The 57,626-nt window shown below is 36.0% G+C and overlaps 1 protein-coding gene across 2 annotated transcripts; it reads left to right on the forward strand.

Annotated features, from left to right (window-relative positions):
* Positions 1-12,672: 12,672 nt before the first annotated feature.
* LOC148837955 (beta-1,3-galactosyltransferase 5-like) lies at positions 12,673-20,423 on the forward strand. 2 transcript variants are annotated; one of them, XM_088911049.1, is made up of 3 exons: positions 12,673-12,826; positions 17,241-17,373; positions 18,172-20,423. In XM_088911049.1, exon 3 carries the CDS (start codon positions 18,406-18,408, stop codon positions 19,432-19,434), a length of 1,029 nt encoding a protein of 342 aa, XP_088767175.1. In that variant the 5' UTR covers positions 12,673-12,826; positions 17,241-17,373; positions 18,172-18,405; the 3' UTR covers positions 19,435-20,423. The 2 variants fall into 2 exon arrangements, with proteins under 2 accessions (XP_088767175.1, XP_088767174.1); XM_088911048.1 differs by lacking the exon at positions 17,241-17,373 and having other exon boundaries at positions 12,706-12,826.
* Positions 20,424-57,626: the final 37,203 nt, after the last annotated feature.

The raw sequence follows: 57,626 nt of genomic DNA on the forward strand, positions 1-57,626 counted from the left end.
AAACATTGATAGTTATTATCCATTGACCTCTTGATCTGCAGTTGTTAATAAGCTCTGACCTCACCCCAGCTTATAAACTTGCACTTTTTTTTCAGCTACTCAACATGCTGTATATGGTATCTGTCTTGTCTGCCTATTATAAATGCTGTTAAAATACCATTTCTATCACATTTTAATAAGCAATTTGCTTCTCATACAGATATATTATTATACACCATCTAGGCGGTTTTAAAAAAAATCGAGCTACTGTGCCATGGTTGAATAAAGTTGAGTAAACCAGAGGGTAAGCAAAACTCAAGGTCCATTTCCAAATCCATTTATCCATTCTCTATTCACTTCTTCCAGGTCAGGGTTGCAGGTGAGCTGTAGCCTGTCTCAGTAAGCGATGGGTGCAAGATGTGCAGGGCAGACAGACACACACTCACATCTAGGGCTAGGGCCAGTTTTTGCCAGAAGTCAATTAACCCAACAGTATGTTTTGGACTGTGGGAGGAAACCAGAGCACAAGGCGAAAATCCACATGAACACAGGAAGAAGATACAAACTCCACACAGATAGCACCACAGGAACAGAACCCAAGGTCTCATTACTGCAAGGCAGAAATGCTGACCACCATGCTGCCTCCAAAGGTTAACCAAATACACTTCACAGTTGGGAAAGACTTTTATTTTTCAACATAATACTCTTTATTTACATCCACACATTTATGTCATCACATTACAAGGTCATAGATGCCCTTGTAACAGAATTAGGATTCTCAAAGAATTATCTTCAAAGGTTCAGGAAGATTAAGATCCAGTGCTGCAGTGATCCAGACTGTAATGTTTGTGGAAGTACAGTTTAAAGCCTTGCTCCACCATGAGCTACACTGTAACACTCAACATGTGCCATGCTGCAGAACAATGTACTGTAATTTGCTTCTATGAGAGCAGGAACTAGGTCACGAAGAGACCAACGTTGCCCCATTCGTGATGCAAGAATGGCTCAGGGACCAAGCAACATCCTCTTCTTACTGAGATATCCATGACCTCTTGATGCTGCGACAGAAGCAAATGGAGGTGCAAGAGTACAGTACAAAGTCAAAAATGAAATATCCCCGCCTGTGAAGTGTAATGGGGTGAGTGTTACAGTGTATTTCACAAATTTACTGTGCTTGTACTGTATCCTGTGGAAAAAAAACATTAGTCACTTTAATTTTCCATAACATAACAAAGCAAGGATAAAAGAACACATCACATCCCCCAACTCACATACTGTAACTCCCCATCTATTTCCCACCCACATTGGAAAAGGAGCTGTTGAGCTTTGACACTGGTACTGGTACAGCAGGCAGTAACTAACTCTAAGAATGTTTTAAGAAGTAAGAGCACAAAACATACAACCACATTCTACTTTGTACACACTATAGTATATTTCTGTTATTAAAAGTACTTCAGTATGCTAATAACAGTTACGCAAAACCCAGCAGGATGAGGTAACAGCATGACAGGCGCCCAGTAAGGAAATCACACAACAAGAAAGGTATACTGTATGTACTGTACAGTGCAATTAAGCAAGACATCTGTAGCTGCACTCCACACGACCACCAACCTCACCACTCACCACCACAACACCCAGGTGATAGAAAGCTCTGTATTAGTACTGTGTTGAAAGACCAAAATACAGTGTCACCAGGGAAGGTTGCGAAAGTGAAGGTTCCTACTGTAACTAAGTGTCAACATCTTTTCAGCAAATGTCACTTTACTTATTGATTTACATACATACCATGTACAGTATGTTCCTTTGCTTTCACATGCTACTGTATATAGAGCTGTGTCCCTATTGACTTAAATGGCAATGCACATTTCTAAATCTCATGGTCATTACTGTAAATAAATTAGACACAAATGTAGTGATAGCCTTGCATGAAAAGGGGATATTGTTTTTTGTGGTTAAATAAAATGGATACTGGTGAATGGAGAGTTTTCTATCCTGTACTGTATATACTGTAGTCCAGCAGGGTCAAACAAGGTATATATTCAATATGATCAAAGAAAACAAAATATCAAGGCTAAACAGACATACCTGGACATCTCTGGTAACACAAAATTCAATTGGTGTGGATGTGAGTGATTTGTTCAGTAATAAATGTGTCTTTTTCATTTTTTCCACTTCTTTTGTAGTTGTTATTTTCAAACATTGTTTACAAACACAGATATTTTTGTTAAAAGGGCCTGTTACTTTTTAAAGTTTTGATGTACTGTATTTTGGGATCGAAGCTACATGAAATTTCCATTGAGCATAATGCTCTTTCATCACTTTAGGCAGGCTGCACAAAAATCAGAGATGTGAATGATTATATGTTGTCAGCCAAAGATGACATCCTTGGTGCTATGTGCTTTGATTATATAATAAAACACAGAAATTCCTTGCAGGGATTAATTCAAAGATAAAGAAGAAAACAGTGGGAAAAATAAAATCGCCCTCCTCGTTCTCTACAGAATTATACTGAGTTTCTATTACAGTATATCTTGGATATACTGTAATAGAAACTTTGCGACATCAAAACAATATAACATACAAAAATGATTGATAAATGAAAAGCGAGTGGATTGATGCAGTTGTCTTTCACCAATACAGTAGTGGCTTCTTAGAAACTGAACTGTACAGTAGTTCCCAAGAAACAAAATCATACATTTTTAACCCTAGAACATTGTTACTAAATTTCACATTATTCCATAGTGGACAATTTTACTTGCTTTTCATGCATTTACAATTTTAATTGGGTGAAATTGTTTACCTCCATATCTGGATAATATTCTGTAATTTCAAATACTGTATATTTCGTAATACTAATTATATATATAGACTTGTTTTCAAGGTTAAATTAGGTACTTTTATTAAATGAACTTTATGAAAAGGGAATTCCTGCCAGAGATGATTAACAGATGTTAAAGTTTTCTGTGGATCATCCTAATGGAATTCACAATTATTCTGGAGTCATAATATAAATGGTACTTTATAAGTAATTAAAATGTATAGTTTCTGCAGTACAGAGAATGTAACATATACAGAATGTAGACTGTGAAAGAGAATTATGTCCTGAAACATCTTTTGCTCCCTAATTTCCCCTGATGCAAAACTGATTGTCATCCAAAAACCAAGACTGGTAGAATCTGGCTGTCTGATTATTTTTGCTTGCTTTATAAATTTGATCCTAAAGTTGCTTGATCTGCTGAAAACAAAGGAATCTCTGAAGAATCACGTGTAGCATTAGAAGCAACTTCAACAATATTTCTTCAGAACAAACATTTTTGTAGTAAAAGGTCTTTTCAACTAAATAGCTCATTTAGATCTTGCTGAAGACTTCATTAGGACAACAGTCACGTCTCTGAGTCTGTTGAAAACTGTTTAACTGAAATGTGGGATCCATAACAGTATATCAGCGTAAGCTGGAATGTATTAATTTAAAAACCTTTAATCCATGCGATGAAATTATAACAATTACTATATGTAATACAAGACATGAGAACTGTCTTTGGAAACCTGGGGCTGCATTTATCATATTATTGATCAGCATATTTGAATAAAAATAGATTTTGTGAGATAAAATTAATTAGAGTATGTTGTTCATGGACAGATGAGAAATATTATGATTTCTGAGTCATTGGGAATTTGAGATTCAAAAGAGTGACAAATCGCACAGCCTGATATGTATCTGTAATACAAAATACAAAATGTATATATTGCAGTATATTGAACTTTACAACAAATAGCAGATGTTTCACTTTCAAATTAGAAGAATAGGCCTGTGTTCATATCAATTGCATCGACTGATACATAAATGCATTTCAATAGTTCAATTAGATCCTAATGAATGCGATAGAGGGATGAATATATCAGGGGTTATTTGGTGTAACTCGCCCTGCTGAGAGAACCTCAGCCTGCCCAGAAGAAAGAGCCTGACAGAACACTCCTCATGAGGAATAAGCCAGGGAGCTGCTGCCAGGGTGCAGATGAAGTGGCGGGAGGTGTGCGAGGGGAACATGCAGAAGGAGGGAAGGATATACAGTACATGAGAGAGAGCAAATGAAGACATGTACTGTATCATCTAATCCTTCTCCCGAACTTCTGTTCTGTAAACATATACTGAATATAATAAACACTGTACAATACAGAAATTTGTGTTATATGGTATAAATATATATATAATATGTTATAATAATATAGATTAAATAATATATTATATATATTAACTTTATAATTGCTTTACAATACAGGGTCATGGAGGAACTAGAGTCTATCCTGTCAAGGAACATGTGCAAGGCGTAACACCATTGAAAGGACACCAGGATATTGCAGGGCACACACAGACACAAACACACTAACACCTGTGTGTGTGTTTGTGTCTGTGTGTGGCCAATTTTCCCAGATGCCAACTGATCTTCCATCATGTCTTTGGACTCTGGGAGGAAATTGGTGCACCCAGGGGGAAACTCATGTGAACATGGAGAGAATATACAAACTCCATGCAGATCGCACCCCAGGAATTGAACCCAGCACCCCAACACTGCAAGGCAGCAGTGCTAATCTCTGTGTCGCCATGCCACCCATAAATTACAGTATATACTGTACATCTGTTTTCTAACTGCTTTTTCCAATTCAGTGTCAGGCAGGGAACCCACAGCCTACCCTGGCAAGCAATGGCACAAAGCAACCTGGACAGGATGCCAGTCCATTGCATTAATATACAGTTTATCATATATATTTATGTTCTACAGTATTTGCCACTGGGGTATTAAGAATACATATATGGATTATTGTATAGCTACTGAACATTTTGATCACAGCTTAGTTCAATACAGGTCAATTTTTAGTCAGGCTTAATAAAGAAGAATTGGTTGCAATGGTGCAGCTGGCTGCATACACTAAACTATCTTTAACTGGAAGATGTGAATAAGATTTGAGTGAAAGGTACATGTACCTACTGTCATTGGTATTGAAATTAGAAAGTATAAGGTGACAGTTACTGTACAGTATGTAAAAGAGACAAGGTCAATATATAATTTTTTTCAGTTCATATTAATGCATTATTTAATATGTGGAGAAAGGGCATTTTGTTTTACATGAACGGCTTTACCTCTGTTACAGAATTTGTATCTCATTAGAAAAATGTTGGAATCTTTCATTGAGAGACCCAGGTGGATAAGACTTGGCTTTGTAACAGACTGAACCCAGATTCTCACACTTACTGTATTTTAAATATTTGTACATAATAGTCCATTTAAGTAGATACTGTAGCTGCATCAGTATGCACAGGCTGCAAAGGAAAAGGTAAAGATTTATTCCATTCTGAAAATAAAAGAGACACAACATCTCTTTAATTTGTCCTTTTAGTTTTGTAAAGAAATAGATTGTGTTTTCTAAGTATTGCTTGTTCTTTTACTCTGAAAGCATACTAATTTAGGAACAAGTAATCCTGGTAACCACATTCAGCATTCCCGGACTAGTGGCGTATTTTAGAATTAAAAATTTTCTAAATGTGCCTATTAGGCTGTCTCAATTACAGTACAAGCAACCTGTGACTTTAACATGAAGTTGCATATTTACAAGTATGGTAAGAAACTGTACTAAATTATTACTGTACTTAGATTAATTGCAATTGAGAACATGTTTAGTATGGAGCTGAGGACTAACTTCAGCAGCCAAGATCATAGCAATTGTTATTTACCAAATTTACTTATTTAGTACAGTGCTCCATAGTAGCCACGTGATCATCTCCAGCTAGTACACTACATTTTCAATTCATTGCAATTGACCACCTGTGTCCAAACCTGATTTCTAACTCACTTGTGGTAGATGATCCATCTCTGCTTCAGCTGAGGGACTCCGATAGTTATTACGTATAGCAAAAGTCATTGCCATACTAAAGCCTGGTGTAAAACATTTTCTGAAAGAGACAGTTTAAGATAAGTAAAATTGAATAAGATAGGTGTGGGATCAACAGAAACTGAAGGCAGCAATTTCAGAATATTCTGCTTGAAGCTGAGAATACATTCCTAATAGTGAGTAAATTAAAATCTAAAAGACGGAACCCAAAATGGTTTGACAAATCAATTGGGAACAATAGATGGTTAAAGATAATGATTTATAAAATGGTTAAAAAAAACAACAGGATCCAGCCTTAGAGATGAAGTACAATGAATTGCAAGCACAGACATAAAAGGATATTCAAACGTTCAAAATTGAACTGGAAAGGAAAAATTGAGAATTTGAATAAAACTAAAAAGTATAATAAAAAAGTTATTTCTGCATTAAACCTAATAGTTCCAATTAACATTTAGATCATAAAAACAGCAGTACAAAATAATTCTTCATTTTGCCATGCCAGCACCATTTTATTAAATAATTATTGTTCCATCTGGGTAGGTTCCATCAATTGTTTTTTTTGTAATAGTCAAACTGCTGGTTGTAGCAATAATAAAGTACCTTAAACTCATTTCAGAAAGACCTTAAAAATACAAAAAGGAATGCTGCACTTAAAATACAAACATACACTATAAAACAAAGGTAACTCAGAAACAATAAGAACACAATCTTTCAAAATAGTTGCAATGAAGAATACAGATTCTAAGAAATAAAGATAGAAACACACACCATAAATAGTTCTCTAGGCACTCTGGGGAATTCATAAGCATTGACTGTTTACCATTTGCTCTGGAATCTTCAGTAAATCTACAGTGTGTGTGGGAGGGAGTCACCTTTGAAGTATCATAGCAGCGGTATAACAACTGGGTAATCCTTGTACCAAATTGCTAATGTAAGGAGAATGGTTTTATAAAGAGTGAGTTAAAATCTAAAGGAGACTACAGTAACTTTTAATACATTTTCCGATAATAGCAGAATGACACAGTGAAATCATAGAGCCAGAGTGTGAAATTAAAAACAGGGTAGTAAGGGATATGGCAGACAATGGGAAAACAGAGTAAAAGCTTAACAAACTTTTGTTGGGATTGATCTGAGTGCTATTTTTTGTTCCAAATGGGACAATATCTCACATAATTAAGACACCGTGCTACATCAGCAATCACAGTTGACACATAATGCTAAGTAGAAACACCTTCAGAGGAAGTGTAAAGTGTCTGTCAGTAAAACAGTGACTATGAGTAACACTAAGTTTAGGCTCAGTAATTTTTAGTTATGTTGTTATAACACATTGATGAGTGCCTGATAAGAAGCTGGAGTTCGTGTGGCAATCATTATCAAGCACAGATTGGATCTGGACCTCTGATGAGCAATAACATGATGCAAGTGTTGTAGAACAAAGTTCATTGCTTTTATGCCCCATGTCAATAACACGTGAAAAACAGAACAAAGTACACAACTTTGATCCACACAGTATCAATGAATAGGTCAAAATCAAAAAATACAAATTCCAGGAGTGATTCAAATAAATGTAGACATAAAACCAGATAAGTACATTTAGTATCGACATTCTCTTGCTATTATTCATAATCTTTTGTTTTTTTGTTTTATTATTATAATGAGTTCATATTATACTTCAGAGCTTTCATCATGTTTTACAGTTCTGATTTCCTAGTATTGTAGATTTTTTAAAAAACTGTATTTCATAAATAAAACAATTTTGGAATTCATTTCACCTTAGATGCCAGAATTACCTTTAACCACCAACTTGCAGAAAAAGGTTTCATAAAATATTAAATGCAATTGATCTACAAAGAATACCACAGAGTGTTAATAATATATCCGACAGGGTTATTAAAAATGAGAAGCATTGCTAAATTTATTGTATATATTTTAACTGGTACTGAACAGTATATACAGTATGTATTTTATTGTAGTAAAATGAAACATGATGAACATTGGCATACAGTAAGTACAGTATGTATTTACTGTATAAGCACATGCTGCATACTGTATGTATCATTTTATATTAGTACTGTATATTGTGTATTTACAAAAAGCAAGGAGCAGAAGGTAGATTTAACATCCTGTAAGAAAACCTGTAAGAGTGGCCCCATACCTCCACAAAAACCTTTGTCAGTGGAGGTGGATAGACCTTCTTTTACGAATATTCTCTATGTTTTTTACATGGAAGATTAGATTCAAATCAATATGCAGAGAGAACAGTAAGTGAGATCATTAATATTTCTAAAGTAAGACAAGATAGAGCCTTCTTTTGCCCACTACAATTAAGATAAGATGTCATGTCTTGTCAAGCTTGAGTAATGATCAGTTTTATTCCAATCCCCTTCAAGTGATACAGTAGATACATTTCCAATAAATACAGTATATAACAACCTATAGAACAACAACACCCAAAAAACTTTGGACAGCTTACTGTTGCATTTGTAAATTGGTGAAAGTAATTTTTTCCAGTGAGCACAGTGCCAGGGCAGTCTTTTTGCAGTGTAGTTTATCCCACACGATCTGATATGCTCTCAATAAGCAAAACATTGATAACTGTACATTAGTTACCTCCAGGAGAAAATACGTAGTGTGTACTATACCTCGCAACCAAAGAATTTCACTTCCCATAGCAGAACTGTCAAGAAAGCTCTGGTGAGCATTCCATTCTTTGTAGTGACTCTTATTTTTCACACTTCATTAACATGGAGCTACAGTATATAATGAACAGCTCAGAGATGCAGAGAGATGGTTACTGTACAGATCCTGTCATCAGGCATTTATAAAAGGAGATTTTATCTGTTTTCTGCAGCTCTTTCAAATGGATTTACTTGGCCATACCCTTTTTCCAATATTTTAAGTGCTTGATTGAGCTTCAGGCTTCTTTCCTTATGACTAGAAAGTAAGCACATTTAAAACCATAACTCTAATCTGAACAAAATGATATACCATCTGATAGAAGAAGCCATGCTTACTGTACAACAGCTATTAGAAACCAATCTATTAGTTTAATGCCTTCCAAACAATTGTATTATTTATCTTGTCCTTGAAATGTATCTCCCTATTTTTAATAAATTGTAATGCATATTTTATTTTGATTTGTATAGACCCTTTCAGTTTGTACACAGTGATAACAGCACTTAAGAGCTGACAGATAGCTCTTTAGGTTTTGTTGCATATTTTATCTTTTTATGCAGTCCTTATAGTACTGCCATAATTACTTATTGGACTTAATTGTGATTTTTTTTTGCACAAAATTGATCTTGTGTTCTTTGTATATGACGAGAATGTTCTTTGGACATGAATAAAATTTTTTTAATTATTTTTTTTTGCTTTTGAGCTGGGATCATTCATAATTTGTCTTCAAATGGAATGAGGGTACATGAAATGAGGAGACATATTACTTTCTGTACGTATTAGCAAAGGCACCCTCTAGTTAGCAGCAGATACTGAAAATAACCACAACGACTGAGCACCATGAGCAAGTTCTTGTGTGTACAGTACCATGAGGGAAATCATGATTTAAAAATCAGTGAATGCCTTTGAAAATCAGAAGCTATGGCTGCAAACAAAATTAGGCAATTAAGCATAGTGGAAGACTCATTAATCTGATTACAGTCATTAAATGGCTGTAGAGCTGCCAGCATCTCATACAGGTGGCTCTTAGAAACATCCAAGTGTGGTGTTTTCTGATAAATCCAAGCTCTGTGTTTTAACTGTCAATGGTAAAGCATACATTTTCAAACGTGTACGGGGCATTACTGATAAATTAAAAAACTGGGTTGTTGTTGATTTGAATTTTGCCATAAAGTGTTATCTTGATAATATTCTGAGTAATGTGCCATCCATTGTTAATAGCGTGCTTGTCCCCACACAACAAGGATTGCTGATTACATTCTGATTCAATCCGAGATCAACATCCTGCACTGCATTGACTGCACGGCCATTACATCCTCTGTCTTCACTGAATTGTAACCACAGCCCAATAACATTGCTGATCTAGCAGTTAATTTACATGGTATTCAGTATACAGTGTATTGAACTTCTGCAAGCATTAAATTAATAACTCAGGATTGCAAAAACAGATGCTGAATAAAGCCAGTACACAATTTTGGAAAATAGGTTTGGCACAGTTTTTCAGAGAGAATGCAGTTTGTGGGAAAGAACATACAGCAAATCGCAATTGTACAGGCTGCTTAGATTAAAGGCAAAAACATCACATCATGTTGCATCATAAAATATTAATGTAAATGCACAAATGCATTCCATGGTGATAAGAAAATGCTCGTATTAAGAGGCTTAGAATCTACATCCACAGTACAATCTGTTAAATTGGTTGCTTAATAATTTAGGGTAGGGTGTATTTATTATTTAAACTAACACATTACTTGATTTATTTAAGAAAAGGTAATAAGGGACTAGAAAGAGGTGTCTTTAATTTTTGCAGTGTTCTCAACATTTGTTTTGTAAGTTTTATTTAAATCCTAAAATAGCAAGTTCATTTGACAAAGTTTGAATCTTAATAAATTAAATATGCTAAAGAGTCTTGCACTTATTATGATAACACCAATACACAGTAGAGAGGTGTACTGTATAAACCTAAAAATATTTAACAAAAGCACAAAACTGCACCTTCGTAGAACCATAAAAATATTAAATTAAGTATATATATAAAAACTAGGTAGCAGAATTTTTAAAAAATTGAAAAGATGTTTGGCTTGCTATTTGAATCTAGAATATTGCTATGATTATGATAATTGGAACAGGGAAAACAGTTTTGCACAAACCTAATTATGCTGTAAGAATGCAGAAACATATGACCTTGAAGAAGATGTTCCTACAACTTTTAAATTGGATTTCTTTTGTGCTTTGATTACAGAATTGTCCTTTTTAGCTTACAAGGCTGTAAGTGTGTGCTCCTTACAACTATTTTATGCTGTGTACCATACAATTACCGATGCTGGCTGTTAGACTCATCCTCTCCAGAGCCAGAGCTGAAGAACTAATTGGGTTTCTGATTCACATAGCAAGACTTGTCAGAATAACAACTAAATCCCTTCTTGCAACTATCCCGAACCTGTGAATTCAGTTCCAATTTAAAATACGGAATTATTTGGCCAGCATGACAGTGCAAAAAAATATACAAGAGTTGAATGCTTCAATGGGATTAACAAGTTTAAAAACAGAATTTTAAAATAGAATAGGACCAGGCAGAACCTTCATGGAAAACTAAGCACAGTAATTTCCATTTTGGAATCTGTAGGGCATTTTTATTCCTTCTTTAGTGCAAAACATTTTTTAATTTAATCACTCTCCTGTTGCATAGGCATTACCAAACTCTTTAAAATGTTCAGGTTTTCTGAATGATCTATCCACTATCATTCATTTTCTAATTTAACCATGTGGTTACTGCACAGCCTTTTCTTTGGCGATCTACTACAGTATATGTTTTGGGAAACATTTATTCCTCCAAAGTCAATTAATCCTATTAGAAGGCATGAAAAAATTGAGACATTTGCAAATATATTTAATCAGATAAACACAAACATCCAGTCTTTAACAAGTTTTGACTGATGTATTCACAGCAAAAATGCTATTTAAAAATATTATGACACCATACAACATACTAAAGTATAGGAACAAGTAATAGGTTTATTCCATGCTGAAAAAAAGAAGAAAGAGAAACGTTGTGTTCTCTTTCTTCTTTTTTTCAGAATGGAATAAACCTATTACTTGTTCCTTTGCAGCCTACGCATGCTGACGCAGCTACCCACCTGAAATACTAAAGTATATACTGTATAACAGAATGGCATTAAACTGAAAATAACTTTCTGTACAGCAGGACTACTAACATTTTCAATAACATTTCTAATGTTTTTCTAAGAGAAAAACCAAAACTTTAAGGTATTTTAAAAGGCAACTGAGGACATTCAGAGGAGAATTTAATATGTATATACAGTACAAAACTTGCTAATGAATAAAATCTATTTTAATTTAAATTCTAAGGCATAGGCTACACTTGCATTTTGTTTTACTATATTTTGTCATAAAACTACATTTTTGTACATGAAGACTAGTCACTTATGCATGGCAACAACACTTCAAATAAGTAAACATTTTTGCAGAAAAAATACTTTTCACTTACACTTTTGGAACCGTTCACGACTTCAGTTAAATGCTATACAAATAGATTTTTTCCAGCACACTACTGCTTCATTGTTTATTTTAGGTTTTGTTGCTGAAGTTGACATAAGTTCACGTGTTATAACTGTACCAGTTTCACTTCTGTCTCAAGAAACAGATTACCAGTTCCTGACGGGGGATAACATTTAAGTACTGTAATTTCTTTGGAAGAAACTTTCCACTTCTTAAAGAATGCTGTAGACAGTAAAAAAAAAAATATGACAATAATTAATTTTCGCGTTTTTTATGTATGCTTCCAATTAAATCTAAGTGCAAAGGAAATAGTGTAATACGTGAAGCAACATGAAAAGACAGAACGCAAAACTGTTTAAATCGAATTGATTATATGATACAATTGTAGCATTAGTTTAGTTTGTTTCGCAATTTGTATTGTTTTGGTAAGGTCACCATTGTTCATGTTGTGTGAGGTTACAAAATAACATAAAACCATAAATATTGTAAGAAAACAAACTTAAGACCTTGGAGTTCGTCCCTATTTTATGCGGTTCAGCGCCATTGGTTAAATATTTCCCGGAGTTTTAACAGATGAGTTGGGAACCATTGGTCGAGATAAGTGTCAATAGTTTGAAGGGAGGGTCAATGAGTGAAAGCAAACGTAAAGTCTCCATTCTTTTTAGTTTTAGAGATAGTCTTTAATTGGAAACTTTCTGCGTTCTATAGAGCATTATTTGTGCACTTGTGTTGTTTTTCCAAGAAGACAGAGTAACTTGAGCTTGTAAGTCTAAGTATTCTGTGTAATTTGTGTTCTGTAGGCATTTTATGTGCACTTTACAAAATATTTACCCTCCGAAACCTCGTGTCATTACTTTTCGGTTATGTTATTTATTCGTACATTTTTTAATTCTATTTTCTTGATTCTACGTCGTTAAAACAATTAGTTGAGACTAACTGTGGTATTTGTTTTGGTATATTTAATATGGACTAAAAATAGTTAAGATATTAGGCTAACCATATTGTCCATTTTCAGTGTGAGATGGGAGAGCGGTGTCTTGAGAAAAGTTTCAGTTCAGCTTAAGAATGCATGGGCATGTATGAACATGATACTGAATGCTTTTTTTGTGGACAAATAAAAAATAAATGAATTTAAAGAGAGAAATGCTGTACTTATTAAGTTCCAAACCGCTGTGAATAGCATGTAAACTAGATGACGGAAAGGTACAGTACATTTTGCTTTTTGAATTAAAACATAAAAGCGCATTCTTAAAATGTGTGCATTGTAGCCCAAAATATTAAGCGGCGGCCAGTGTAGATAGATATTGTATATATTTTAAAACGTGCTAAACTATTTTCAGTGAGATAGATTATATTATGACTAAGGTACCATACAGTTTATGTCTGAAAAAATTACGATTGAGTCTGGTACGGTGTTACTGTATACTGATATACTTTGGTATACTGTACATCATGTGCTTCGTTGGGTATAGAAACAAGAGCTCTCTGTTACGTTCGAGTAACTCCACTGCATTGAAATTAACAGCGGTGCTCTTTAACCGAGCAAGTGGCACTGGCCTCTGGTCTCTTCGCAGTATAAATAGTACCTTTTAAACGCCTTGTGCTTTGATTCCGTTTAAATTCATCCAGCCTACAATATTGCCTATCAGTCTACCACAGTTCATTGGCAGTTCCTGATAAAGGAACTATTTACTCTCTAATCTTGCTTGTTGTATGTATTATGCGTATTCAGAATGTGAACCTTTCACACCTTAGTCTGCTTAATGTAGAATGTAGAATCATTTTATTACCAGTATGAAATTAATAGTTCTTTCGAGGTGTACTTTGCATCCAAGCTAAAAGTAAGACGTTAAATGGCTGTACACATACAGTACGTTACGTGTATTGAAGTAAATACATTGAATTAAATAGTATTATTTCAGCATGACAATGTCTAATCACTGGCTGTGCAATCAGTATTTGGGGGTGTTAATAGGTACCTGTTTCAGTAGTAAGAATTGGTGTTCAGATTTTTTTCATTGTGCTTTTTCCTTCAGAGCTGTTTCAGACTATTTAGAGTTGGAGGGCAAACCACTGTGTCATTAATCATATAGGTAGACACAGATAAAGTTTGTTGTCCTCGGTGCTGCAGAGTGATTCCGCTCCTACAGTGAACTGTGTATGAGGTTGCCCCTGTGGGTAGATGTTATCATTCATATTGTACAATGACCTGGATAGAGTCAGGAGGGGCTAGGTACATGCTGTGATAATGTAGTTCAAAGCAGACACAGAAGGGGAAATGTGCAGTTATCCAGGTGAATGTAGTGTGTTAAGGGAATTCCAATTGTATTAACCAGTAAAGGTAATAAATTATATAGGTGGTTAAGGCTGCTGGAGAGACTTTTACTAAACATAAAAAAACCATTTTATTTCCAATCTTACCATTATATATATACTGTATATAACAATGGTTTAGGTAGAATTACATTTTGAAACATAATTTATATTAATAAAAGCCATACTTCATTGTAAGGCTATCTATATCTATGTAAATCCTGCACAGTATATTATTTTTTGCTTGTTATGTAACAATAAATTATATATAAAAATATATATCATAAGCCATGGTTTTAAAACACAGAGATACAGGTACAGTGCCTTACAAGAGTATTCACCCCCCCCCCCCAACAATGATGTCCCATTGTGTTGAATAACAAATGATGTAGTGTATACAGATATTTTAAAGTGAAACTTAGCTTCTCTTGAAAGCGTTCATGTTAATTTCTAACTCTGGAGGTCAGATGGAGAAAGATTACTGTAAGGAAAAGGGGTGCTGCTATTATACTGTATATTTATAGTTTTCTGGAAAGTGAAATGATGGAGCAGTACCAGAGGAAAAGGAGAACATGGCTGCTGTCATCCCTCCCGAACCTTCATTAAAAGTTCTATATCTCCTCCTGAGCCAAAGAGGTTGTTTTTACTTTCTTCAAGACATGTCTGCTCGGGAGGTGTTTTGTAGCACAGTAAGGTAAAGTTGTCTCAAAAGTTTGTTCGAGTTTGCAAGAGCATTGCAAAATCTCACAGTGCCCATAGTATGGTGGTGTTTCTGTCTTGTCATCTAACATGCCCAAAATTCATTTATGTTTCACAATCCTTTTTGTTAGTTAAAGAAACAGATACAGTTTGTGTAGTCTATTATAATGAGTACTCCCAGTTCAGCAGCGGCTGCATGGGGAATGACAGGTGGAGATGATTTTACAGGTTGACTGACAGTATATTTACCCTTTTCCTTACAACAGGACATGCTAGTCACAGAGCAGGTAAGGCTAGGAAACAAAAAGAAAGAGCAGACATGTCCTGGGGGGGAAAGAGAAAGAGCGGGGATCTCTTCGTGGATTTATAGAGGGGAAAAGGTGGGGAGGTGTCGTAGGGACAGGCCAACACCTTGGGGGAGTGGATTACTAGACAGCCCCCTTCCCAGGTCTCTCATCCTTGAGGGAGACTTTGAAATCCCATTGTTGGACTGAGTGTTCAAGTTTATGTTCCGAGTATGCAGTAGCAGCAGGGATCTGGAATGGGGAGGATCAGAGCCTGCAGTGGGCTGCTGATGCTGGGACTATCAGGCTCTGTTGGGGGTCTTCTTCCATAGAAGCAACTGTCTGTCAGAATGCACCTGGACATGGAGGCACTAGCCTCTCACCCATCTTAACCCAGGAGCTTTAGATCCACTGTCTCACAGCCCTCACCTGCCTGGCCTGCCTTACCATCAAGGGAAAGAGGTGCTGTCATGTGCATGCAGGATCCTAGGTGCACAACCTAGGGTTGAGAAGGCTTAAGCCCTTTTTCGGTCCCCCAGCTGTCCTCGGTGGAGGGCGCAAGCTCTGGCCCCACAGCTCAAGGTTGGTGGGGGACCTCACCCCAGCACAGATCAATCGGGGTGGTGCTGTACGGCATCTTCTGTCGGTCCAGGAGCTGGGGCTATCGAGCTCTGGGGGAACCTCTTTCAAAGAAGAAGACATAGACACAGGATTACTGTCCTCTCCTGGTCTCCTTTCCCCACTCACAGGCCCACCCACCCAGGCAGCGTCCTTGGACATCTTCTGGAAACAATGGGGATCCCTCTGTGGAAGTATAGAGAGAAAAGGCAGAAAGGGTTGAACCTGAGGTGAAAGAGGAGAGGTCGTGGGGACAGTCCAATGCCAGGGGGCAGAGAATTGCTACAATATATTCAGATGAAACTTGGCTTTGTCATCTGGGGTTAGGAGAGACCAAGAAGAGAGCTGTGGAACTAATCAGCTTTTGTATTTAGTTGTCATTACTTCCATTTCTACTCCATCAAAAGACTTTCCCTGTTTTTTCATGGTGCTTATTCCAGAAAACCCATATCATATTCTCTATATCCTGAGTTGCTGTTTGGATGTTTCTTAAAGGTTTTTTTTTACCCATAAGGGTAACCTTCCTTGGGCTTCCACTTTAATGGATACTTTGAGTTGCATTAATATATTTTGGTGGTTTTAAATTATTGAAGGCATAGCATCTGCTGATGCTAAAGTGTTTTTTGAATACATTGCTGTGTTCATTTCTTTTGCAATGATCTACATTTTGTTTTCCTTACCCGGGTCTGAAATCTTTTTTTTTCCCCAATGGCGTTCCTTCATTTCTGGTCCTCACATTTATTTCTTAATCAAATAAGGTATTCAGAAACACACATGCAGGAACGTAATGTGTGACTTTCTATCTTATTTAATCAAAATGAAACTAAAGCATCTTCACAGCAAATGTCATTCCTAACCTGGATTCCTATGAACCTAAAGGTATACCCATAAATGTCACCTTCTCCTTGCCCCAATGGAGTAATAATGTCCTGCTTTCCTTTTGACACTTCTGATATTTATAACATTAGTCTATGAGATATTGGTTTAACCTTTGTTGTCAACTTGTACATGCAAAGGCAGCGCAGGCTTTACACCTCATTTCCATGCCATTAAAATAGGTTAAATAAGGTTTAGTAATTTGTCTTTTGATACATACCTATGAGAATTCAAAGGAAACTGCCTATTTTTGCATGAGGAAAAAGATTAATATTTCATACTTCTTGAAATGCTTGACCCTATGTCAAAGGAATACTATATATTCAATCTCTGTTGGTAAGAAGATGAGAGTGTTTTCTCATTATTTCTTCTCTCTTTGTATTATAGGCTTTGGACCTGTAAAGATATTAGCTTTAACCATTAGTCTCTTGTACCATGGAGAAGGAAAATCAGCTGGGGCATGAGAGCAGCTAGTGAAGAGCATTGGATTGAAGATTGTGAAGAATATTATACTTTTTATGTAAGTTAATGTAGTTGTTCAGTCACGCTCTTTGTGTGAAATTTGTTTAAAGAACACTTGGAAAATAATGAGGTTTGAGGTTTTTTTTTCTCCTACTTTCAAAAATTCCCATTTTCCTAGGCTCAGTTCAGCAAAGATAAATGCCAGATCCCCTTTTCAGTCCACAAATTGAAGCAGGAGCTTTGGTGTTCCAGATGAATAACAAATCCAAATAAGAAAATGGGCTCAGAAACGTTTTTAAAATTTCAGACATACGAAGCTTTGGACTAACATGCTTGTTGGAGGGTCAAACATTCTGGCCGATAGATGAGGAAGTTAGGACCCTGATGCAGAGTGAGGAGCTTACCAAAGAGTAGCTGCAATGGTGGAGATGGTGTGGGAGAGGGATGTAGAAAGATAAATACAAAGAAGAGGAGTGTAGACAGTGTGTATATCAATTTGGGAAATGATGTCATGGCAGATTGTGAATTAGAGTTACAGGTGAAGGAGAACTTGTTTACTGTCATCCCTCCTGAACATTTGATGAAAACTAAATCTTAGAAACTTGATTTAAGCACTTGTTTTTTCCATTACTTTCTTCAAATAATGCCTGCTCTGTAAGGGTTTGTTTGGCACAGTAAGGTAGAGCAATCCATGAGGTTTTTGCATTTGCTAGAACATGATAAAAACTGAAAATGGTGGTTGGTTCTTGTGGGATCTCGACTAAGACCACTGACTTGAAGTGTCTGAGATAATTGAATACGCTTTTCCTGTAATTTCTAACCTATAATTAAGCAATGTGCTGTTTTTGTATTGCAGATTTGATTCTCAGCACCAAGGAAAAGACGTTTCTTTCTCAACAGCAGTGCAGCACGCAACTTGACTTTGAAAGTGACGTTATCTCACAGGTCTACCATGGAGTTACACAGTACCACACCGGAGTGAAAGTATAGCCGTTGGAAAATAAACAGAGATATACAGTAACACCCAAGGTAGACTACGGTCTTAGTGAGTTATTTTAAAGTCAGAAAATGTCTTGGATTTCCTTTTGCAATGAAACCAGCACCTCTTTCACGTTACGTAGCTGGCCTTATCTGTGCAAGTTCCTTGATTTCCACACTGCTGATTTTAAAATTATTTACCTCTATGAGCCACACTCAGGTTTATGCCGGCAGCACACTCAGGCAAAAAAGTGAAGGTTTTCTTAAGGACTCGAAGCTCAAAGTTTTAATGCATAGAACGGGAATAGATTTTAAATCATTGCTGAGGACTAGCCTGGAACCTCCATTTTGCCTGAGGGGTCAGACTTTGATGATACTTGTAACATCTGCCCCATGGCATTTAGAGCAAAGGAACGCAATCCGCAGTACCTGGGGAAAGAAGGATGGAGGCAACGCATACTCTTGGCAAGTTTTATTTCTGATTGGTCACCGCCCAGAATTGGGTATTCCTCAGGAGTTTGTACAAGAGCAGCGTGCCTATGGTGATATTCTGATGGGGAATTATGCTGACTGTTACAGAAATTTGACTCTTAAAGTGATGCATGGTTTTAAGTGGGCTGTAGACAACTGTGAGCCCCAGTTCATTTTAAAAACCGATGATGACTGCTTTGTGAACACTGACAGGCTGCCTCGCTTTTTAGCTGAGCACAATAATTTCAAAAACAATCTCTACGCAGGGTCTTTGTTTGCACAAGGAAAACGAGATGTGATCAGAGATCCTCTCAGCAAATGGTATGTCTCCAAAGAGGACTACAGGGAAGATGAGTATCCTCCGTATGCCAGTGGAATTGGTTATGTACTTTCAGAAGATGTTGTCCAGCGAATCTTAAAAATAGCGGAATTTATCCCTCCTGTTCCTATGGAAGATGCATATGTTGGTATTTTGGCAAAGGAAGCTGGGATTTCTGTGAAATCAAGCGGACGTTTCACAAAGCACAATGTCAGCTGGCGAGTGTGTAATTACAGGTACCTTATGGTCATCCATCACCTGGATACTATAGAACTTCAGTTGGCTCAGCAAAATATGATAAAAGCCAGAACTGCCTGTTCTGAAACACAAGAAATCACACGGTGGAAGTAAGGCATAGGCTTCATATTATTAATTTGAGCTTTCATTGTGCAATAGATGTATCAAAAGGTTACTAAGATAGTTTTTACGAGATACATGTGTTGTGTTCTCTATAAAGTAATGTTTACAAGTGTGCAGATATGATAAATGTGAATCAATTTAATTTCTACCAGAACCTTCTAAAATCTCACCATATTTGATCTTAAAGAGCAAGGTTGTCTAATATTGGTTTTGATGGGGTGGTGTGTCTGCAGGTCTGAACTACACTAGAAGCATCTTATTAGTTTAGGTACAGTAGTTAATTCCATTTGAGCTACACACAATGGATGAACAGGCCAGAGCTTATTAGCTTATTCTAGGCATGAAGTGGATCACAGAGCACATGACTACTCCCCAGGATGGGTTACTGGTTCATCACAGGGTTTACCCCTAGCAAGACCAGTTCCCATTCATTCGGCTGTGTGGTCTGGAGCAGATAGGGTAAAGTACCTCACTTAACGGCAGTGTCTTTAGTGGGGACTTTAGCCCATAGCTCACCAGCTATAAGACCACAGATTTACCCAATATACTGCATTGCCCCCTTATTAACTTACTGTAACTGGGAAAATAAAGTAGCTTCTCCTAACATTTCTGGTGGTGCCGCTTTAAAAATCCATAGAAATGTGCAGACACACTAACCCCCCAAAACCAATTCTTTTTTTTTCACTTACTGGCTCAAGGCAAACCCTGTGAAGGAGAATGAGGAGTTATAGGCAGATGCCTGTAGCCTACCCACCTTTGAGCCACTTATCAAAGATACCACAGCCCCATACCGTAGGTTCAGCACTAATTGGAAGAGACACATTACTGATGAAACCATATGCCTGCAAGAACCTGTGATTGTAGAGCACAACCTGCGTGCGAGTGAACGCCTTTACTAGTTCAGCCACTTAGGAGTTCTAATACTTTTTTGGTCTTAAACCTTTTATAAAGTGTTAAATAAAATATTACGGATCTTAAAATTAGTAGTGGTTATATTTTATGAACCTATTAATCATAATGGTGGCAGACTTCTCTTGAAGTGCTGTACGTGACTTCATTTTATTCCATTTTTTTTTCAGTGAGGTAAAATGAAAAGCAATAATGTGGTCTAATGAATAACCTGTTCTGCCGGAATGAACATTTTCATGAAATAATGGTATTTACAGAATGTAAGCTGTACTGAGCACATATTTACACAACTCTTATGAATAAAATAAAACCCATCATGCCAGTGCACCTAGTTTAGATCTTTGCATTTCTTTAAAACAACATTCTTCTTGTTAAAAAAAGCCAAATATTCTACAGTATCCTAAAATCTTTCTGTGAATACAAAAAACTGAAAAGACAACAACTCAATCAACTCAACTCAATAGTCTCGTAAAAAGATGACAAATCACTCTTTCACTGCCTAGTGAAACTACCTTTTCCAAGGAATGTATGAATGTGCTTGTATTCTATTTTGTTAGCCAAGGCAAACAAGCATGAAGCATAAAACATTCATGAGATTAAAATGCAAATGCTTTCATTGTTTGTCAATAATTTGACTATACGGTAGCTACTACGCGTCCACCTATTTTCAATAACAGCTCTAGAAGGTTGCAGTGAATTAGAGGTTAGCCTGGCAGGCACAGAATGCAAAGTGGGGACCCAACCCTGGATGAAATGCCTGTCCGTCACTGGGTGCATACACAATGGAGGCAAATTAAAGACACTGATTAACCTTGACACCCTGTCCTTGGACTGTGGGAAGAAACTGGAGCATCTGGAGGAAAATGGACGTGGAGAAGAGAATATGCAAGCTCCTTACAGATTGCTCCCTAATCCAGAACCGAAATCAAGACCCAAGAGTTCTGAGGGTGTAGCACTAATTGATACACCAAATGCGCTGGCCACTGTCGCACTAATGAACTCACATTTGCACAGACAAATGGGTTTATGCCCTGTTGGATTCCAGTACTTTCAGGCACCATATTCACTTGTTAATGCAAGTTAACATTAGAAATGGCTTTTTATTATTTGTAAATCCTCCTTGTTGTGTATCAGAGTTGTTTCATTTTATCTAGGACTGCAAAACCTATAAATTAAATGCTTTGCAATCATAACATTTTGTGTTGGAATGTGCTAGATCCATCTCATGTTTCAAAATCCTGTAATGATCACAGGCTTGAACTCTGACATAACCTACGCTATTGTGGGAATTTAACTAAAACCAGCCTCAGGAAGGTATTAACATAAGTGTGGCTTCAAACACAAGTGTTTTACCAGGTACATGAAGTACTTTGAAAAACACATATGTATACTGTATACATCCTCCACATTGAAAGTAATTTCAGTGTGTTTAGCATTCACTCAACATCTGACCTAACTTCAGAGTTCACCCGACAGAATTAACTTCAGTGTTTTCGGACTCGGAAACCTGTAGCAAGTTGCACATAATGACTTTCAATTATAGAATAAAACATTTATGCCAGGGATTCACAGGGTTCTTTAATGCTGTTTTTGCAGAACCATATCTCTGCGTTTCTATTTTTTAAGAGCTGTGCATGAATAATAGATGTGTTTTCTTACGTTTCATGAAATCATCTTTAAAGATTCGGATACGCTCCTTGCGGTTTATCTTTGTCTGTTGATGGTACAGCCTACATACCTTTGCTGCCGAAAATAAAATTTGAGTTACAATTTCATGCTGTAAAAAATGATAAACTGCCTCTGGTTACACATGGGATGCTTTGTATTTCTAACATCTGAACTGATCATGAGTAAGAGAAAGATGCAGTAGTATATTCCATGTTTAAAAGTATACAGTTATATCCTCTTGTGCATTATTCACACATTTAATACAGTATTATATACAATACAATACATTTTTTAAATAGTGTCTGCAGAGGAATACATTTTACTGCTTAAATTGATCACTCACCTCTTTGATTGCTATTTTAAAAACCTTATGAGTTTTTTTTAAATCAGTGACAGTTTTAACATTTGAAGATTTTCTTTTCTGTTTGGGGATTTGCAAGGGAAACAGGTTTTTAACATAGTATGTGTATTGTATGATCTGGAATACTGTTACATGAGGAAAGAATCTAGTGAGCCCTACTTGGGCCTCTCCATCATCAACTGGTCTTTTTGTAAAAGGTCTATGTATAGTTTCTGCTCCATGCTTGTGGATATCCACCTGGATGTTAAAAAAAACTCAAAAACATTTAAGCAGTACACAAAATCTGTATTTTTTTCAAAAACATTTGCATATAGTAAATATAACAATTGTTTCTTTTGATGCCCATGACATTTACAGATATCAAAAGATAAAGCACTGTCTCCGAGATCTTTAGTTTTTTATTAAATACAGTTTTTAAATAAATTACAGATGATCCCTTACTGGAGTTAATAAGAAAAGCTATCAGATTGGCTTGGCTTAGTAACTTTTAGAAAGGGGTTGAGCTGTATTTCATGTGGATGAAGGAAGAACAATTTGGGGGGGGGTTAAACCAAGCAAATGTGAAAAAAATGAAAAATAATGCATTACGTGGGTTATTTCTGAAACCAGACAGAATACAGGAAATGATTTCCTGTGACATTATTAGCAGCCTGATAAAATTCTTCTGGCTGACACATTCTGGCATTTTTCACTCAGTTCCATGAAGTGTTTTAAAAAAAGAAATTTTTGATAGGCTACTACAGTAGTTATTGCACAAAATCTACTTTTCTCCAGCATGTTACTAATGTTTAGTGTAACACAGGTAATGTGCTTTTGCTTTAAAAATAATTTTCACTAAGATGTTTAACTTATTTCTTCAATTATTCTTGTGTGAAAAATAAAAGCTGGTGTTTGCAGTGCTCACTAGGAAATAGAAAATATTGACAAATGAATGCCTTTTTTTATCAACAGAGAATGCAGAGCCAACTATTTTCTAATAAAGGTGTGCATTTTTTATCCCTTATATTTTGTCTCTGAAGTTCCCCATATTATATTTTCTGTCACTTTCTGCTAATTAATGCATCATTTTCACAGACTCTTCCCCTGAAATGAATAATGTGCTGTCCTCGGGGTCTAATTTGTATCAGGAACCCTAACAAATTCAGAAAAGATAAATTAAAATTATGAAGTTACTCTTAGTTTTTGTTTTATTTGGAGAGTATTTTAAGGTTAGCTAAACATAATTTCTGCCTGGGGTATTTAAAATCCAAAAAGACAATCGCAGAATACAGTATGTACTATAACAATTGTTGTGTGCCTACAAATAGGGAGATTTGAATTTGAATTCATTTAATTTTTAATTAGTGTTTAATTGTATCTAGATCTAGAAATGCTAAATAGGGGAGTGTCTGAAACAGTGTAATTCCCGCTTGTGTTTATAGATTAATAATTGCCAGATGATTAAGAGCTGTTTAGAGACCTGTAGGGGAGCAAACCTTTATTAAACAGAAAACAGGCAGGAGAGTGTTGTTTGCTTTCTGTCTTGGCCAAAATATGCTTTCAGATGAGTATTTCTGATATGATGGACTGAGTCCAGAAATCCGCTAAAAAAGATATACAGTAATTAAGAAAGTAGTTCAGTTAATTAAGCGCTCAGTTGCAGCGGAAGTAAAAGAGGACTGTGTTTGGGAAACATTGATTTGGATCCTTCTGAAGTGCTCCTGTGTATTTTCTGAACACTTTTGTTTTCTGTGAAATGCAGAGAATTCCGTTGAACCATTTGTAAGCTATGCAGTTGCAACTACAGTAGTAAGTTGTACTGGGGATAAATGAACTTGTATCTGAAGCGGTCCGTTTGAGGAATCACTGTTTGGCTCGCTGTCACACAACTGAATTTGACCTAGCTGTACAGCCCAGTGTTTAAAGGTTTATACAATAGTATACCAAACAGAAGATCCATCCTTCCATTTTCAATAACAGCTTAGTCCAAGCTAATAATAATAATAATAATAATAATTAACATAATATATACTCACACATTGTTTTTTGGACACTCCACTCAAAGTGCTTTACAGGCAAGAGGGACTCCCCTCCACTACCTCCAATGTGCTGAACTCCAAAGTACCCTTAGCACACATCTTGTCAGTGGGGAGGAGAACAGAGTAATGAAGCCAGTCGATAGGTGGGGATTATTAAGTCGCTATGATTGGTAAAGGCCAATGGGAAATTTGGTCAGGGCATCGGGGTTAACACTACTCTTTGAGAAATGCCCTGGGATTTTTAATGACCACTGAGAGTCAGGACCTTGGTTTTATGTCTCATCTGAAGGACAGCATCTTTTTTGAAGTATAGTCTCCCAGTCTCCCAATCACTAAACTGGGGCATTAGGACCCACACAGACCGCAGGGTGAGCACTCCCTACTAACACCTCTTCCAGCACCAACCTTTGCTTTCCTTGGAGGTCTCTTATCTAGGTATTTGCTGGGTTATGGTGAACTGGAGCTTGTGGTGAACTCTTTACAGGATTCTTACATTATATGTGAGGTCAAATAAGTACAGAAAACAATCAAACCAAACTGTTGGCATAGCTGTGCTCTGGTTAGCACCATTACCTCATAGCTCAGTTACCTCAGACCCTTACCTCATTGGTCCTGAGTTGTTCTACTCTGGGATAATCTCTGCATGGATCTTACATATTATCACAGTTTTTGTAAGGTGCTCTGGTTTGTCCCTAACTTCCAAATGCATGCTGGCTAGGCTAATTGCTGCTCTTGTGTGCCCCAGGATGTCCTCTCCTGAGCATATTCCCGCCTGCCATCCTGATATGCTCAGGGTTGCAATTACCAAGAATAAGCAGCTTTCTGTTAATGATTGGATAAACAAGTTTAGTGCATTAATTGTTCCCACTTCAGTATCATTGGGGAAGATTACAGGTAATGATTAAAAATGTGTAACATGCAAGCTCATTGTTTCTATAGTGTTGTTATTTAATAGTTTCCACTTTTTACTTTGTATTTCTCTCTGTTAAGTGCACCGTGATCATCAAAAACACATGGAAAATCCAATTCAGTTTGAAAGGTTAATAATAGGCCCATTGTTCACTGAGATTCCTCTGAGTCTGTCATCTGAGATGTAACTGTTATGACAGGTATTTAGCAGTGATATTTATCCATCCATCACTTTTCTAACCACTTCATCCGATTTATGGTCACATGGGAGCAGGACCCTATCTCGGCAAGCAGCAGGCACAAGGCAAGGTACGGCCTGGTTGGAACGCCAGTCCATCGCAGGGCACATAGACACATGCTCACACCAGGGCCAATTGTCCCAAAAGCCAAGTAACCTGCTATTATGTCTTTGGTCCGTGGGAGGAAACTGGAGCAGCTGGAGGAAACCCACGTGAAGCCAGGGAAAACATACAAGCTGCACGCAAACAGCATGCAGGTCCAGAAAGTGAACCCAGGGCCCCAGCACTGCGAGGTGCTGTAGCAATGTCACTCTTTCTGCCACTGTGCTGCCCTGTGATATACAGTATGGTGCTTAAATTCAAGAATCTAAAGTTAAAGTTGATCTGGCAGTGTGGCATTTTATTTTCATTGAACAAGTTCTTGGACAGCCTTGTTTTGGATGGACTGTCTTAAGCAATCATTCTTAGAATACACCAAAAATGAAACAGAACATCAAATTCTTTACCTCTGACAAATAAATTAATCTATATGTTGAAGTGTTTATGTTGGACTAGGACACCTTTAAACGAATAATTAGAGAACAAAGGGCAAATGTGTCTGTGACTGAGATCATTTTAATGAGGAACATCTATCACAGATTTGCTAGGGTGCTACAGTGTGATCAATACGAATTCAGTTTGTGGATTTAAACATTTTTATATAGGTCATTTAAATGTTTCTCTCTTTTTAGAAAATGCTAAGGTACATGTTCAGCATCCATCATGATGTCAGCCCATTTGAGTACCCATTTGAGTACGTGTCTAAATTAAGGTTTAAAGACTCGAACTAGAATGCATATCTGTGTTCTAATGGTATAATATAAGAAGCATGCTGCTGTGAGAATTTTAAATGAATTTTACTTGAGTCATGGTGACATTATAAGTTTAAACTGCAAAAAGAGTGATTTTTAAGTAACATGTAAGGTAAGGTACTGTACAGTAAGATAAGGAAGCAGAGGTTGTTTGTTTTTTTTTACTTCATCTTGTCTTCCCTAAAACCACTTTTCAAACTTGTATGGCAATTGAACCAGGATAATGGTGGGGCTAAAAGGGACTAAAAGGGACTATTTAGGAAACATGGAAACCAGTGTCAATGGCATATTTAAGGGTCAGCCTTAAAATCCACATGGTGGTTTGCTTCTGTTTGAGATGAATCAGAATCTCAAATTCTGTTGCTTAAATGGAATGAACATATGCATGTAGCCCTCTTTCTTATCATGACAAACATACAGTATGCTTAGCGCTGTGCAGCACTGATTCCAATTAAACAGTCACTGTCAGGCAGCCACTGGCCCATGAAAGCACAGCCAGGTTTTATAAAAAGCGAGAGATTAAAGTATCTTTCAAAAGTTTGTTCATCTGAGAAGAACCATTTATTTTTAAAACATGCTACTGATTGTTGACTCAGTATGAATGTTGAGTACTCTGTACAGTGCTATATACTGTAGTACTGTATGTTAGTCGTTGCCTGATAAAGATTCCCTGAAAGGTATAACAAGAGCTGAAAAAGTTAAAGAAACCACACAACCATTCTCATAGAAATGCATTACTTGTGAATTCTTTTTTATGATCAGTTAAATCCTAAATTCAAGCAAAAATGCAAATCAATAGCATTTTTCTTTGTTTTTTTAAATAAATAATTTTGTTGCATTTGATATCAGTATTCCTAATTTTGTAATATGCAGGGAATTACTGTAGATAATTAACTCAAATCATTTTGATACTTTCACCTACAGATAAAAATACAGCACTTTTTATTAAAGTACTCTGTTAAATTATTCTCCTTTTCCAGAAAGAAACATAATGATAAATGTATTCTATGCTTGTTAAATGAAGCATGTTGCTTGGGAAATTGTGTATTTCTGATTTATACCTTACATTTATTTTACTAAGATATAATTTTATGTGGCTGAGAAGATCGTTAAGATTTAAAATCAATTTGCTCTAAGAGGTTAGGATTCTCTGATGTCTATTTCTCTGTGAACTTAATGCTTGTGATTCTTACATTTGTTCCTTTTTTAAATAAAGTTAATTTAGCTCTTTCGGGTCAATTATCCTTTAAAACATTGTCTGAGGAAAAGCACTTAAAACTACAGAAGAAATGCAGTAACAAAATCCATTTCTTTGCAGTATTTCCAATCACAGAGCCATTACACTGAGCTGCAATAATGGTTAATCTATTGAAGCCAATCAAAGTAACTATTTCTCCTCTATTAAATCTTGAGTGATGCTTTACATTTCAAAAGCAATTTTCAGTAAGGGTATGCCAGCTGATAGTGTTTTTCTGTATGAATTTACTGCTCATCCTCATAACTATGTGAAAATGTCGTGGTGATTTATTGGTTCACCTTTAAAGAAAAGCACTGTGTTCAAGGTTATTATGACCAGGAATGATTGAGTGTCATTTCCAGGCCATTAAAGAGGGCAAGTTGTCTTCTGTTTTTAGCTCATGGAAGACACCCTACATACCTCATAAAAAGAGACTAAATGCAGATTTGGCTTGTGAGCACTGCAAGATGTTAAGGCTGTGAGAGTTGAACAGTTTCAAAAAGTGTGGTGGGAGGCAAAAATATGTTACACCCTGGTAAAAGGAATATTGTAGATGGATTAAAGCTTCAAGTAAAGTAAAGAGCATCACCATATCCAGGATAGTCTTTTTTCACTTTTTTCCAGCACTGTTAAGGTTTTTGATATACTCGTCTGGAAGATAGAGACTCGTTAATGTACTGAAAAACTGATTTCTGTATAATGCTTGAATCATATTCTCTGTATGGCTCTCTGCCCAGATACAGTGGATGGTTTTATTGTGACAGTTATATTTTTAAAACACCATTGTCATATGTGGTGTCCAACATTTGTCTATCTTTCTTGTTCAATAGGTCTTAGGGATTCATTCATCTATTAATTAGTGAGAGTGGTGGCGACGTATTTTCATGCTTAAGAAGAGCTTTTTGGAAATTTCAAGCCAAGGATAAACAGTCATGGAAAAGCAAAATTAGGGGTTGCCTCATTTGCCAACCTAGGTTGAATGGTGAGTAGAAATTAGGTTTTGGTATTCTTTGCAACTGACATGCTTAATCAGAACTGTATCCAGCAATGACAAGACTTTGTTACTAGGCAGTACTAACCCTGAGAAACCCTGAGAAACCCTGAGAAAGTATGACACTGACTCAGGCAGAGTTGTACTTAGTGTGAGAGCACTAAGCAAAAAGCTAAGTGACAGAGCATCTGACTGTGGACAGGACATGGTTTTAAGTATAATGGAGCTGAAGACACAAATACCCATTGAGGAGAGACGGGTAGCACAAACAGCCACCATGACTGAGCTCTTAAAGCACCAAGAGCTGTTTGACTTTGGTTAGAATATTTATTACAGTTTTAATCACTTGTTTACAAGAAGCATATTACTGCTCTGGAAAAAGCTCAAAAGTTCCTTCTTGGCCTTAAAGCTTATTCACATACTGGGTAATGGAGCTCCTTAGCATTGAGTAGAGCAGACTATAAGGGGAATTGCTAAAAATATTAAAAGCATGAAAAGACTACTTTAGGACTGGTAGTGAACCAATGATCCAAGTATAAGAAAATGTGAATTTGTGGCTGAAAAATGGAGGGATATCTTTTTCTTTGTACAAAACTTCTTGGAGTCATTTTCAAGCTCACCTTTCATATTGATGAAGTTCATTCTCTTTGATCTTTGAAGAAATGGATGGATGAGATCCACAAATACATTAACCAAATTAGTTAGGTGAGTCAAATATCCTTTTATAAACATTCTTAAGTTCTTAATGGTAAAACAATAGGAACAAAGCTTTCTTTGGCCAGTTTATTATCTACACCTACCCTTCCCATGTGACTGCTGATTCAGTGACAGCATCACATGTGCAGACAATCCTATTTAAAGCAGGTAGGCAGGTTCTTAAGGTTTATGTGTGTATGTGCAATTCAGAGGGAGAATGGGTAAGACAAAAGACTTTGAACATACTGTACTGTAGCATGGTAGTGGGTGCCAAACGCTGGGGTTTTCACGCAAGACAGTGTGATAGTTGTATCGAGAATGGGCGACCACCCAGATGATATCCAGCCAATGGCGGTCCTGTGGTCAGAAACAGACCATTGATGAAAGGGGCTGATGGAGGCTGACACGGCTTGTGCAGAGTAACAGACGGGCTATAGTCAGTCAGCTAACAGCTGAGTACAACAGTGGTTCTGAAGGAAGCATTTCAGAATGCACATCTCGTCCGCACAACTTGGCCCAAAACTGTAGTGAACATCAAAAGTTGTTAGCCACAGTACAATCACTAGTTTAAAAGAATCAACATTTTTCTAAAAGATAATTAATTAAATAATTAAAATATAATTTTTGGTAGTTTACTTTAATATCAAAAAGTTTACAAATAAGAAGGGGCTATTTGGCTTCTCTAGGTCATTGAGTTCCTAGTAGCTAAATGATCCAAGGATCTCATCCAGGCATTCATCCAATAAGATAGACTCCAATAACCCTGGTTATAAAAGCTTTAAAATTTGAAATGCACACTGCAGTAGTTGCCACTTTTGGCCTCTTGTTTTTTTGTTTCCCTGTTGATTCAGAAGATGTTCACTGGGCAGACTTGCCAATGACTTTCAGGATTTGGAATTTTTTAATCTGGTTCCTTCATTGTCTTCTTGTTTTATGACTAAAGTTCAGCTCTTTTAGTTTGTCACTGTAGGGCTTTCTTTCACATTTTATATTTATAGTTGGTTTTTGCCACCTGCCTGTAATGCTGTGCACTTGTCTACATCAAAAGTCTCTTGCCAGATTTTTTACCCGTCATGAATATTGTATACTTTTTTTTTTAATTTACTTTGCCACTTCTATGGTGTTTCAGTGCTTTAAGAAAATGTACGCATCGAACTGAAAGGACATCTGCTACATGCACAGATGTACAGCAGACCACTGAGCATGAGTTTGGCAAAGTATACTTAATTTTGCAGCCTAATCCAATAAGAGGTTTCTGTAAGCATACATAACTCACAGTTTGGAGAATATTTTTGGATGCTTATCAAAGATAAAATGGTAAGTGTGCTAAGAGAGAGGCAGTATGTTGTCTTTTATACTCCTTTTATATTTTCTTATTTTTTAAATGCTGGAATGCTTGTTTATTAGAATACACTGCATCTAGTTAAATTACCAAATGGCTATCACCAGATTTCTTTTTTATGAAAGCAAGCCCATTTTCACTCCCCAGGCACAAGATTGAGTGAAGCCATTGAAAGAAAATATTGTTTTCAGACAATTATCTGACATACCCATCAGCTCTACTGTATCACACTGAAAAAGTACTTTCGCCTAGAATGACCGCATGTCAGGTCTGCCACACATAGTGCTCAAATGTCATCAGTTCATAGACTAAGGAATATGAACTATGTGAGGAAAAGTCTGATTTTCATTATACTGTGTTATTTTAGGTAAAGACATTATATTTTTGTAAATACTGTACATTTCAACATATCATGTCATAGCATAGTACAGTATTAAAATTTAAGTATAGGAACCAATATAATTTCTGATCCAGATCTATGATTAAAACATAAACAAAATATTGACAGCACTGTGTAGAACCATTAATAACCTAGAATATAATTGCAGATTATATTCACTGGCAGGATGATGCAGTGGTTAAAATTGCTTCCTCACAGTGCTGGAGCCCTTTGTTCAATTCCAGACCTGTGGTGCTTTCTGCATGGAGGTTCTTCTTACCTGGTTTTCGCTGGGTGTTCCAGTTTCCTCCCACAGCCCAAAAACATATACAGTATGCTAGTAGGTTAATTGGTTTCTGGAAAAACTAGCCCCAGTGTAAGTGTTTGCATGTCTGTTTGTGAACTGGTGTATCCGCCTTGAGTCTGTCGCTTAAGGGGATAAGGTTCAGCACTCCCGGGACCCCATATTGGATAAGGCAGTTTGAAAATGGATGGAAAAATATCACAGTTAAGTATCAGACAAAGCAGTTACATGTTCTCAAATTCAGACACGGCTGAATTTCAGTGAACAACAGGCCTATTGTTAACCTTCTCAAGCTGAATTGCAAATGCTTAATGGATAAATCATTGCACATGTAAATAAATATTAGTGAACAATTATATAACATGCCAATTCAAACTAAATAAGCTAAAATATTTTACTTTACTTCAGTATACATCATTTTTCATGTGTTTTATTTTACCCTGGAAGTCACAGTCATCAGTAGGATGGCTGTATAAACCCAGTTAAGTGTCTAATGCATCATCCAGCAGTTTGCTGACTGGTCAATAGCTGGGCTTTTTAAAATGTTTCTAATTAAAGTCCATGTATAGTGCAGACTGACTGACCTTGAAAAGCCAGTAGACTTAGAACTGTGTGCTCATATAAATAGAAATGATAAATCAGCTGAATTTCGTTTAGGGCCTGCTCGGCAGAACAAGTGAGTAAATAACTTCGCTGATAAAACCTTACTTCAGCAACTATCCACTGCAGATGGATGATAAAACAGAAATTGTTTTATTTCTTGAAAAATAAACCAAAACAAAATAGTATTAATAGGTATTCCAGATGCTACATAATAATGTATTTGTTTATAACTAGGGAAAAAACAAATACAGTAAATTAACTACCAAATATCAAAGCTGTTTATTCCTGGTCCCCTGTTCAGGGCAGTAATACTAACCAACATGCCACTATTCCATTTCAGAACTTCAGTATTAACTGTATTAGTCTGATTACTATGTAATAACGAAAGAGTTGGTTGTAGCAAAATTCTATAATTGAGTGGAATATTACAAGTTAAGGAGCTATGCTCTGAACATTCTATAGAAAGTATTGCATATGTCTAGAAAAGTTTTTTTAGAGAGTTTGATTGCCTTAATAGATTTTTTTTAAATTATAGCATATGTGACAACTGATGTGATGAGCTTATAGGCAAATCAAAAAGTATCATATGAATGCATAAAGTAAAAGAAATATGGAATGTAGAGGACAATTAATGTCAAGATCCCATTCTTACATTTTATTCAAAGACAAAAACCACAGTACACTACATACAATAATTTGTAAAGTGTAACATAGCATTATGACCTACATAAAGTACAGTAAATACAAATATTTTGGTTTCTATCTATGGTTTTCTTTCAGTGATACAGTACAAGCAATTCTGAATACTTTCAAGTTACTTTGTTTCCTGGCATTTGGTTTTTTATGTCTTTGCATTAGTCAATTTTGAGATTTGTGTCTTGCTTGCTCACCAAATTATACTGATATAGAAATAAACTTTGTGGCAGATTTTCATTATTTATTTATTTTTTAGCCATTGTTGTTTGTAGAGGAAATTGTGGGGGAAAAATTATGAATGTGAAAGTATTTGCTGGCTAAAACATTTTAATGTCCTTGAAATGGTTTTGAAATAGCGTAGTTCATTTATTCTCATTTTTGCATTTTTAATACACATTATGTTAATGGGTTCATCAGTCCTTCATTTACACATAAAGGCTTTTATTATTTATTGAATACCAAGCAATTCTGATGAGTGAAGGTTTAATATCTTTTCCTGAGTATGCATAGGACTAGGTAAATTGAAAAACGGAGTTTGGTACAAAAGGCTAATATCCTGAGATATATATGTATTCAGCATTATCGAACTGACCCCCTTTTTTTGGAACTATCTCACCTCATTGAATCAAATTATAGATAATGCAGCACTCATTGAAGGTTAAACATCAGACAAAAGATCCATTTATTTCATTAGGATAGGGCTTTCAATAAAAGATTAAGGAAGTTTCTAAAACAAGATTTCCTTAAATATTTAACGGCAAAGGCAATGCATGACAGTGCTTTACTAATAATATTAGAGATGAGGTGCAGCCAGAAATATTAGCCAACATTTTAGTTTAGTGCTACCTTTCTTGTCAGATTTTATTTTTTGACTGCATCACATGTACAGTAGTATGCAAAGAAACAAGTAATAAGGCTCCACGGCTGAAACATTGTGTTTTCTTTCTTCTCTTTTCACATGTAGTATTGTTAATGTGGCACATAAATATCGCTATCGTTATACAGTATCTGTAGCCTTGATCAACCTTCCGTGCAAAAACTGTACAAGTGATGTCTTTTCTAAAAACACTGGAATGAGAAAATCTGTTTATGGCACCCTAGTATGCAAAGCTGAATAAGGTTACTGAATAAGGATTACTTGGATCCTGAGATCCAAGACCCAAAGACAGCCATCTCTCTCAAAAGTTTTTTTTTTTATCTGAAGGAGAAAAAAATATATATTATAAAGCCCTCAAGGGATACAGTGAGAGACCGGATCAATGAAACTTTCTGAAGCATGTTTTGATGAGCTAAAAGTAGCACTTTCAGATCATCTTTGCTTTGGAGATCTAGTGAAATTCAATCAAAATGTTTGTGTTGTGATGAGAGCATTGCCTGAGAGCTGGTGTCTGAAGTCAAGATCATTGCTTTCTGGAATGTACACGTAGGGGTGGGTTGTGGGTTACAAGCAGACAATTTGCCATATTTAACCAAATTCGAAACAAAAAAGATTTGTTCCTACATGTCTTCTTCTGCAGTAATGGGGGACAAACTCTGTTCTCAAGGGCTAAAGAATTTGCTGGATCTCATCTTTGGTTACTTAGATAAATCAATGTCTGTTTGGTAAATTAAAGATAACCAAGCGTTATTTTTTATTTCAGCAATAATGTGGACCTGAGTTGCAAACTTGGAAAAGAGGGCACTTCTCTACACAAAGGGTTGTAAGAGTATGAATCAATCTAACCACCCATGTTGTCAAAAACAATCCCCTAAATTTATTCAAGACACCCCTGGATGATATCCTTGGATCAATTAGATGCTAACAACTAAATGGACTCAATGACTCACATGACCCACTTTTGTTTACAACCCATCTTACAGTATGTTCTTGTGTTTTTAGTAGCACTAAGGTTCTGCAGGTGGTCATTTAAATAGGCACACAAATCCTCCTGAACTGCAGACCCTAGGAAACACTTGCTCCCCAATGTTAATAGTTCTTTACATATACACAGGTACAGTAGTTCTCAACTTATGTAAAACTTTGTTCCAGAAGCTATTCTGCAAGTCAAAGTTTACATGACAGCCACACTGCACTGCAGATCAGACAGAAAAGCGAGAAGTTGATTATCCAGCTAGATGAAGGGGGAACTTCAAGAAGGCCAGTGGAATTTAGACAGGACACCAGAGAAAACCACTATGCTCTTATAGCACCACGAGATCTTTAACGACCAAGTACTCAGGACCTTGCTTTTGTTTGATGTCTCAGCTGAAGGACTGCAACAACACATTGTCCCCATTCATAATATTAGGTTATTAGATCAGAAATTCTAGTTCCCTTCCATGTAAGAATGGACATTTCACTTCCCATCAGCAAACAATCTAATAATTAGCAAACTGACACCCAGGGAGTCTATTTACAATTAAAGAGGTCTTTTGCTGGTCTCTAGTGGCAGGTTTCTGCAACTGCAGCACCATATTAAGATGACGCGCCACAGTGCTGTAAGTTTTCCAGTCTTATGCTAATAGTGTACTAAATCTTCTTTCTTTAGTTAATGTTGACATATTCCTTTTTCCTCTTTAAGAATTCTGACACAATACAGTATAGTTTGAGTGGGTTAGAATGGGGTGAGCAAGCTCTAAAATGAACCAGTACAGATTCACTGCAATATGAAAAATAGTCTTTAATAGTATTACATGTTTAATACAGATTTGTTTTTTTGTGATGTCAATTTGGTGCAGTGAAAGGGAATGTGCATTAAGTGTGTAAAATATTTTGCAATCTTCTTGTGCTGTTTTCTGAATAATGCCTTGTGTATTCGCTTGGCCCAAAAGTGAGATATAACATTGGCAAACCTTCCATTAAGACCTGCCTGGGAAAAAAACATTTCATTTTATCAGTTCTTGAAGAAATATTGTCTCTAACTTTGGATGCAGTGTCAAGAAGCAATTGGATTGTATTGAAGCTAGCTACTTTACCATAATGCATCAGTAAACGTACACAATACTGAAGAATGTACTGTAGGTGGTTCTCCCCCCTGTCAGAGTATGATACAGTGGGGATTGAGCACTGTCCTCTTTACTCCATGAAATGGGCAAAGATTAGTCTCCGAGAGTCCATGAATTATATCTGATTGACTTAAATAGTATGACATCCAATAAATGAATAATTTTACATAGTGCTTTCACCAGGTTATTAATTTTACTTCCCTTTTCTTAAAGAATGTTTGAATTGCAGATTTTGTATCTTGGACTGAGGTGTAGATTTAATATATGCTGACTTTTCTTCTCTACTTTGTGTGTATGTGGGTGTGTGCACTGGGTAAATCTTAGGGAATTTGATTTGCCTCACAAGAATCCTAAAATAGAGCAGTTTGTTCTTGTAACATAACAATTCAGAAGAAAGTTCATACAGTACCTTGAATATTAAAGAAAGATACCATAATCATTATTTTGACATACAGGTATAGTGCTCACGGTTTGAAATACCTCTGAAAAAGAACAATAATACTGTATGTATAGTATATTCTGGTTTCTTTACAATCTCAGTATTTATTTCTGAAGAGCCTTCAGGCAGTCAGTGTTAGAATCATACAACAGAATCTCTTAATTAGTGGCTCATAATATATTAGTTGAGCTTCGCCCCGTCACAATGCTTAGGATTATTTTATCTGCTGTTTTTCCTGAGAATTCATCTTTAGTTGTTTTTCTTACTTGCTTTTTCCTACAGTCAGTATGTGGTACAGTATATTGCTTCCGACATTTGTATAATCCAGCCAAATATAGATACATGTACTGTTAAACAAGAAAAGTTTTAACATAGAATACAGTTGCCATAGTGAAGAAAACTGGAGCAGGTTTAAACTATTTGTAGATGTGAATTGTCTACGAAATGGTAGCACACTGTTTATTCCATTGTTCCTTCTAGTTCCTAGTACCACCACAAGGAGAGATTACCTGAAATGAATAGAAATTACATGCTTGCAATTGCAAATGTATTATTTGTTACCAGCTGCAATTCACACATACGTATTTAGTCCACCACCAATAATAGTATTCCAATAGCCACTTTGTAATCTATGCATTTTAAGGATACAAGACACGATATCTTGGGATTCACTGTCCGGTTTCTGCAAGCAATCAACATTCTACATCAGAAAAGGATCAGCTCCTGTTACAGAGGTGCCAGGAATTTAGTGCCTTTTCTCTTTATTGCTCAACCTAAATGCACCACTAATTCTTAGAGACAGAGCCAAAGTGTGCACTGACAGATGAATAGCTGCACAGACAGCTCACCCATGGGAGTGGAGATTCTGAAATATACAGCAATGGCCATATGCAATGAAAACCAAAACAAAAACTCCAAATCCTCACTTCAGTGATTTCATTTACATCAGACCTATAATAAATCCATATGCTAAAATAAAGTTTATATTTAAGAAAAAGGTTTTGTCTTGATCATTGATTTGACCGAACATTTTCTAAATGATATGAAAGGACTATTTTGCAATATTTGTCTCGAAGCAGTCGTCAAAGAAATCATTTTGCCCAGATGGGAGTCTTCCCTAGGGGTGGATACACTGATCTTCTGATAGTGAGGATATTTATTGAGAAATGGACTTTGCAGCGAGATTCCTTCACAATGTACAGTACTGTATGACATACTGTATGACTTTCTGTGAGGGTTTCATGTTAGTGGACTAGAATTCAATTTCTAGCAATGGACTCAATCTCCATGATTAGGAAGATATCCCGTTGATCTGTCCTTTGATAATCATCTGCCAGATCAGAGCTTTGACATCAAAACATTATTAAACATGCAAGAACACCTGTAAGTACACATCTAACACCACACTCATTCAAGGCCCCTCAGGACAATGGCATCTTGTACCTCCAGCAACCCTAATTACTGTATCTCTTGCAGTAAATGCCAAGCCATCTACATTGGAGAAACAGGAAGGAGACTCGGAGACCGCTTCAGAGAACATGTCAGGGCTGTGAAGATTAAAGATCTCTCCAAGCCCTTTGTTTCTCATTTCACCTCTGATGGCCATGACCACTCTAATCTCTCCATCTGTGTTCTCAAAGACGGTTTTCCGAACTCATACGTCAGAAAGACTACCGAAACCAAACTTATCCTGCAGCTGGGATCACACCTTCCCCCTTCTCTAAACGACAGACTACTTTTCTTCTAACATTTCTCCATTCATTAGAAGTTTCATTTCACACCTCTCTACACCTATTCTGACTTCACACCTCTTGATTGGCCTCTCTTTCTGTCCCCTGCTCCCGCCTCTCACTCCTCCTCTCTCCCAGCCTTTGTTCTCCCTGAAGAAGGCTCCATGGCCGAAACGTTGTGTTTTCTTTCTTCTTTTTTTCAGCATGGAATAAACCTATTACGTGTTCCTTTGCAGCCTACGCATGCTGAAGCAGCTACCCACCTGAATTTTTAAACATTTGAAGAGTGCTTGGCAGTTTACATCTGTTTAAAAAATAATTGCTATAGGAAAGTACTCTAAACCCCTGAAATTACTTTCTACATTGAAAAAGACTTGAAATTTGTTGTTGCCAAAATTGCCAAAATATCAAATTTCAAAGACCCATCTAAATAAAACAAAAATATAATGTAATAATAGAAATTCATGATAAATTTAAATTATCATGAACAAGTTAAGGCAATTAACTAAGGTTTGCTCAGTGTAATTTATTGTGTATTTTATTTGTCTTATGTTGTAAACCAACATAGTAAATGCATTAGTAGTTCAGGTGGGTAGCTGCGTCAGCATGCGTAGGCTGCAAAGGAACAAGTAATAGGTTTATTCCATGCTGAAAAAAAGAAGAAAGAGAACACAACATTTCGGCCGTGGAGCCTTCTTCAGGTGTGTGTCCCCACACCTGAAGAAGGCTCCACGGCCGAAACGTTGTGTTCTCTTTCTTCTTTTTTTCAGCATGGAATAAACCTATTACTTGTTCCTTTGCATAGTAAATGCATGCTTTGTCTCTGCTCAGGCATCTGCTGTAGAGCACTGGTTAACGATTCTGGACTTGTTAGGCTGCTAAAGTCCCAGGTAAAACAATGCTATTGTATCCTTAGGGAAGGTACCTCATCTGAATCACTGTATAAATGTGTGAATGTAAGCCTCTTTGAATAAAAATATCAGCCAGATAAATATCTAAACATATATGATCTAAAGAGGTGGTTCTAAAACATGACAACATTAGGAAGTTACAAAATAAGGAGACTATGCAGTTCACCTTGTTCATTTGATTGATAGTAGCTTATTGATCCAAGATTTGTAAGTACCATATTACATTACCAAGATAAGTACTTGTTGTAATGGTAGCTGAGAGGTTTATACTTGCAATAAAAATGTAAATGTAACTGGAGAAAGGCCTTAGATACTTACAGGAATGAGGCACCAAAAATGTTATAATCCCCTAAAATTTCAAAATTCCTGTTAAATGTGCTGTCAGTATGATCATCACTATTGCAAGATGATTTGAACTAATTTTACCCTGCAAAGGCTTTTTATGGAATAGAATTCTTTTGAAAATGTTTAGAATTAAAATTATACAGCAGTTTAAAACTCTAGCAGGATTTTACCTCTAAGAATGAGCTTTATTGGTTGTTGATCTTCACTTATAAATCTTTAATTCTTTTTTTGTGCAGACCCATACCTTTGGCACTTGGCTGCTGTTATACTTCAGCACTTTTCTGTCATTTCTAAAACAAGGATACTCAGAAAAAAAAAACTCTTTTTTTAATAACTTGGGTTTTGCAAGAGAATAAAGGCCTCTAGGCTCATCAATTCTAATCAAGTTGCCAGTTGCCTACTGATCCAAACTGCAAATTCACAAAGGACTGCTGTGAATCAGCAGCTTTAGTTCAGTGTCACATTGCATACAACCAACTCTGTGTTTTTAAAAGCAGCTCCTGGCTTCTGTCCTGAATCTGTTTCCACTCAATTTCCTGACGTGTCCACAGGTGCTGGTCTCTGCTGATCTGGAGGATGTGAAACAATATTTATAAGTTTTAATCAGACCTCTCTGAAGATTTCTTGGCTCCAGATAAAATAGTGTTTTATGTTTTGCCTATTCATACAGTATATAATATTTTCCATCTAACCCTGAGGTTAGTCTAGAGAGCAATATCTGTATTCGTTTCCATTGCAAGGTTAGTAATTTTGTAACTGGAAATTATTATCGTTACTTATCTGCCGCCTTTATCTATAGTGACTTACATTCAATCAAGTGCAAAAATACAGTGAAATCTACATGAAACAGAGTGATACAACACAGAGCTTATAATTCAAGAAATACTGAATGAATACTGTTAATTAATATTGTTCCATGCCCTTGTCACATGACTGCTCATGAGGTCTCTCATATTCATTATTCACTTACCTGTTTCATTTTGTTTTGTCATTCTGTAAGATACAGAAAGAAGGGACCTTTAATTTTATATACAGTTTCTCTCGTTATTGTTTTTAATACCAATATTGTCATGTGTTCATTGAATGTTGTTAGTGTGTTGTGTATTACCTGTTATGTATCAACAGTGTTGTCCTTGTCTATAGCCTGCTCCACTGTTGTGTGCTGAGTTACAGACCCTCAGTCACGTCACCTTTAAAGTGAGGTTTAACTGTTTATCAAGAGGAGCTGAGGTCAGGGTTTTGGTATATTACCTGGCATTCATGGTGTAGTGCTCAGTTTGTTTTTCTTAGTCAGTCATTGTATTTGAATTTAAAATTGATGCCAACACATCTTGGTTGGTTGTAGACTCTTAGAAAAAAGTAGCAGGAAATTCCATGGGGAAACTGCAGTTTGTTGTCTATTTTGAATGTTTTACCTTTTTCTTTTGTAAATATTTTTTCCTTCCAGAAAAGCACTTCAGGAAAGCAATTAAACAGTGCTGCTAAAGAAGGCAGCCCTGTCTATTACAGAGGATAAAAAATTGTCTCAAGCAAATTGCCAAGCTGAGCTTAATCAATCATTTTCTATGATTGTAGTAGTCATTGGGTAGTCATTGTAAAAAAAAAAAACACTGGAATGATGATGGTGGATTCTGTATTTCACATCGAGATGGGACTCAATAGACTGAACAGGTGGATTTGGTGAGATATTTGAAAGTGGAAAAAGGTGGACAAGATATGAAAATATTTTTCAGTATGGATCTCAATAGGATATGTTGGACCTCCAGTATTAATAAAAGTATCATCTCCATTTTTTTGTTGATGTGATTTTTTGCATTATAACTCTGTTATTGCCCATTGCACTTCAGTTTGTTTATGAGTACAATGCCAAAGTTCTTTTTCTTATTCTGTGCAATGTTTTACTTGTTGCACCCAAATATACAGTAGTAATAGTGTCAGTCTGTCCCTGTGTAAAATAGCAGGACTGCAGCCTCATTACCAACAGCTTCTCCCGATTTTTATATTACTGTATGTGTGATAACCTAACTGCTACTTTTTCCAGCCAGTGTAATGTCTGTAAATAAAAGACCGTTCTCCTACAATGCTTCAACCATATTGCCCTCCAGCTCCCTTTATGTTTGCTAAATACAGGTACTGTATATATCAAAAGGTTTAGCTACTGTTTAAACAAACTCGTCTGATTAATGTGTCACAAGTTTTAGCTTTTGTTTAAGCAACCTTTATGCTTGCAAAATATGTATTACAGAGTTTAGCTGTTGTTTAAATAACAGGATGTAGTTTAACAATATTTAACGACGAATTAGCGTACCTTTTTTTACATTTCTAATACACCGTTGCATGAGTTAATTATAGAGATATAGTCATTGGCTGTTTTGGTGATTTGTGTATTGCCGTGTGATCGCCACCTGCTGGAACCTTTTGTGCACTACAGGTGACAGAAGAAGTGTTACTTCTTGCTAGGAGTCCGTGCCTTTTGGTGATTGCACTTTTATCACTGAAATTTGCAGCTGAATCCTCTACCTTGACTGCAACTCTTCCAGCATCGCATAAGAGTTTATAACAGTTCCCTTTCTTAGGTGGTGAGCAAAACTACACATCAATATTCTGGTTCTAGCTTAAGTGAAATGACTTTTATTTCTTGGTTGACATCAACCAGGTCTTGGGAGAATGTGTAAGATACTATCACCGCGACATGACTGTGTACATCATTGATGAAAAAACCTGCATTCTGTTGTTGCACATGCCAAAACTAGAGTATAAGATATTATACTACATTTCAATAACATTAAGCCTAATAGTGAATACAGTATTATACTTTATGTTTTATGGAGTATGTAATATAGTATATTCCGAGACATACAAAAATGAGAAAAATCCTTAAATGTCACATGGCGAATTTAATAAATAAGAGTTGTTCTGTCAGACAACTACATTTTTTTTTATTTAGTTCAGGTGGGTAGCTGCGTGAGTATGCATAGGCTACAAAGGAACAAGTAATAGGTTTATTACATGCTGAAAAGAGAATAAATAAAACGTTTTACACTCGAAGAAGGCTCCACAGCTAAAACATTGTGTTTTCTGTCTTCCCTTTTCAACATAGAATAAACCCATTACTTGTTCCTTTTTTTATTTAACTTGGCAAAACATTAAAGTAAGTAAAGCTGTTAGGCTGCATAATTGTATTTACTTTTTAGTACTAAACTTCTTTCAGAGACTGTGCTCAGTTACACTTTCAAATGCCCCAAAAATCTGACCTCCTAAAAAGTCTCTTAGCTAAAATAATAAAATATAGAAAAATCACATGGGGAAGACAAAGTACATACTTCAGTGACATCTTATTTAAAGGCAAAGAGAGGACAAAGAAGACTGATTCTCAGAGGAAAGAAGATTTGCGAAAAGATGTCTTCTGGCCGTCTACCCCAATTTGTTTCTTGACCGAAGTTTTTAGGGAAGTTTGTAAAGGTCACATTGCTGCTAAAGAAGGCAGCCCTGTCTCCTACAGAGGATAAAAAAATTGTCTCAAGCAAATTGCCAAGCTGAGCTGAATCTCTAGCATCCTTCAAGTAACGTCTCAACAAATTCCTGGATCAATAAGCTAGCAGCAAACAGATGAGAAAGATGGTCTGAATGACGTCCTCTTGTTCATTAATTTTTCATTTTCTTCTGTTCTTATTTACCTATATTTTGTCTTCAGCATGTTTTTGCAAAGTGATAATATTTTTAAATAAAGTACATGGGTGTTTATTTGAAAACCTGCACTGACTGTCATCATTTTTTTAATATTAATTCTAATTTGGGATTACTCAAAATATAGGTTTAGATACCATCTGTTCATTTAACATAACAAAATGCAAAAAGCCATAAAGGCCATTGAATCAAACCAAACTTAAGGAATTTTAAATTAATCTAAAGTGATCATAGCATAATACCCATTTTTGAAAAGCCTTAAAATATTAGCTGACAAAGACTTTTATATCGAGTATGAAATGAAACCACTTTGTCACTGCAACATTAACATTATTAGTATCATCAGGAAAATTACTTTTAAAAAAATGCACTGCCATTTTATTGAACAGATGTTACATAGGTAAATTCATTTTGCTGATTAACATTTGCCATCAACAAGCTTGATCAACAGAGGGTCTGCTGTGAAAACCAACGACTAATAGCCTCTAGCCTTTATACAAGCTGTACATCTGTGACATATGTTTTTCATCAGGTTGCAGATGCTTTCTTGTGGCTTATCATCCCATTTCTCTCACAGAGGCTGGACAAGCCTTTGTCTATTCTCTGGTCTCTGAATTCCAGATGCCAAACATCATCCCATCTCATACTAAAAAATGTTCAGTGGAGCAACTAGGGCATCCACAACATAACTGTCAAATTCTCATCTCACAACAAAGCCATTTCTACACGAGCAGCTTGTTGATGGGCATTTTTTCTCCGTTGGACGGTTGTTGGATGGTGATGAGGCTGCAGGAAAGGTAGCAAATAAGGTTCTAGGGCTTGATCTAGGCCATGCAGACTCTACATTGGTAGAGTACATTTGTAGACTCTACATTGGTAGGTTGCCATCCTTCACAAGGGGAAATAGGCTGTAATTCAGGAAGGAAATGAGGGCAAGATGCAAGTTTGCGTGAATGCAGATAACGAGTCTTGGATTTTTTTTTTACTTCAACAAGCTTGGAAATCTTACAAATCTTTTGTCCCATTTTGGAAGTTAGTCAAACGTTTTTGATTTTTCAGTTACAATCATTAAGTCAGATCCCTAGATGAGAAGATAAAAAGAAGACTCAGTCTAGAAAGGAAAACACAAAAGAAGATTAAAGAGATAGGAAACGTTGAAAGAAACCTTTCTCAACAGAACAAGAAACCAGAATCTGTCCAGATGATTTGAGCACTATAATAGAACCAGTATTTATGGCTTAAAAGAAGGGGACTTTTTATATTTGTTTGAATTAGCAATTTCTGAAAGCCTTCACACAGGAAGAAATCTCTCTGTTTTTTGATACATTATTTTGAATAAGAGAAGAGTTTTCCATTTGTTTAACATTAATTTTAGAAAATGACTTAGCTTTGAATAGGATCCTTTAATATCATACGAAACACGTTCCTTCCATCTTTTCTACTTTATTGATTCTCTTTTCCCAGGTAGAGTGTTTTTCTGTGTTTGATGAAGGCAGGACCCTGACTTGCAGAACTGCAAATATCTGTTCATTGCCATAAATGCTGTATGTTGTGTTGTTTTATTCTATTGTAATTAAACATTTGAGTGTCAGTTTTTAAGATTGCCACTTAGCTGTTAAGTTATGACTGCGCTGTGCTGGAGAAACAAAGAACATGTGCCATGTTATATATTGTATATACTGTATATGAATAACAAGCTGATGGCAGAAAATTTGGTATTTGATTTACTTCTTATTCCATAATTTTAACAGCCCAAGATTCTTTTACTACTTTTTTTAATAATAAACATCTTTATTTTTTAGAGCACCTTTAGAAGTAATCATCCAAAAAGCTAAAGAGCTAGCTTTAATAAGAAATAATGTAGCTTAATGATACCTTTATAATGCTTTTCTTTGAATTCCCAAGCTTCAGGGATTATTAACTTGAGTGTATTACCTTGCATTGTACCACAACAAAATCATTATCCCTTAATTAGTCCTACACGGTGTGGACTCTCACTTAGTTACTTCACTAGGGTAAAACATTAGGGAAATTATCAACTCAGCTCTGCATAACATAGATGGTAAGGATATTATGTTTGATTTCAAAAGTATGAACATTTGATTATGTTCTTCCTAAAAAAATGTTTTAACGGTCTAAAAACTGTGCTTTTCCCATTATTAAAACTAAGTAAAATTCTTTCCATTTCTTTAGTATTTAAGGGCATATACACTAGCAGTGAATACAAGTATAAGTGAGAGATTAAGATATTGTCTTCTAGACAATGTGGGGAAGCAATTAAAAAGTAAAACACAATGTTAGAATATATAGTTAAGAACACAGAATTTATATCATGGTATGTCTTGTTAAAATTGTTTAATACACTAGTAAGGCCCCATTTAGAATATTGTGTACAACTTAGGTCACCACATTGGAAAACCAGAGGGCACAGGTGAAAAGTGTATGGGAATGCATTTAAAACCTAAAAACTGAGGCTACTTCTTTACCCAGAGGGTGGTGGGAGTATGGAACAAGCTACCCAGCTGTGTTTTTAAAGCAAACTAGAAGGTTTTAAATGTTTTCTTAAAGCTTCCAAGTGGATACCAGAACAATAATGATAGATTAAATTAATGAGCTTATATTTTTAAAATGTAAATTGATTTTTACATGTTGATCATCCAAAAATATATTGTATCTGTAATGTAAGCTTTGTACACAAACCTCAGAGGTAAAACATTTTATATTTAAATGTATTGTTTTAAACATAGCTACGACTAACAGCCCTTACACATTAATCTAAGAAATTGTAAGATTTAGAAAAGTTTCTCTTGTTGTTACAAGATTGAAAAGGGGAAACAAACCTGAAGGGGTTATCAAAGATAAGGAACAGCTGATATGTGAACATGAGAAAAAAAATAACTATGCAAGATACTTAGTCACTCATTTTATTTATTGTTATTGACAATAAATGATGAATGATCAATTTTCTCTGCATCCCAAGGCACAGTTTACAATTGTGAAACCTGTCCTGGAACAAACCACTGTATGATAGCAACTGTGCATCCACACAGTCACGCACAGGCACTAAGAAATTGTCAAAATTGTGACATTTTAAAAACCACATCTTATTTCAGTTATAAAAACATCTTTCTGTATTTTTTTTAAATAAAATTGGCTTAGAAGGATGAATGAGGTCTAAACACCCATACATAAGGAGATACTGGCAGAACATACTCTTTATTTGCCTGCAGGTTTTTTTTTTTATTTAATGGAGTGTGTTTCAGTTCTCTCTAGAATATCTCCCCTTTGGCAAGCCAAATTATCATTTATAAATTTCTCTAAATGCACTTAAAGATATATTTAAATGCATTTAGATATATATAATCTGTCTTGCAATAAATATCAGGAGTTGAGACACCTGGATTTGGCCACACTGTGTGCCCTAGTGTTTACTGATGATGGATATCAAATGATCTCATCTCTTGTTTTTTTTCTTCTGTTGGAATCCTTCCCCCACCTACCAGCACTTCATCACTTGGATGGATGGCTCATAAAACAGAGAAGTGCATCCTTTCCTGTTATTCTTTGTATTAAATCCATTAGCAATGCTTGGTGTTAAGATACCTAAAACACTTGTACCTATGCATGAAGCACATTTTATTTATTTATTTATTTTATTTATTTATGAAGCACTGGCAATCAATAAAATAGAGTCATAACACGTAGTGATTTTATATGTCAAGCTGCTCGAAAAATGAAAGAGTGAAATGCATTGCATTCAAGAACACAGATTTCCAACTGCACTCCAAATGAATGTTCATCTGCTGAGGTGTGGGAAACATCTCAACTGAAGTGACGACGTGGCTACATCTCACAATGGGAAATAGTTTTTTTTTGCATTTTCTTTTTTACACTGTATTGTATACACATCCCCTGCTCAGACATAATGATTTTAACAACTAAATCATAAATGATTTTAATAACTGTATATTTCTTCCCTATAAAGCTGAGGTAAGTCTATTGTTCACATGAGTCAATCAAACAGAACCTAAAAAAAATGTTTGATGTTTCAATGTATGATTGCAGCTACAGTATAGTTGTAAGAAATATAAGTTGCACTTTTACGACACATGCTTTAAACCAGGTTGCAGATGTTGTCTTGTGGAATTCTGTCTAATCTTTCTCGCAATGTCCTCTACCTGTTCATTGATCTCTGAGCCCTAGAGACCACGCGTCTTTCGGTTCATACCACAAACAACAAAACAGACATCCATAGTTTACCTGTCACATTCCCACACATCCCCACATCTTGCCAAACAGCCATTGTTACAGTACATAAGCAGCATGAGGCTCAATGCTGTCCTGCTGGAATATTGTCACATCAAGATGGGCCCACTGGAAGGGCAGCAGGTGAGGTACTTGAACTTGAAGAATGTATTGCCATGCAGTCAATCAATGCAAGAGGAGTTCTGTAACGACTGTGGGCAGGAGTGTTCCTGTCCAAACATTCATACCTGGGCCTCCCCATCAATTAAGTCTGTTGTTCACAGCAATTCAGGTGATCTACACAAAACCTTGATTCATCACTTAAGACATCTTGGCTCCATAGCTGGCAAGTCTACCTGGGATGTCACTCCCTCATTCGGTTGTGTCAGTTAACATTGGTGAACACTAGGCACTGGTGCAGTCATCAGCAAATCCTGTCTCTTTAGCCACCTTCCTCACTTCAGCTGAACTGCTGATGCGTGGGTTGTTGCGACCTTTTGGTTGTGATGCAATGGAACAGGCAGCGTGAAAATGATCGTGAATATGGAGCACAATGATGTCAACCACAGTAAGGTGTCATGACTCATGATATCCCAGATATCCTTGAAGGATCTTGTTTGGATGCAATGTCTTTCTAGGTTTAAAATTGAGGATATGACCTCTAATGCTAACAAAAAATGAATGGAATTAGAAGAACTGAAACATGAATGTGAAGCGTGTACTTTTAAAATTAATTCATTGAAAAGCTGATCAGATAGCACATTTCTTAGTTCACTGTTCTGCTACCCCATGATGTCACCAGCATGTCTGACTAGAGAGCTTAATTAGTATTGTGAACTTCCTTTTATGGCTTACTGTATATGGTATACAGTGTCTTACAAAAAATATTCACAACCCTGCAAGGTAACTACATTTTATTGCCACCTGAGCTTGCAATCATGATAATTTCAAGTAGTACTTAAATTTCAGAAGTATTATTCTATATAATTTTAGATTTATTATGTTATTATCTACACAATGTGCTCCATACTGGTAAAGCTAAAAACTCCCAGTTGTACAGTATGTACTGTACAGTGCCCTGCAAAACAATAGAAAATAAAATACTTATGCAAGTCAGTGTAAAATAAAATTCTCAAAGTTTTCAGCTTTTCTGCTACTGATACCCCAGCTTAGGTGATGTCATAAAAATAGTGTAATGGTGTCTATCTGTTGGATGTCAAAGTGGTTTAACTTCAGAGTAATGCATCTGTCTTTTTAGGTTCTTTCAGTTAGATATTGAATTTTAAGCTACAACTCACATAATGACATAACAAATCAACTAGGGAGACCAAGGAGCTTTCAAAACAAGCCAGGGATAGAGTGGTAGAGGAGCACAGAGCAGGAGAATGTTACATGGAAATTTTAAAGTTACTGGTTATCATTAAGAAGTGGAATGTACACCAGGCTGCTCTTTCGGATTGACTGGCTAAGCTAGCAGAAAATGGCTAAGGATGCCTCTGTAAAGTCAGTGAGAGTGATGAAAAATTTGCAAAGTTCTATGTCTAAGAACACAGTGTTTATACATTGAATATATCCCCTTCCTTACAGAAACCTGACCTATTTGGATGAGTGGCAAGAAAGATATTTTTACTTAAAAATAATTTATAATAAAGCATGTACAGTAAATGATACTACAGACATGTGACAGAAGCCGTTCTGATCAGACAATGCAAAAATTTGTCTTTTAGGTTTAAATGCAAAGAATTGTTTCTCATACAAGTCCAACACAACGCAACACACAACCCAGTCAACACCATTCCAGCCGTCAATCACAACCTCTTTTTTAAAATATTCTGTATTTACAGTACATGTAATTTGTTAAGTGAATACTAGGAAAACGAGACACAAATGCATGCATGGAGTTCTTTCCCTTTACTGTGTGATTCTATAATAATACGGCCATTTAGCAAAAATGCAAGATAATGTGTCTGCAAGAATGCTTAAAAAATAATTCTAATATTGGCAAAATAATGCCATACCAACACAGAAAACCAAAATAAATACTGTTTAGTCTTTGTGACATTTGTATAGAATGAGTTTAAGAGGGGGGAAGCACAGTAATTATGGCACTACAATGCCTCTTGTTTGAATGCAAATAACAACACTGTATAAGCTGATAACGAATTAGCTTGTCGTCTTTTGCATATGTTATAATTAGAATGTAGTGGAAAAAAATGGTTTGTGATAGCCCTTAAAAGTCTATAGAAACATGTAATGCCAGATTCAGTAATGCCCAGCAGCCAGCTCAATTAGTTTCAGTTCAACGGATAATTTCATTGTTTTGCACAAAGGACAAAACTAGTAGATGCAGTATAGTTGTTTAGGCTTGAACACAGCAATATCCCATGGTCTTAAGGGGCACTAGTACTTCAATTGGAAGAAAGCTTTAATTTGTGTCTAACAAGTTTTTATATGTTCCTCCAATTTTCACATTCTGATCCTGTTTGTTATCATATCTTACCTCTATTTCTCTTTTTTTCACAGAAGCGTCTGACAGAGCGTTTTATCTAAGAGGAGGAGAGATGTGTTGTTAAGATTTCTCATTACAATCCTTTTGTTCATAAAAATGGGTTTAGTCAGTACATGGGTAGTATATAAATTGCTTTTTGAGATGCCAAAATGTTGTTAAAGTCATTCCAAAAACTACATAGAAAAAGAAAAGGATGACATAAAGCGAACAGTTAACAGGACTGACTGACAGTAGTAGACAGTCCTACTACTGTCCAACAGGCAAGGGAGACAGGCAAATTGAAACAAGTGTGTGATCAAACTGCAAGGTTATTCAATTTAGTTCTGTGCCACTCTCCAGTACTGTACAATATATTACATATACTGTAGACTATTATGTATATTTTTAATTACAAATAACACTATACAGTATATTACGCTACAGTGTCATTTGCTGGTGCTAAGGCATTGTTAATTTTGTTTTTTTATTATTTACCTTAAGTGATAGGATTCATAATGAAATTAAACCTTAATTTGTCAACACCTCCATAATACTCATGAACACTTGAGATTGACGGTCTTTTGTGTTTGTCTTACTATAACTATGGAGTCATTTCATGTTTTTTTAATTCATTTTTGTTAATATTTTCTCTTTCTACAGTATGTGCATGCTCCAAGTTTTTTTCTTGGAAACAAAAGGCTTGCTTGAAGCATTTCACATTTTATCACTCTCAATAGTTATCTGGATTTTGTCTCAGTGTTTTGGATCATACATGTACAACTGACAGAGAATACAATTGCCTTACACTGCTCGGACAATTGTTTACTTGCTTTTGAGGATTTTGCCTCTGACAGATTTCAGTAGCTGTGCCAGAGCGAAACCTTTTCATTGGTAAGTGCTTACGACACAGAAGCTTTTTTTCAGGTTTAATCAGAGACTGTTTCAGTTCTGAAAAAGTTTCCAGACTAGCTCTTTATTTGCAGTATACTGTATGTAATAAAACTGCTTCTTCTTGGGTAAAGACAAATTCAGAAAAAAAACTGTAATACAGCTGATTTAGAAAGACTTTGTTATAATCTATGATGTCAAAACACACTACTTTCAAATATTTTTGTTAATTACCTGAGTAATTTCAACTGTAATTAAAATTATTTTGTCAGTTCACATCTTTTACCTGAGAAAACTGAAGACACACCTACGTTCCCTGAAGCAAATTGTAAGAGTGCACTGCAGAAAAGTTCTTGAGTTTAAGTGGTGAAGGAGTCCTATTTCTTCTTCTCAGAGTTTCATGTGCATGTCTCCAGTTCTGTTTTTGCTGAGACCAGGATCACCCAAATAATTGTCTGGGGATTTTACCCACCCTAATACATCTGGTGCTGAAGCTAATTTAGAGAAATATAATGAAGACTTCAAATATTCAAATAGAATTGCTGTTCAAATGCTTGCATGTACAGTAGAAAAAACAACAAAACCTATAAATATTTTAGTGTATAACTAAAGAAAAATAAAATAGTGCCGGCCATTTATTTAAAGATCTTGTCAAATATAAAAATGCAATATATTCAACAAAGAAATATATTCATAAAATGTTCTTATTAATCATTTATATGCAAAACCCAAACATTTCTATCCCCAAACTCTACAACCAGCTCATTCATCATTAATGTTCAAACATATTCTGACAACAGATAAACAAGACAAACAATAAACGAATTCCAAAGTAACATCCTAGCGTCCTGCTGCAGTGCTCTAATGTTGTCCCACTTTTCTTTGTGCTCTAAAAAAACATTTCAAAACAAAAATAACAAGGCACACTCAGGATTTTTTCCCCTGTAAAAGACAATAGTTTCAACCCGTAAAAATAGAGGGTTGCAGAAAACTTTAGAGTTATAATTGGATTGCTGCAAGGTACAGAATGTGAACGTCTCAGGAAACAATAACATTCTACTGTATAGCATTCATTTATAGCCTCAGTGCCTAGAAATTGTCCATCCCATTGGTCTTGACAGTCACACTTCATAAAAGACATTGAGATAGTTTGTTTGATTCTGCCTCTATCCACATGTTTCTCTTTTTTAAGATCTAATGTCAGCTGCAGCCTTCTCTGACTCTATGACTGACTGAGTTCTCTGACTGTAATGGCACTTATTTGGGTTTGGTTACTTCTCCTGATTTCAAATTCCTTCATAAGGTACTTGAACTCCACTGGTTACACTGGAGGCACTGCTGTCATATTCGGCTTTGATGTCCCTGTTCATGAAGATGCTGCTTCATACTCTATGTCCTTTTCAAGTTTGCTCCATTTTTGTCCTTCAACCTGTGCTGTGTCTAGCTAGTCCGTGTTCTGGTTGTACCACAGAAGCAGTCTGCACTGGTACAAGTAATAGGTTTATTCCATGCTGAAAACAGAAGAAAGAAAACACAACGTTTTGGTTGTTCTTTGTGTGTGAGCCTTCTTCTCTTCTTGTGTTTTCATTCTTCTCAGAGAGTGTGAAGTAAATACTGTAAATAAGTTTGTCATGTCCTGATTTAAAGATTTCCTTAAAACGAAAGTTAAATATTTTAACTCTCTTAAAAAGTTGTATAGGGTTTGTAGTTGTTATCCACCCTGTGCCAGATCCTGAGTTTCAGAACTCTATTAATTCTGTTGTGTAGTAACCAACTAAACAGATGGAAAAAACACTTACTTTGGGATGTGTTTCATAATATCATTCTGACATATGTCTGTTCATTAGAAATTGGTTATCAGGGAAGAACATAAGAAATAAGGGACCAGGATTCTTAATCAGCAGCATAAGGTGTGACTACATAAAGTTCTCTATGTTAAAGTTGATGGAAATACTATATGTATTTTTGAAACTAAGGACTGCCTGCAAAAGAGAAGTCTAAACAAGCAAACAGATCAATTACACGCATCAATTAGCACTGTTGATTAAGGGCCCAGTTGGAATGAAAACCAACAGACACCGCAGTCCCTTAGGACCAAGGTTGAGAATCACTGAGCTAAGGCATTCTGGAACAGCCACACTTGCTCCCTATACTGCGGCAATTAAAGAAAGATAATGGACTCACTCACTTATTATGAATATTCATCTCGTGCTGATTCAACTGCAACTTCAAACAGGTCCGTCTCTCTCTGGCGCTGGGTTGAAAAAAGTGAGCAGAATTCTGGCAGGAATATCCTATTCAAGTACTCTAATATCTTTGTTGTGAAGCACATTTGGACAGAAAGTCTCAATATGTTCACAAAGGCTAATTTTAATTACATATTGCCAAGAACTAATTCAAAAGGCTTTGGAGTAGAACACTGGCAGCTTTATAGTGAAGGTAGAAAAATGTCAGCTGAGTCTCTCTTGGCAACACTGTGTCATACTTTTGATCAGTCATGTAAGGCTCTGAAAGGCCTCATGGAATCTCAATCAAGCTTTCATTAGCTTAAGTACTGTCACCTAGAGGTTGTTGTTGTTGTCATGGAACCCTTCCACATGCTCAATAGGATTGATATTTGGGGACTTTGTAGGCCAGTTCCCAACTGTGATAAGCTCTTCCACCATAAAGATCATGGACACCACAGCAGTATGGAAGTGTCTTGCACTATAATGAGAATAGGTTCAAGTAGGGAGTTGCATCAGCAAGCGTAGGCTGCAAATTAAAAGGTAAAGGTTCATTCCATGCTGAAAGTAAATAAAGGAAATGCTCTGCTGGGGCCCACTGTCGGCAGAAAGCAATTTCACAAAGATTACCAGGATATTATTTCAATGTAGGAAGGTGTTGTTGGTTTTAAAAGAAACATATTACTGGAAAAGATTTGTCTTTTTGGTGTAAAGGTGGGTAAGTGGATTAGCAACCTTTCAGATAGACTGGGCAAATGTATAGGAAACAAATAATTTTATTAGCAAAGTTAACTTTAATATTAACAGCACTGGCATGCCGTTACTTGCTTACCATAAAGAACAAGCAAACAGAGCTCATCTAATGTACAATTTCCTGAATTTTCTGTTCTTGCACATACATGGAAACTTATAAATAAACACTACTGGAACACAGTAACAGCATTTTAATTGGATCACAAGCAAAGTTCAGCTTGGTAAACTCATCATGATATACAGCAGGGTGTCTGTTATACCTGACAAGTGCATGCTATTTTGTGGTGAAAGTCAATTTCTAGGCAAACGTCATTCCTGACAATTCTTGAGGTACCAGTAACAGAGTAGTCAGTCCTGCCAAATAGAAGTGACCTCCTCGAGACCTTCACTACACATACTTACCCTCTAAGTCACCATCATTGATTCTGCTAATTACAGTTCTTCTGTGTATAGCCAACTTTTAACATCATAAGTGCTCTAAACACATCTCACTCATTCAGATAGTCTGGAAGACTCCATAGCCACCTGATAACTACTATAGCAGCAGCAGTGATGTCCGCCATATTCTGTATCTCACTGTCACAGCAGATTTCACAAAATGCCCATTAAAAAAGGTCAGGGACTGGAACTTGTCCCGTAAGTAGCGTTTCCCAGTGGCTGAATGTCATACTTCATTTGCTTCATACAAATGTATGATGCCTTAACAGCAGATTCTGCCCAAAACATATGTCAATTGTCCTGTAAGTCACCCTCACCTTCTAAATATCATACTTTAGGTGAAATGCAACATTTTATGTTTTCTCCCTTAATTATCTTGAGCAGTATTTCAAAACATCTTTGCACAACAGTGTATACAAAAGGACATTTTGCATTGCTCTATTCTTTCCACTCGTGGCTTTCCTTCTCTATGTGGATTTACAATTCCATAGCGATATTGTAGTGAAATATAAGGCAGTGTTTTAAGTTAATAGTAAAAATCCTGATTGATCTGTAAATTGTATATAAGTAGCCTTTAAGTATTATACAGTAGATGTACTGTATAGAAAGGCAGGACTGATATTAATAATTAAGGACACCTAACAATAAGTCAGTTAGATTTGTTAAGGAAGTGTGATATTTCAGCTACTACAGTACTTGCTGTTCATATATTGTGTACCATAATTTGTATTGAAGATTCTGACCAGAGTCTCCCAAATGACAAGTTTGGTTTATTCTCAACCAAACTAAACTGTATTAATAACTGTATTTTATAACAAAGTTATAAAAGTTTACCACAGTATTGGAGAGTTTGAATAAACTATTTAAGCTAACATACATACACATTGTAAAATCTAATTATGTTCAAAATGACACGTCTCTTTGCATTATAGTGTAAGAAACTGGAATGCTACCTTATATCAAATCCCAGTGGCTTTTGTTTAAATTGAATTACATTTAAATTATAGATTACTGAGAACCTTTTGCAGCTTTCCCATATTTACATTGGAGTTTTGCAGGATTTTGAACTGCAGAGTGAACAAATGAACAAATATACAGCTGTAACATTTCTCCTTTACTCTGCCTGAACTGTGGTAGTTAAAAGGCAACCTACTGATTTTGAATTCTTCCTTAAGTGTATGTTGAATCTTCAGGTTTATAAGTAGCTAGATTAGCAGAACAATTTAATCCTCAAACTGGGAGACCTCAAAAATCACCTGAAAGTGACAAGCCAAGTTATGTAATTACCATAATGACCTTACATGCAAATGAATCCCCCCAAACATCATTTGCTTTTCATACATGTTGTCTAAGGGTAGCTCTCTCTGCAGGCCTAGTAAATCTGCATCCTGTGACAACTACCTCAGAATAATTTACTGTCTTATAAAACATATATTTGCATATGCTGTCAGCCTTTCCTTTAGATAAGACTACTTTAATATCTCACTTGGACATTAACTTGAATTTAGCCCTCCTTGAGTCACCAGTCAGTGTTAATCTTCACAAAATTATTTAAATGGTGGAATTAAATAAATGGAAAATGAGTCAACTGATGCCTTTTATGTAACAGAGTGAGTTTGCTTTTGTTCAGAAGTTCAAAGTAGACTTGTAAAAACTGCAGGGCTTAAGCAAAGTCCTAAATGATCTCTTGATATTTTGACAAATCCCATTCATTAACTGCTTAAAAATGATGCTTCATTCATGTAGAAGTTGGCACCATCGTCTGATGGTATTTGGGATGATGGTTATTTTGGGATTATTACATTTTATGATAATTTTAGATAAAACCCAACCTCAAATAATAAGTCTCTAAGCCTGTCTGCTAAGCCAGTGACATCTAATTCTTGCCATGTAAACAATCTTGTCTTTCATTTCCAGAAAAATGAAAATTAGCTTCAAATCAGAAAAAGCTTTAAGTGTATAAAGTGAATGTTTGAGACCGTCACGTCATTTATTTTTTTAAAAACATAAACCATATTATACCCTTAATGCAAGATCTTCCTCCATGGCATTTCTCCACCTGGAGTACACAAAGTGCCCTGACTTCATCACATCACAGAAGGTGAGCAAGGCCTGGATTGGCCATATCAGGATGGGAGACTCAAAAGATAAACCAGCTTGCTTCTGTAAGTGGTGTTGGAGGATTGGCAAGTGGCAGTCTTCTCTCAGGACCAGACTTTCTAAACTAACACCAGAGTATGATAACCTTTGACACTGTGCTGTAGGAGGTGCTGTCCTTTGGATGAAACTAATGTCCAGACTATTTTGTCATTAAGATCCCATGGACATCCCGTGTTAATATTAGAGTGTTGGCTAAATTTCTCTTTGAGTTGCACAGCCTCCTTTAATAACTGTAGAAGCAGATCCTCTCTCAGGTGGTGCATAATAGCTGCCACATATCACCCTAAAAAGAGTCTGCTCTTCAGTGGTGATTGATGTTGGTCCCATTCTATTTAAATTCAACTAATAATTGTTATTTCTATAACCGTGAAAACAGAGTTTTGATATATCGCATATCATAAGCAAGTCAGGCACCAACAAGAGGCCTGTACTACCTAGACAGACAGTAATCAGCTGCTCTCTGCATTCTGACACTGGACAGAGGACATGTTAATTATGTTGCCCTCCTCTCAGCTGAAGTGCACTCCTGCATTGCACCACAAATAGTAGAAGAACAGAACATTCCTCATTCCACTCTTGACACCACTGTCATGAAACAAAAAGACAAAAGCAAAAAAAAATCATTTCAAAAGCAGCAAAATGTTTTCAGAGGAACTGATATTTACCAATTATGTTTTTTGGCATGTCTGTTTTTCAATTCAAATTTGGAACTATTTAAAAAAAAAAGTGTGGTACAAAGCAAAATGTGCTATATTAAAAATCAGGGAAATTACCCATACTGAGATTTAGCTGTACTGTAAAAACAGCAGGGTACTACTCAGTTTTTCAACTGCAAAATGAAAAATAAGTAGAAAATAACCCTTTTTAAATGAAGTGTGTAATTATGAGGTTATTGTCCCTGCTGTTATCATAAGTAGGTGTTGGTTCTGTGTTGTAGTACCAAAACTAGTCTATAATTTGCGATTAAAACAGCAATAGATTTTTGATTGCATTAAAGTTAAAAGGGCAGACACTGACATCTTTTCTGGTGAGAAAATTGCTTCTGGCAAGGCTTTTGTAGTAACAAGGCACCGTCAAACAAACAAAACATTTTAGTGAACATTTTAAAAAGAACGTTTTATATTTAGTAAAATTTGAAAGCGATTGTGCGAAAATGCTATCAATGTTAGATTTATAATAACTGTTGTATTTATTTCATTTAGGACGAGATAACCAAACATCTGGCTCAAAGCACAATGGAACAAGGCTGCAGCTCCATGTGTAGAGAAAAATGAACAGAAACTATGAATGATAATTATTAAATTATATATAACAAATTTAAACTGATGCTTACTTACACTGAACTTGGCAAACAGGTCTGTAGTATAAAGACGTATAGTAACAGTACACATTTTCATGTATTGTTATGTGTTTACTGTACATGAATGGCCTTTGTACTACTTCTGAAGAAAGACTGATTTTAAATAACATTAAGAGACTTAGAGGCGCAGTCTGCTCTGGACAGTCTAGACATTGAAATTAAGACGTATCTTTAGATCATGTATTTTGCTGAAGATAAAATTATGAACATGCAATACTTTATGATTAAAAAATAATAAGACATAAAGCATTCTGGTTTAAAAGTGGTAATAAAATATTTAATTCCTTAGGTTTATGCATTTATATCTATTAATCAAAAGCTTGTCT

The sequence above is a fragment of the Atractosteus spatula genome, chromosome 3, assembly GCF_055471065.1.
Source record: "Atractosteus spatula isolate fAtrSpa1 chromosome 3, fAtrSpa1.hap1, whole genome shotgun sequence".
NCBI classification, from domain to species: Eukaryota; Metazoa; Chordata; class Actinopteri; order Semionotiformes; family Lepisosteidae; genus Atractosteus; species Atractosteus spatula.

Excerpts from the sequence above, each read along its gene's own strand:
- LOC148837955 (XM_088911049.1), top strand. The coding sequence starts at position 18,406 with ATGAAACCAGCACCTCTTTCACGTTACGTAGCTGGCCTTATCTGTGCA.